Source organism: Trematomus bernacchii, unplaced genomic scaffold (genome assembly GCF_902827165.1).
Source record: "Trematomus bernacchii unplaced genomic scaffold, fTreBer1.1, whole genome shotgun sequence".
Lineage (NCBI taxonomy): Eukaryota > Metazoa > Chordata > Actinopteri > Perciformes > Nototheniidae > Trematomus > Trematomus bernacchii.
Window position 1 is genome coordinate 1,470,429 of NW_022987683.1, and position 72,089 is coordinate 1,542,517.

At 43.3% G+C, this 72,089-nt stretch overlaps 2 protein-coding genes across 2 annotated transcripts; one reads left to right on the plus strand and one right to left on the minus strand.

Annotated features, from left to right (window-relative positions):
* Positions 1-27,399: 27,399 nt before the first annotated feature.
* LOC117487687 (zona pellucida sperm-binding protein 3-like) lies at positions 27,400-29,064 on the minus strand. The gene is made up of 6 exons (XM_034136333.1): positions 28,609-29,064; positions 28,358-28,476; positions 28,066-28,169; positions 27,783-27,960; positions 27,565-27,647; positions 27,400-27,480 (listed from the first exon to the last, which is right to left on the minus strand). The coding sequence occupies exons 1-5, from the start codon at positions 29,062-29,064 to the stop codon at positions 27,626-27,628; spliced, it is 879 nt and encodes a 292-aa protein (XP_033992224.1). The 3' UTR covers positions 27,400-27,480; positions 27,565-27,625.
* A 1,096-nt stretch (positions 29,065-30,160) lies between these two features.
* Positions 30,161-43,447, plus strand: LOC117487700 (glutenin, high molecular weight subunit PW212-like). Its single transcript, XM_034136344.1, has 11 exons — positions 30,161-30,575; positions 32,949-33,171; positions 33,553-34,026; positions 34,255-35,528; positions 35,636-35,820; positions 35,914-36,011; positions 36,258-36,415; positions 36,496-36,688; positions 36,783-36,945; positions 37,056-37,131; positions 43,301-43,447. Exons 1-11 carry the CDS (start codon positions 30,161-30,163, stop codon positions 43,378-43,380), a joined length of 3,339 nt encoding a protein of 1,112 aa, XP_033992235.1. The 3' UTR covers positions 43,381-43,447.
* Positions 43,448-72,089: the final 28,642 nt, after the last annotated feature.

Sequence of the window (72,089 nt, forward strand, 5' to 3'; positions counted from 1 at the left end):
CTCAGGTCCCATACTCTTTTCAGCACTTTGCCCAGGCTGAGCCACCTGACAGCTGCATGGTAGGGTATGTCACGATGTTCAGTCTCACTTTCCTCCAAAAGTGCAACAAACTGTCTGTGATTCAATGCTCTTGCCCTGATGAAGTTAACTATTTTAGTTACAACATCAACAACATGGTTAATTTTTAACACTTCCTGATGTATAATACAATGCAAAAATACCAATTTCTGCTCAGGGTTAATTTCTGTCACTTTATCCTGCATTCTCTTCAATAGTCCAACATTTTTCCCTGTTTTTGGACAACCATCCGTTGTCACGCCTGCCAGCTTGTCCCATTTCAGTCCCAACTTTTCCACACATGCATTTACCTCCGTGAACAAATCACTCCCTATTGTTGTCCCTTTCATTGACTGCATGGCTGCCAGCTCCTCCGTGATTTTGAAGTCTGTAGTTATCCCACGTAGGAAGATGAGTAGCTGGGCAGTGTCACGTACATCGCAGCTCTCATCCAAAGCCAAGGAAAAAAAGTCAAAGTTGACCGCTCTGTTCTGCAGCTGATTTCCCGCGATGTCCTCAATCCTCCTCGTAACAGTGCGTCGGGAGCAGAGATAGGGTCGTTACTAAAAAAAAGTAATATATTACATATTACTTTTAAAAAAAGTAATATATTACACTACTTCGTTACTCTCTACATAAAGTAACTCGTTACTTTACTCGTTACTTTACTCGTTACTTTACTCGCAGGGCCGGCCCGCCCCTCCCTATAGGCAGATCACGCAGACTGCTAAAGTTTCAAATGTTCTCTTTAGTTCAGTTTCCATTGTCGCATAAGACTGATCCAGATAGCTCTGACTATGGCTGTCCTCTGTCTCCTGCTATCTGTATTTTGCGCAGTATATCTCTGAACGATGCGATGGTGATTCCACTGTGCAAATGGGCAACATTACCTCTACTATGAAGGATGCTACAAGCCTGTCCATCTCTGCTTTGGTTACCGGTCCTCCAAATTCTAATTTGTGCTGCTTCAGGGGTCGGCGGCGGCGCACAACATCCTCACTCTGGGTTCGGGGGTCCTTAGCTATTAGCTTCACCTTAGCATGTGTTCTTTGCAGGTGTTTGTTGAGGTTTGACGTGGTGTTTGCAGCAGTGGATAACAGCTTCTGGCCTGGACACAGTTTGCACCTCACCGTCACATTCCTGTCTATTCTTCGGACGAACTCAAAATAATGGGCATACCTCCACCCCTCGGAAGTTATCGCTGACTCTGCCATGTTTATGCAGCACTGCACGTGGATATGTGGACGCGCAGATTACGTACATATAAACCTGCGGCGGAAACCCCTCTTGTCTGTCAGTGTGATTATGACTGATTTTATAAAAGTAACGAAGTAACGCGTGTCGGGGCAATGTTAGTAACTGTAGTGTGATTACTGAATTATAAAAGTAACGCGTTACACTACTCCGTTACCGACAAAAGTAATATTATTACAGTAACGCGTTACTTTGTAACGCGTTACACCCAACTCTGGTCGGGAGAGCGGCACTTTCTCAAATGCCTCCTTTTTCTCCTGTACTCCTTGAACACAGCGACCTGCGCACCACAAACTAAACACACAGCTTTACCTTTCACTTCTGTAAATAAATACTTCGCGGTCCATGTCTTGTTGAAAATGCGGCATTCAGTATCGATCTTTCTTTTTTTGCCCTTAGCGGACATTTCAAGGACTAGCCGGCCAGCATCACTCGTAGCTGTTCACGGCATGCGCGTTTACGTAAATAAATTAAAAAAACAGCAGCGCCCTTTTCAAAATAAAAGCAACACAGTTAGAAAAGTATTTACGGCATGCAAGCAATACAGCTGTGTTGCTTTTATTTTGAAAAGGTTGCTGGTTTTTTTCATTATGTTATAATTTATGATCAACCTCACACGGGCCGGCCAAGGCCGGCCAACGGGCCGGATGTGGCCCGCCGGCCGTAAAATGCCCACCCCTGATATAGAGTAAAAAGGAAGCCATATAACTAGTATTGATATTCATTATGATGACAAATCTTCGTCTTATTATGGCTAGCCAGTGGCGAGCCGTCAGGGCCCTCTAGGCCCTCTGTGAGGGCCTAAGATATTCCAAAAAATAATATTTAAAAACATTAAAAAAAAATATATTTTTTTAAAATATATATATTTTTAATATTATTTTTGTTATATTTTTCATTAGTTTTACCGAAAAAAAACTTGATTTAATAAAATAACATTTCCAAAGAAATAAATCCTTCGAATCTGCCTGTTCAGTCTCTGTTTGAATGTCAGTTACAGTTACAGTTAATGTTAGCGGGCCTCTCTGTGATTCACAGAGGGCCCGCTATAGTAACTGAACGAGAGAGTAATGTCAAATGACAGTACAATTGACCAATCATATCTTCCCTCTAAATGGGTGGGTTTTATTATCGCGGACTTTATGACGAGTTCCGCCCGCTGTGAAACTTTTCTTGTTTCCATAGCAACAACAACTTCCTGTCAACAGCGTGAACTCGCCTTCAAAATAAAAGCATGCCAAATTACACTTAAGACATACGAAAGTAACAAACACAATGCAATATCATTTTCAATGTCAAATAACACAAATTGGGTTCACAGGTGTTGTTTTGTGTGGTAGAGGGTCGCTGTCATTGATGCGTTTTGCACCCTGGGCCGTTGTTTTGATATTCCGCTGAAGTATACGCTGTGACGTAATAACTCTTTTTTTTTCTTTTTTTCGAGGGAAGGGGTGGGGGTCAGAGGGCCTAGGTATAAAGCTCACGGCTCGCCACTGTGGCTAGCAAATGGACCAGTCAATAAAAGCAGGGTAATTTCACCACCAGTACCTTATCAGATACAATCAGGTGGCCGGGTGTGTATAAAAATGCGTGCCATCACAATGCGTAATGACGCACAATGGCTGATTTGGCACTGCTAGAGGACTTGGCGAATGGAAGAGTGCGGAGGGAGCAACATTTCAGAGACCAGCAAGATTTGCTGGCGAATGATGATGAGTGGCTCATGAGTCGGTTCCGACTTCCAAGAGCCGTTTTGTTGGAGCTTTGTGCTGTGTTGGGCCCGGCTTTGCAGAGAAGCACATTAAGAAACCGAGCCGTGCCGGTTCCAATCCAAGTGCTTACAACACTTGGATTTCTGGCAACCGGCACGTTTCAGAGGGAAATGGCTGACAGGTCGGGGATATCCCAGCCAACCCTCAGCCGTGTTATGCCAGATGTGTTGGGAGGTATAATTGCATTGTCGCATTTGTACATTAAGTTTCCTTACACGGTGGGTGAGCAGGCAAATAATAAAATGCAATTTGCAGCAATGTCCGGTTTCCCAAATGTAATCGGTGCCATTGACTGCACTCACATTGCTTTAAGGGCACCTAGTGTGAATGAAAGTGCATTCGTTAATCGAAAGCACTTTCATTCCATTAATGTCCAAATCATATGTGATGCGAACATGCTGCTAACAAATGTAGTTGCTCGGTGGCCTGGGTCAACCCATGACGCCTTCATTTGGCGTAACAGCAGTGTTGGCCGCAGACTTGAGGCCGGAGCTGTGCGTGATGGCTGGCTTTTAGGTAAGAATGATTAATGTAAAACTCCTAAATAAATAATAATGTATATATGCTGCGTTATATGAGCTATTTATCAACCCTACAGGTGACAGTGGATATCCCCTCAAGCGGTGGCTGCTCACCCCATTCCACAACTCGCAGAGCGCAGAGGAGAGACAATATAATACTCTCCACAGCCAGGCACGAGCTGTGGTAGAGCGCACCATAGGGCTGCTAAAGGGCAGATGGCGCTGCCTCGATGCCACAGGAGGCAAATTGTGTTACAAGACTGACAAGGTGTGCCAAATTGTGAGGGCGTGTGCTGTGCTTCACAATTTGGCACTGCTGAACAATGTCCCATTACCCCCTGAGGCTGCTTGTGCCCAAGACGAGCCCGACCCCCTTCCCCAGGCATGGGCGAGAAACCCTGGTGGACTGCAACAGCGTCTGGATGTGATGCGTCACTTGTAAAACAGACAAAACAAGGTATGGAAACAACTTATTTATTGGCCAAATATTTTAAAGAAGTGCTTATTTCAGCCAGCACATGACAAATTTGTCCCAGCTCTCTTGCAACCTCGTGTATTGCAGCAATTGTGTCCCTCTGCATCTGCAGGACTGCATCCGTGAGGACACGGCCGCTGCTGGAGGGCTGCGCAGGAGGTGCCGTGGAGACGCCGGGGCTCGGCGCCGGAGGTGCCGTGGAGACGCCGGGGCTCAGCGCAGGAGGTTCCTCGGTACAGTGTCCCCCTACCCCGCTGGAACCAGCATCTATAACAAATGATTTTGTTAATAAAGTTATGATTTGTTTTTCTAAATAAAGTTATGATTTGTTTTTCTACATGGACTTATTGTTTTGTTTACATCGGCTACCAGCAGATATCACACAACTTGAATGCATTTGGTTTACTCTAATTTCAAAGATGGGTATATAAATGTGGTTACCTGGTTCATCCGGTGCACACTTAACATCGGTGTCCCCATCTGCCTCCGTCACCACTCCACTCAGCAGGGATTCGCCGATTATACCGGCCAGCCTTTCATCCATAGGGGTGAGCTCCGGTGCCCCCGTTCCCCCTCCCGTGGCACACACACTCTGCCTGTGTGAGGCCAGGCGTTTTTTGGCATCCACCTTAATGTCGGACCACTTCTTTTTTATTTCAGCGACAGTGCGACCCTGTGCTGATGCAGAGTTCACAGCATCTGCCACATGCTGCCACTCTCTTGCCTTTTTGGCATTCGTTACGCCAATACCATGGCCACCAAACAAAATGTTTTGCCTCGTCTCTACTTCTCCGACAAGGATTTCAACTTCACAGTTGTTGAAGTTTCTTTTCTTGCCTCTTTTTTCTGTCTTTGCCATGTTCGTTTTTGCCGGAAATCGGTTTGATGAATATTCATTATGGGCGTATCAATGACTATTTATGGGCAAATATGGGTGTGACGGGAAGCCCGCAAAAGCTGCACCGCATTTCTAGTTGATTGGGATTTATAAAGGGAAACCGGCGTAGGAAGTGCCGTACGCACTTCCCTCGCCGGTACGCAATGTTTTGTGAATCGGAAAATGGCGGAAAATGTATGTACCTATTTTTGTGCTTTGTACTACGTGAGCAACCTTCCTACGTCAATCCTACGCATGGCGTTATAAATGAGGCCCCTGGTCCTTTTATATTTGTGTTACTTCCCTTTGGTTCCCCTAGCCCAGTAGGGAACTTAACAGCGATCAAGAGAAGAGAGAGAGGGCGATCAAGAGAAGAGAGAGAGGGCGATCAAGAGGCGAGAGAGAAGGCGATGAAGAGAGAGAGAGGGTGATCAAGAGAAGAGAGAGAGGGCGATCAAGAGAAGACAGAGAGGGCGATCAAGAGGCAAGAGAGAGGGCGATCAAGAGAAGAGAGAGAGAGGGCGATCAAGAGAAGAGAGAGAGGGTGATGGAAGAGTGAGAGGGTGATCAAGAGAAGAGAGAGAGGGCGATCAAGAGAAGAGGGTGAGCAAGAGAAGAGAGAGAGGGCGATCAAGAGAAGAGAGAGAGAGAGAGGGCGATCAAGAGAAGAGAGAGAGGGCGATAGAAGATTGAGAGGGTGATCAAGAGAAGAGAGAGAGGGCGAGCAAGAGAAGAGAGAGGGCGATCAAGAGAAGAGAGAGAGGGCGATCAAGAGAAGAGAGAGAGTAATGTAAGCTCCCAATGTAATGTATAACTCCTATGAAAATGTTCAAAAAGTGCTCAAACTTCACATGTGTGCTAACAGTCCAGCCGTGAAGACATCTACGGGACAGTTTTGAGATTTCTTCAAATGTCGTTGCCATGGCAACACAATGCTCACCATGAAACACGGTTTTCTCATAACTTCAGTGAAAATGCACAAAATGGCCCAAAACTTCACAGGTTTGGTAACGATGCAGCCATCAACACATCTAAGCGTATTATGGGGTGTCATCAAATGCCGTTGCCATGGCGACAGATAATTCACCATCAAGATAGTTCAAAAGTTTGCAGTTCAAATATTCTGCTGCTTTCCCAAGCCTTTTTACTTTCTTTTCTCATCTTAATACAAATTCATTCACAACTACTTACATCTGATATTTAACTCCTTCAGCCTATTTTCAGCTGCAGAAACCATTCAACTATTACATTATTCAGCTATTTCAGGACATCAAGGCTATACATGTTGTTGTTTATACCTTTTTTTAAACCTTTTCTTTTAAATATTAAGCTTTTTACAAATTCTACCCACTGAAGTGCTAGTGAGATAGCCATCATCTCTACTGAGTATACTGCGATGTGATCACTCGTACGCTTTCCCACTTTGACCTTTAATTCAGGAACATAAAATGCACAACTAGTTTGACAATTTTCTGGATTTTTGGATCCATCAGTAAATATTTGTATAAACTGCCCATATTGTTCATGTAGAACAGTGTTCACATAAGCCTGCACATTGATTTTTTTTTTCATTGAATGTAACCTTTTCAATAAGGATACATCTACTATAGGTTGAGGTAGCAACCATGGTGGAACAGCTGATAACAACACCGTCTGACTAATATTCCATTCTTTAACTTTGAATTCCTTACATAATTCTGAAACACAAACACAAAAACTTTCTTTTTTAATGTTGTTACTTTCCCAACTTGTTTTTACAGTTTGTTTAGTAGGGTGAGTATCTTTATGGCCCTGTAGATGTGCCCAGTAATTAACAATTCATTGTTTTCTCCTCAAAAGAATTGGTATTTCTCCTACCTCTACCTGAAGTGCCGACACTGGTGTAGATCTGACTGCCCCACAGCATGTCCTTAGTGTTTGTGCCTGGACTCTATCTAATTTTTGAAGAGAAGAGTATGCAGCTGAACCATACACTATTAGTCCGTATTCTATGACTGATCTAATTAAGGCTGTGTATACGTTCCTCAAAGCAGCTTTATCAGCCCCCCACTTAGTGCCTGCCAAGCACCTCATAACATTTAAAACCTTTTTACATTTATCTACTACTTTATCAATGTGAGTACTCCATGTGACTCTCTCATCCAACCATATTCCCAGAAACTTAAATGTCTTCACTTTCTTTAGTTCTTAACCTAACCTTCTCACCGATCCTTTTCCTCGTAAAAAATAAAGTTTCCGTTTTTTCCACCGACAATCTAAACCCCCATGTCAGAGACCAGCTTTCAATTTCCGTAATGGCTTCCTGAATCTTACCTACAATATCATTTATATTTCTGCCCCTTTTCCAAATAGCTCCATCATCTGCAAAAAGTGACTTACCAATATCAGATCCTACTTGTGTATATATATCATTTATCATGATAGAAAACAAAAGAGGACTAATTACACTCCCCTGCGGGGTTCCATTTTCAACTTCATGCCTTCGAGAATATGAATTGCCAACTCGGACTCTGATGGCACGGCCAAACAAAAAATCCATAATCCAATTATATACGTTACCTCCCAGACCCATAATGTCCAGTTGTATTAATAATCCTTCCTTCCACATCATATCGTAAGCTTTTTCCACATCAAAGAATACAGCTACAACACACTCCTTATTCGCTTGGGCTTTCCTGACTTCAGATTCCAGGCACAACAGTGGATCTAAAGTACTCCGCCCTCTTCTAAACCCACTCTGATAAGGAGTCATTCATTCATTTTTTTCAACATAGTATGTCAGCCCTTCTATTATCATTCTTTCCATAACTTTACACAAGTGCGATGTCAGAGCTATAGGTCTATAACTGCCTGGACTGGTTGGATCTTTCCCAGGTTTTCTAATAGGAATAATGACAGACTCTTTCCATATTATTGGCAGCTTCCCTTTCTCCCAAATCTTATTGTACATCTCCAGCAGCTTTCCTAATGCAAAATCACTTAATTTGGTCAACATTATGTAACATATATTATCTTTCCCAGGAGCAGTCATTTTACACTTACTTAATGCTCTTCTCAACTCTTGAATAGAAAAAGGTACATTTACAACACTCTGCGACAAATTTCTTTCCTCATATACATTAGGATGTTCATCTAACACTTCCTGTCTCCTGATCTTACCTTCTTCTGTCAAATTTTCCGAAGAATGAACTTTGGCAAAATTCTTAGCTAGAATTTCTGCCTTCTCCATAGCTCCAGTGGCAATTTCCCCTCCATTCTCTAACACTGGCAGGTTACTCTGCTGTTTAATTCTTCTCCTCATCTTCTTAATCATTCCCCATACTTTATCTAATGGCGTAGTTCTCCCAATACTTGAACAGAATCCTGTCCAACACTCCCTTTTTGCTCTTTTAACAATTTTCCTTACCTGAGCCTGTGCCTTTTTATATTCTAATAAATTGTGTAATGAATGTGTCTTTCTTAACTTTCCAAACAGCCTGATTTAGTTTCGGATTGCTCATTACATTCTTTGTTCCACCACGGTACCATCTTAACACATTTACTAATGGCGCATTTCCACCATGGAGCGCGGTTTAAGCGTGCCGTGTCGTGCCGGGCCCGTTTTTGGTTGCGTTTCCACTATGCCTAGTTCCGGCCTGGGGGTACTTTTTCACCTCTTTTCTGGCCCGACAAAATTGTGGTTCTATCGGGGCCAACAAACAGGGCTGAGTCGGGCTGAGTTTGCTAAACTAGAGAGAGAATCGCTGGCAAGGGGGCTACAACTACAACAAGATGAACATATTTGACCGTGATTTAATTGTAATACACGTTTCAAAATGATGCCGAAGTAACAACATACTGATACCGGTTAGTAAAAACCATGAATTAATGCTTTGACAAGTCTGCAGACAGACGGCAGGTGAAAAACCTTTTAAAATGCGTGTTTTCTAGATGGAGATTGGCTAAGCTAATGCAATATATGCTCCGACCGTCCACACTCACAACAACGGCCTATACAGACATAAATAAACCAGCGACTGTATTCGCCATGACACAGACAGTCTGTGGTTTGTACTTGTTTAACTTTTGTCTAGTTTCTGAACAGATATGAGGAGCTGTGAGCTGTGAGTGCTAACAGCTAACGGCTGTGTTGTTTTTCTGGGGTTCTCATTGAAGATGACGTCACGGCTCCGCCTACACTGCGTTACTATAGATCAGGGGTAGCCAACACGGTGCCCGTGGGCACTTGGTCGCCCGCAGGGGCAACGTGAGTCGCCCGCGGGGCATGTTCTAAAAATAGCTCGCCAAGCAAATCCAAAATGTATAAAATACACAAAACTAAAAAGGAAATGTAATTAAAAGAATCTACCCTATGCATAAACGAAACCTAAATCATAGCGAACTCTATCTACTTACTACAACTCTATATCTATCTAACACCCCTCCTCCCCCCACCCCCACAATGAATATCGACCAATCACGTTCTTGCTTGATTTGCGGGACCAGCGTTGCAGTCTGGAAGAAAAGCAATGTGGGCCACATATGTTGTAGGCTGGCATGATAGGCTGTTCAATGGGGCTGATGTGTTGTGTAGATTCTGCCAGAAGGAAAATCAGCGGGGAGGTGCCACATTGGGCAGAGTTTTACTGTGTGTGTTTCAACTTGCATATATATTTATTGCACTTGACGCACACACACGCATGGCGTAATTTCCACCTGGGACAGGGGGGAAATGTCCCCCGCTCTTTTCGAAATCCCGTTTGTGTCCCCCCACTTTACAAATATGTTTATTATTATTCTTTAACGCAAGCCGCCATCGCCACGGAGGAGCACACTGCCTCTGTGAGCGAGCGAGACAGAGGGAGAGAGAGAGCGAGCGAGAGAGCTAGGGAGGGAGGGAGGGAGGGAGAGAGGGAGGGAGGGAGAGAGAGAGAGCGAGCGAGCTAGGGAGGGAGAGAGGGAGAGCATACCTTTATCTATTTAATATAGATAAAGTAAGAAATCATTCCAATGTGTATAGGACAGTAAAAAAAACAAAAAAGTTTGAAAGGAGAGTGATTAGTAAAATAAGCATAAATAAAAAGAAAGAAACTAACATAAGATAAGAATAAACCAGTTTAAATGATTTGTTATTGGTTGTGATCATATTCTAAAGATGTTTGGATTATTGAAAAGTATACAGTGTCAAGGAGTGAACTCTGAGGCATGAACTCAAATGCACGACTCAAACTCAGACTCAGGAGAGGTTCAAAATAAAGACTTTACTGGAATTGACACAGTAACAAAAACAGGGAAAACAATAACTCTCTTTCGAGGAAAAAACAATGACAATGATCTGAAGCTTTAGAGGTACGTATCACGTCTGTGGAGTAAGCTTGCTCAAAGTCCTGAATGAGGAAACGAACCGACAATGGACAGGAGGGAACTAGCACAATATATACACAGGGTAAGGGGAACAGGTGGAAACAATCAGGGCGGGGAAAACAATCACGGACGCAGGAGACAGATAGGGGCGGGGAGCGTGGAGGCCTGAAATGAGAGGGAGAATTACTATTCAAAATAAAACATAAAGCACAGGACAGAAGGACATGACAAAACTAACATAAAGAATAAACTTTCACAATAAGTTTCTTAGACATGACAGTACCCCCTCCTTCTAGGGACGGCTCCTGACGGCCCAGGCTCCTCCGAGTTGAGGCGGTCAAAATCCTCAATGAGGCTCTTATCAATAAGGAAACGGGAAGGAATCCATGACCGCTCCTCAGGGCCGCCAGTCAACAAGGAGCTGTCGCCCTCTACCCCGTTTCCTTGCAGCCAAGAGTGTTTTGACTGTATAGACCGGACCTCCATCGATCATCCTGGGAGGCGGGGGGGGTTTGGCGGTGGGAACCATGGCGCTCTCCTTCAGTGGTTTCAATTTCCCCACATGGACCTGGGAAGCCGTAGTCTCACTGAAACCGGGTTGATGACCTTGGTGATGGGAAAAGGACCCACAAACCGGGGAGCCAACTTGCGGGAGAGTAAGTGGAGGGGAAGGTCCCGCGTAGAAAGCCAGACTTTTTGGCCTGGCTGGTATACAGGAGCTGGTCGGCGTCTTCGGTCTGCTGCTCGTTTTACCAGCTGTGAATTTCTGCAGAGGATTTTTCTAGCCGCAGCCCACACGCGATGACAACGCCTGACCAGAGCGTGGGCAGACGGAACCGTGACCTCTTTCTCCGTGGCTGAGAACAGTGGCGGCTGGTACCCATAAACACAATGAAACGGGGACAATGTGGCAGACGTGGGAAGGATGTTGTGCGCATACTCCACCCAGGTGAGGTGCTCGCTCCAGGAGGATGGATTCTGGGACACCAGGCAGCGCAAGCAAGTCTCCAGTTCCTGATTCAGGCGCTCTGTCTGGCCGTTTGACTCCGGGTGGTATCCAGACGAGAGACTGACCGTGGCACCGATGAGTCTGCAGAACTCCTGCCAGAAACGAGACACAAACTGGGGCCCCCGATCGGAGACAATATCCTTTGGGAAACCATGCAGACGAAAAACATTATGCATCATGACCTCAGCCATTTCCTTAGCTGAGGGCAATTTGGGCAGAGCAATGAAATGTGTCATCTTGGAAAAACGGTCCACTACCGTGAGAACTGTGGTGTTACCTCTAGAGAGGGGCAGGCCTGTGACGAAGTCCATGGAAATCTCTGACCAGGGTCTGTTGGGAATAGGAAGTGGTTGTAACAACCCCATCCGCGCCCTGGAAGAGGTCTTATTGCGAGCGCAGACAGGGCACGCCTCTACATACTCCTTCACCTCCTTCTCCATGGATGTCCACCAGAAACGTTGTTTAACAATGAACATGGTTCTCTTGACTCCGGGGTGACAGGTGAGTAGCGACGTGTGAGCCCAGTGGATCACCTGTGGTCGCTCGGCTTCCTGAACGAATAGCCGGTTAGGCGGGCAACCCCTGGGTGCAGGAGCTTCCCCGTTGGCTCGTATCACCTCCTTCTCTACTTGCCAAGTCAGCGCTCCTACCACACGGTTTAATGGAATGATGGGTTCCGGCTCCTTGACTGAAGGCACAGGGTCAAACAGACGGGACAGAGCGTCAGGCTTGACATTCTGAGACCCCGGCCTGTAAGAGAGAACAAAGTCAAACCGGTTAAAAAACAAAGTCCACCTGGCCTGGCGGGAGTTCAGTCTTTTGGCTTTCTTTATATACTCCAGGTTTTTGTGATCAGTCCAGACCACAAAAGGATGCTCGGCTCCCTCCAACCAATGCCTCCACTCTTCCAACGCTAGCTTCACAGCCAGCAACTCACGGTTTCCCACATCGTAATTCCTTTCCGCCGGGGAGAGCTTCCTGGACAGGAAAGCGCAGGGGTGAAGCTTATTGTCCTTCTGTTGGCGCTGGGAGAGTACCGCTCCCACCCCCTCGTTGGAGGCATCCACTTCCACCACAAACTGGCGAGTGGGATCCGGCAGAGTAAGTATGGGAGCAGAGGTGAACATCTTCTTAAGTCGAGAAAAATCCTCCTCAGCCTGAGGAGACCACACAAAAGGCACCTGGGGGGATGTGAGGACATGAAGAGGGGCTGCAATAGCACTGAAGCTCCACACAAAACGCCTGTAAAAATTAGCAAAGCCTAAAAACTGTTGCACTTTCTTACGAGAGTCAGGGGTAGGCCAACAGGCTACTGCGCTAACCTTCGCTGGGTCCATCCTAACCTGACCTGGGGAAATGATGAAGCCCAAAAAAGTGACTGTCTTGACATGAAATTCGCACTTTTCGGCTTTAACAAACAACATATTTTGGAGCAGTTTCTGTAGAACCTGGCGGACATGTTGTTTGTGGGTGTCAAGGTCAGGGGAGTAGATCAGAATGTCATCAAGATAGACAAAAACGAACCGGTTCAGAAACTCCCTCAACACATCGTTGATCATAGCCTGGAAAACTGCAGGAGCGTTTGACAGTCCAAACGGCATGACGAGGTATTCATAGTGGCCTGAAGGAGTGTTAAACCCCGTCTTCCATTCATCGCCCTCCCTGATCCTGACCAAATGATAAGCGTTACGCAGGTCTAACTTGGTGAAAACCTTGGCATCCTGAAGCTGCTCGAAAGCGGACGAGATGAGAGGAAGGGGGTACCGGTTTTTAACCGTAATGTCATTGAGAGGTGAGTAGTCAATACAAGGCCTAAGAGACCCATCCTTTTTGCCAACAAAAAAAAAACCTGCACCTGCTGGGGATGAGGAAGGACGAATAAGCCCTGTTTTGAGAGAGGCATCAATGTAATCCTTCATGGCCTCTTTCTCAGGTCCTGAAATTGCATAAAGTCGACCCTTAGGAATGGGAGACCCAGCAATCAAGTCAATATCACAGTCATAGAGGCGGTGAGGAGGAAGAGCCAGAGCCTTGGATTTACTTAAAACTTCACTCAGATTGTGGTAGCAGGAAGGGACTGAAGGTACATCAGGAAGATATATTTTAGGGATAGTATCCTGTCTAACACTCCCAGTGTTACATCTCCTGTCAATCTCTGCTACCGGTTTTAAACAGTGATCAACGCAAGTCTGTCCCCACCCCTCCACCCTCCCAGAGTTCCAATCTATGTGAGGGTTATGAAGTTTCAACCAGGGAAACCCCAATATGAGAGGATGTTGGGCTGAGTTGAATAAGTTGAATGACATTGTCTCGTGATGGTTATCATTACATCTTATTTCTAAAGGCTCTGTTTGGTGAGTCACTTTGAACAACAGCCGTCCATCAAGAGCACTTGCTTCAAGAGGCTGGGGTAGAGGTTTAGTCTTTATGTTCATTTTATTTACTAAACCCCAATCCATTAGACTTTCGTCTGCCCCTGAGTCAATAAGAGCACCATAAGTAAAAACATTGTCTCTGATTTTTACCTGGATGCGGGTCAGGGTGCGAGGAGGAAAATCAGAGGAAGAGATTCGGCTCACCAACGTCCTCCTCTTTATTGATGAGCCTCCTCTTTTACCGGACAAGCAGCTTGTGGATGTCCGCGCTGACCGCAGTAGAAGCACAGACCCTCCTTTAATCGACGCTGACGTTCTGCCATAGACAGCTTAGCACGGCCCAACTGCATTGGCTCCTCCACGGAGCCAGGGGGCGCTGATGTCCGGAACGCAGGTGGTGAGGGGTGACGGGGCCTCCAAGAAGAAGTGGAATCCGGCGGAGAGCGTCTCCTCTGGAGAGACGGACCAACCGCATCCTTGAATTTATTCCTTCTCCTCTCCGCCAAATGATTGTCTATTCTTATTGCCATGGATATGACGGAGTCCAAGTCAGCGGGCAGATCGAGAGGCGCCAGCTGGTCTTGTAGAGGATCCGAGAGACCGCTGACAAATGCGTCAAACAATGCAGCGGAATTCCAGCCGCTGTCGGCTGCAATAGTCCGGAACTCGATAGCGTAGTCAGCCACACTACGCTGATTTTGCCGCAGCTTAATCAGAGCCCGAGCTGCTTCTCTGCCCGGAGTGGTTTGATCGAAGGTTTTTCTCATAGTGTCTATGAAGTCGTCCAGAGACCCGCAGATGGGAGAGCCTCGGGACCACTCTGCCGTAGCCCACGCTGCTGCTCGACCGGAGAGATGGGAGATCATGAAAGCCACTTTGGAGTCATCCGTGGGAAAAACAGCCGGTTGGTGTCGATATGGTAACTCACACTGTACGATGAACGGCCGGCAGCCTTCTGAACTCCCGGAACACTTCTCGGGTGGAGCCAGACGCATTGAAGGAATATGCGACTCAGTAGCCGGGTTGGGGTCGGATCTGGTCGCCGCTGGAACCGGAGGAGAAGCAGCCTGCAGGTGAGTGAGCACACGCTGAACCTCAGCTGCCAGCAGATTCACCTGAGTTGTCACCGATGATTGTAATTCCGCCTGACTGTTGGTTAGGTGCTGCACTCCGTGCTGTATGGCGGCCATCTGGTCCTCTTGTTGCCCAAGACGTTGGCCCTGAGAGCGGATGGCGTTCTTTAGTTGGTCTGAGTCGGCTGAGTTCATTTTAATGGTCGGTTCGTACTGTTAAGGAGTGAACTCTGAGGCATGAACTCAAATGCACGACTCAAACTCAGACTCAGGAGAGGTTCAAAATAAAGACTTTACTGGAATTGACACAGTAACAAAAACAGGGAAAACGGGGGGTTATGTATTGTAACCCTAGTTATATAAACACAGGCGGAGCCCTCTACGGGTACTACCTTATCCCGCGTGCATTCTCCCACTGAGACTTCTATAGACGTAGCCGGCCCAGGGCGGGCCTACCTGAATGCGCGCGCATTAAAAGGAGGCCTCGCCTCCTGACTGCCATCCTATACCTCTCTTCAGCGAGCGGAACAGGACAGACAGTGCCCTGAGTAGAGGGCTCTGCCTGTGTTTATATAACTAGGGTTACAATACGTAACCCCCCGTTATATCTCTCACAGGCTCCGCCCTCTACTGGACTCTATGGGTACAGTGGGTGGAGCCCTGATGTATACGCGCACTGTCGTCCAACACCAATCCACCCTACTGCCCCTGACTGGCTTTTCTGGTCAGCAGCTGCTGCCCCACCCTCTCCTTTAACCCGGTTGTGACCGAGGAGAAATCTGGGCTGCGGCTGACAGAGCACACCCTGCTGCGCTTACCTCGCAGAAAGTGTGCTCAAAAAACAGTGCCGGGGGACCCCCCCCGCCCCTAGACGGATGGGGAGAGCCCCCTCGGCCCCGTATGGGCTTACTACGCACCTGCCTTCCTGAATCCCGAAGGATAACAGGGAGAGCGCCAGCGCCCATGCCTCACACTCAAGCACTGACCCCATGCAGAGTGTGAGAGGACAAAAAATGTGGGGGGGCTATCCTCCCCCTGCCTCTCGGCAGGAGGGGGGCAGCCCCTCCGCCCGTAACGGGCCAGTGCGCCCCTTGCCTATCCCGGGACCCTCAGAGGGCCCAGGAAAGGCGAAGGCGCATCACGTCCGGGGAGGAGGTCAGATGCCAACTGACCCACAACCCCCCCCCTCCCCTACAAATCCTGTGTTGCCCCAGCAAGCACAGACGAGGAGAAAGAGCCAGACATGTCCAAGAGATAAAACCTTATAAAGGGGCCTGGCGTCGACCAAAACGCCGCTGTGCATATATCCTCCACACTCACACCGTTGAATAAGGCTGTTGATACAGCTACAGCCCGTGTGGAGTGTGCACAAATCCCCGTGGGGCAGGCTCTCCCTGCCTGTCCGTAGGCATGTGCAATGCACTCGCAGAGCCAGCCTGCCAGGCGTTTCTTGGACAGAGCTTTCCCGATCACCCCGCCCCCGAAGCACACGAACAGCTGTTTGGTGCGTCTAAGGGCAGCCGTGTGCTCCACATAACATGCTAGCGCACGCACCGGGCAGAGGAGGTGCAGTTTAGCCTCCCTGGCCCCCCATGGGGGGAGACTAAAACCCCCTAACTGAATAGCCCTCGACCTGAACGCACTCCATAGGTCTTTAGGCACAAAGGAGGGGTTCGGTCTAAGTGTCGCGCCGCTCCGGCCACCCCGAACTAGTAAACAACTCGGGTGCACCGACAGAGCAGTTAACTCGGACACTCTTTTGGCTGACGTTAAGGCAAGAAGCAAAGCTGTTTTCCACGACAATGCTTTCAGAGGGGAGAGCTCCAGAGGCTCAATGGTCCCGCGGCCAGAGCCTCGAGCACTAGGGGCAGGTCCCACTGAGGGGTGGAGACGTGCAGTACAGGGCGCAGTCTCCTAACCCCCTGTAAAAACCGCGACATCAGTGGTTGATTAAAGGCTGACCTGCCACCAAAAACCCTCATGACAGGACGAGATGGCTGCTGCATACACTTTCACTGTGAAATGCGCCAGCCCTCTGTCCACCAGTAAGTGTAAGAAGGATAAAATAGAGCCCAACTCACAAGATAGGGGCTCTATTCCCCGCTCCTCACACCAATGCTGGAATCTCAGCCACTTTGGCCTGTAACAGGCTGTGGTGGATTCTGCTCTAGCTGCCTGGATAGACTGAATAACGCTGTCAGACAATCCACCCTGTCTCAGCCTGTCCCTCTCAGGAGCCAAGCCTGAAGAGGACGGCCCAGAGTGGGTAACGCCCCGATTGCACCTGCCCCTTGAGACATCGCCCCCCATAACTGGGGGATCGCCCAGGGCTGGCCCACCTTCATCTGTGTCATTTCTGAGTACCACGGAGCCATGACGCTATTCGGTGCTACCAGAATGACTGCCAGACGTTCTCGCCTCACTCTTCCCAGGAGAGGGAGAATGAGACGCATCGGTAGAAAGGCGTATAGCAGCTTCCTTGGCCATGGCTCGTGTGCAAACGCGTCCACCCCCAAGGGCGGGTCGTCGCTCAGGGCCATGGAGAACCACAGGGCACAGTGGCTGTTGCGCCGGCTGGCGAACAGGTCCACTTCTGCTCTCCCGAACTGGGCCCAGATCTGCTTCACCACCTCCGGGTGAAGCACTCGCCTGGCAGGGGGCCGCCCCTCGACCTGAGGTCGGCCCCTCTTGTCTCCAGTCCCGGGACATGGAGGGCTCTCAGAGATAACACCACCTCTGAGGCCCATCACCACAACTCCTCCGCTGTGGTCAACAAGGAGGCGGAGCGGACTCCGCCCTGCATGTTGATATAAGCCACTGTGGTGCTGTTGTCGCACCTGACCATTACATGTCTCCCCTGAATTAGGGGCATGAAATGCCGGAGGACTAACACTACTGCCCGTAGCTCTAGGAGGTTGCTGTGTCGAAACTCTGTCAGAGCCCAGCGCCCACCTATAGCTCTCTTCAGGCAGGTCCCTCCCCATCCTGTTCCGGACGCGTCCGTGAACACTGTGATGTAGGAGGTCACCCGTCCCAGTGGAGACCCCCTCCGGAGGTGGTCCGGAGACCCCCAAAACCGGAGGTTGCCCCCACTGAGGGGGGGAGGAATGGTCACCAGCCGTCGTTTGTGCCTCCAAACGCAGGCTGGGGAACCACCTCTGCAGGCGGCGCATATGTAGTAACCGGCGGGACCACCATGTGAGCAGCCGCCATGAGACCCAGAGTCTGCATGACCAACACACTCTCACTCCCTAAGCGTCCAGGAGCGACGCTTGGTCAGGGTCCCGTGGCGTCCAGTTGTGACGCACCGAGGCTCCTTCAGCTTCATAAACGGACGCAAAGAGCTTTCAACTGATTGCAATGTATTCCCATCGGCGTCGGTATTTGACGCTTAGGGAAGCACGGCATTCCTTTGTGTCGGAGGCTGTTAAAGGCAATGTGAGCGTCCATTCCCATTGGATAACGGAGAATTGTACACCCGGAAGTAAGTATTCCCCTTACTGTCGATTGATTTGACAGTGATATCTCCACTACTCATCAACTCCAAAACACCAGATTATCCTTGTTAATTAAACGACATTGATAGGTTTTAGTGTGTGTACAATGCTTTTGTCACGTTTTCCCCTTCAATTCTGAGAAACAAGTCGTTTTCTATGAGTTTTGGATGGCCGAAGACATTACATTACCCACAATCCTCTGTAGCAACCATAGACTGTATAAAACAATTAAATAATACATTATTCCGAGTGTGCTTGCTTTTCTCTTTGAAAGTCATCACATAACGGCATTGTAATACACGTTTCGGCTGCATTAAATATGACATATCTGCCGTAGTTAACTCTATGTATAGAGCCCTGATGACAAGACTTCTAGACACACAGGAACTGCCGCCAAAACTGAAAACTTGACATGGATCATAAATATATCAACAATTAAACATCTTACATTTCTTTTCACACAATACGTCTCCTTGCAGTATCAACACTAATTCGGCTGACTTTTATATTTGATCCAATTGGTAGATAGGCTGTATTTAGCCATAACGGTGCACAGCTGATAGAAAGGGACACCTACTGGTTAAAGCACGTTATTGCATTTTATCATTTTATTATTAGATATTAATAGTATCCCTAAAGTATATTCTTTACTCGTCGTTATTCTATACTAATAGTTAATTAAAGACTGTATATAATGACTATTTTGCACATCCCTTTCAAGATTTCAAGATTTTCTAAGGTTTATTGACATATCATATTATACACAACTACGGTGTAGTTATGCAATGAATGAAAAACTTGGGTCGCAGGTTCCTCAACAGTGCATTTATGTGTGTACCTCCACCATTACATTGTCATATTCTGCACATTTCTTATACTATCTACATACATCTTATAAGAGTATAATACATATGTATAATATCAGTTAAAATAAGTGCTTAAACATAGTTAGCATTGCAGGAAAGCAATATATTAGACGTTAAGTACTTTGTCAGGCTTAATATTTATCTGTAGATACAAATGTCACTGTGTGTGCTGTGTGCTCTGCATGTGTGACCATCAAAGAGGGTTTCATCCCTCCATATTCATCTTCTATACCCCCAAAGCTTTTTTCTTATTCAAAAGAAGACCTTAACCTAAAGTATTCTTTAATGTTTAAATAAAGCCTTATTAGTTTGTCTGTTTTGCACATCCTCCTATTAATATCTAATAATAAAATGATAAAATGCAATAACGTGCTTTAACCAGTAGGTGTCCCTTTCTATCAGCTGTGCACCGTTATGGCGTAAATACAGCCTATCTACCAATTGGATCAAATATAAAAGTCAGCCGAATTAGTGTTGATACTGCAAGGAGACGTATTGTGTGAAAAGAAATGTAAGATGTTGTTTAATTGCTTATATATTTAAGATCCACGTCAAGTTTTCAGTTTTGGCGGCAGTTCCTGTTTGTCTAGAAGTCTTGTCATCAGTATACATAGAGTTAACTACGGCAGATATGTCATATTTAATGCAGCCGAAACGTGTATTACAATGCCGTTATGTGGTGAATTTCAGAGAGAAAAGCAAGCACACTTGGAATAATGTATTATTTAATTGTTGTATACAGTCTATGGTTGCTACAGAGGATTGTGGGTAATGTCATGTCTTCGGCCATCCAAAACTCATAGAAAACGACTTGTTTCTCAGAATTGAAGGGGAAAACGTGACAAAAGCATTGTACACACACTAAAACCTATCAATGTCGTTTAATTAACAAGGATAATCTGGTGTTTTGAGTTGATGAGTAGTGGAGATATCACTGTCAAATCAATCGACAGTAAGGGGAATACTTACTTCCGGGTGTACAATTCTCCATTATCCAATGGGAATGGACGCTCACATTGCCTTTAACAGCCTCCGACACAAACGAATGCCGTGCTTCCCTAAGCGTCAAATACCGACGCCGATGGGAATACATTGCAATCAGTTGAAAGCTCTTTGCGTCCGTTTATGAAGCTGAAGGAGCCTCGGCGTGTCACAACTGGACGCCACGGGACCCTGACCAAGCGTCGCTCCTGGACGCTTAGGGAGTGAGAGTGTGTTGGCATGACAGTTAAAGCTGTCACTGTTGCCCCCTGTCGCAGCCTGTGCGCCGCCCTGAGACGGGGCGCACGTCTGCTCTCTGACAGGGTGGCACGCAGCGCGTCTGCATCGAGCACCACACCCAAATACAACGCCTGTTGGCGAGGTATGGGGGTGCTCTTTCTTTCCCATCGATCGCAAAACCTAATTTGGTTAGGTGTGTGATCAATTGTGCTGTGCAAAACATTGCCTGTTCCCGGGACCCAGCCATGACTATGAGGTCGTCTATGTAAAAGAAAACTCTCATGCCGTGTGCGCGCAGCGGTTGAGGCGCTGTGGCCACACATTTGCTGAATGTGCGTGGGGATAGGGAATAACCGAACGGCAGCCTGTTGTATTCGTAGGCTATTCCCTGGAAGGCAAAACGCAGATACTTTCTGTGCTCTGGAACAATTTCCACATGAAAGTATGCGTCTTTCAGGTCGATGGTGGTGAACCAATCGCCGGGCTGCACAAGCCCTAGTAACTGTTTCACAGTTAACATGCGGAATGTCCTGCTGGAAATATGACGATTCAGGCCCCGGAGATCTAGAATAGGTCTGAATTCCCCTGTTTTCTTGAGAACCAGGAAATACATGGAATAAAGACCCCTCTCTCTGTGCTGAGGATGCACAACAGACACAGCCTGTTTCTGCACCAGAGCCTGAATCTCTGCTGAGAGGAAACCCATCTCCTCCTGGGAAGACAGATTTACCTCTCGCATGCCCTTAAAAGGAGGTGGGATGCTGCAAAACTGGAGTGAATAGCCCCGTTTCAGCGTCCTGTCCATCCACCTTGTCAGTACACAGCTGAGTTTCCATTCCCCATAACATTGTGTTAATGGGCAAGCCCTCAGCTGTGGGGCCGCAGCTATGAAGCTGTGGTACTCTCTGGTGGCCCACTCCGCCGTCAAACCCTCCATAAAAGCCCATGGGGGGCTGACGCAGAAAGGGCCGTTTTTCTCTAATGCAGTTTGCACTCAGAGAAAAAAACGGCAGATTTTCCACTGAGATTCCTGAACGCACCACGGCACGCTCCTGTGAGAGCGCGCGCTCCGCCATAATGCTGTTTCCTCTTAGAGAGAAAGAGGCATTAATCGGAGCTTCTTCTGTCCATGAACGCACCGCGGCCCGCTCTCGAGGGGGGGCCGCGCATCGTCATAATGCTATTTTCCTCACTATGGAAAACAGCATTAACCGGAGTTCTTACAGGCGTAGTGTGTTTTACTAAGGCCCCTGAACGCACCGCCACGCGCCTCTTTACAAGTGCGGGCGTTGCTATAATGCAGCCCCTATCACTATAGTAAACAGCATTATTTGGAGTCTTAGCTTCAGGCATAGAATGTTTTCTAACAGAAAAACGTCGGCCATAATGTCCCTGTACCCGCACCGCACTATAACAGTGCTGCCTGTGGTTTATCACTCTCATCTGCGCACTCCCACTAGCCTCCTCCCTAACGGGAGCTATAGCTGGGGCGGCGAGTGGGGAATTTGTACAGTCATCAACATGTGCAAGTGTATTGTGGAAACAAAGGACACTCAGACTTGGATACAGATCAACACCATCTTTATTTTAAAAGTTTTGACAGAGATCTGGGCATTAAATAGGCAGTTAACTCCACGAAGATGGAGCTCCCCACCCGGGTGCTCCTGTTGCGGAGCCTGCCTCGGTCGGGCAGCCCTTCCCCGTGATTGCCGGTATGCCGGTGCCACGGGGTGGGCCGTAGAGGTGGGCCGTAGAGGTGGAGGGCGCTGCAGCTACGGGACCCCCGTGCCGGCGCCTCTCCCTCCGCTTCACTGTCGCACTACGCTCCCTCCCCTGCATGGCAATGTGAGGGGGGCACGTAGCGGGGCCTGAGGAGGAGCCAGCGATAGCATGCGGCAAAGCTGGACTCTCTCCTCCTCTAGGCGGCTGAAGCGCTGGGTTACCGAGGAGACCGACCCAAAGAGCCCCTCCGTGGACACGGGGGCTCCGAGGAGATCTTCTCGGTCCTTCTTAGATAGGGCCGTGAGCCCTGGCCACACGTGACGAGACGCCACTGTGGCCAGGGAAATCACCGCCCTGCTGCGGTGGCCATGCCATAAATCAGATTACTCATCTGACTAACAGCGTGGTCCGAATAATCGCTCTCGTCCTGAGACGGGAGGGCGGGGGACGTCTGCCTGAGGGTGATCAGGAAGACGCCAACACGCCAAGATTATCGGCCGCAGCCGCCATCTGCGTACCGAGCTTGAACAACTTATCCAGATATTCCAGGTGTCTCGGTCCCGGGGCAGAGGACGTTTACCCTCCGCCCAACCAGCCGCGGAAGCAAATGGGCCAGGCTCTCATCGAGGGGGGGGGCTCACCTGGACATGTCGTGTCCGAGCGATCCACCACCTTAATGATACCCGCCATGGCGGCTACCGGGGCCTTCGTTTTTAATGGCTGGTGCAATGTCGCCTCCACACACCGCCATACCTCTGGCAGCTGGGGCGAAACGAAGGTCGGCTGCGCCGGATGCACCGGACCATAAACCCCCGATCTCAGGCGGTTTACAGGCCTCGGTGGCAGCGGTGGGGGGAGCGGTAAACCTACACGCTCCGCCGCCAGAGTCATCACCGCCGGGAAATCCATGCGCGCAGAGCTGAGAGTTGGACCTCCGGATAGCGAGGCGTCCTCGTCGTCGATCATCGGAACCGGGACCGTCTGGCCCCACGGCAGGGAGAACCGGAACGATGTCCCCTCGCTTCCCGAATCGCCCATGTCCACGACGTCGAGATCCAGCTCCTCCGACTCCTCTCGCGGGGCAATCTTCTCCAGGAAGTGCTGCCCACGATGCTCCCTCGTGCGCCGCGGGATCGCCTGGCAGGCCGAGCACGCCGGCGTCGAGCCCATACCGTTCATCGCGTGGTCGGGCCCCAAACACGTGAAGCAGAGGGGGTGCGGATCGGCTCCCGAAATCAGGTTCGGACAATTCGGGCAGGTCCTATGGTCCAGTACTGGCTCCATACTCTCTCTCTATCACTTTCACTTCAATACGTCTTACGTCTTCTGTGGAATCACTTCCGCTTAGCTGAAGAGAAAAAGGATGGCAGTCAGGAGGCGAGGCCTCCTTTTATACGGTGTGATGCGCGCGCATTCAGGTAGGCCCGCCCTGGGCCGGCTACGTCTATAGAAGTCTCAGTGGGAGAATGCACGCGGGATAAGGTAGTACCCATAGAGTCCAGTAGAGGGCGGAGCCTGTGAGAGATACAATAACTCTCTTTCGAGGAAAAAACAATGACAATGGTCTGAAGCTTTAGAGGTACGTATCACGTCTGTGGAGTAAGCTTGCTCAAAGTCCTGAATGAGGAACGAACCGACAATGGACAGGAGGGAACTAGCACAGGGTAAGGGGAACAGGTGGAAACAATCAGGGCGGGGAAAACAATCACGGACGCAGGAGACAGATAGGGGCGGGGAGCGTGGAGGCCTGAAATGAGAGGGAAAATTACTATTCAAAATAAAACATAAAGCACAGGACAGAAGGACATGACAAAACTAACATAAAGAATAAACTTTCACAATAAGTTTCTTAGACATGACATACAGCTCCCTTTCATCTGAGTGTTGAGAGCTGTTTCCATCAATTCACCAGATTGATGCATTTCACTTCAACATTAAAAATAATCTTCCCGGGGGTGCATGCCCCCCGACCCCCCTAGAGGATGTGAGGTCCCCCCTAGAGGAGGTGTGGACCCCCCTAGAGGAGGTGAGGCCCGTCCACCCCCAAATAAAGCAGGTTAAAATAATTAAATTGCATACATGTTCTTTTAGTAAACACTGAAAACGGGTCCCACAGACCCAAACAGCACACAAAGGTTAAAGGTCAGCATATCATCATGTTAAAATGTGCTAAATATATACACTGCAAAAAAGAAAGAAAAAGAGGAGTAAAAGTAGCCCCCGACTTGTTTTATTTTTTAAAAGTAGCCCTCACCCTAAAAAAGGTTGGTGACCCCTGCTATAGATACTACCCCAGTTCCTAAACTGTAATGGAAATGCGCCATTTGTGAGCCAGTCCTAATGAGGCCTAGCCATACCGAGCGAGGCCGTGTAGTGGAAATGCACCATTAGTTTACCAGTTTTATTCCCAATAGTTTGATTAGCGCTTTTAATTAAATTTGAAGTAAATTGCTGATTTATTTCATCAATACTTCCTGCCATATCAATCTTATCAAATTCATTATCACACAATTTAGCAAACATCTCCCAATTTGCTTTAGAAAAAGTCCATCTCATGATACCGTCTAGCTCAACCACATTACTTATATCAAACTTGATTATAATCGGAAGATGATCACTCCCAATACTGTTATTTGCCAATACTTCCCAACTGCTACCAGAAGCTAATTCACTTGTTACCAGAGTTAGATCGATCGCAGACTCTGTTCCATCTCTAAAATTGAGTCTTGTACCTTGCCCATTATTTAAACAAACTCATTCCTTTGCCTCCATTAAGTCCTCCACCACCTGTCCGTTGTAATCTGTTGATCTCCCTCCCCACATTGTATTATGTGCATTAAAATCACCACACCATATTATTTAATTTCCTTGACAAAGACTGTCTAATTCCTCTATTTTGAGTTTATTACATGGATTCTAAAAATCATTTCAACGGTTATATCCTTTATCCCCAAACATTCACCTGCTGCCTCCACTATTGTTTTCAGTCTTGACCTCTTTTTTGTTTGTTGCAAAGCAACATTCACCACTTTTCCAATAAAGGCCACAAATGTGTACGTATTAACAATCAATGCATCCTCTCCTATCACACACTTATGTGAACACTTTGTGGAGCTTTCCTTTGCCTGTGGGAGTTTGGGAAAATCTTTTGAAGAGAATATACTTGCTGCTACTTGGGATTTCCTAGCTATGTTTAATGATACCTTTTCTGTTGCTTCAGCATATGAGACTTTATTTTGCACTTTGTATCTCTGCACCTCCTTGGCCTTTTTCTGCACTTCGCAGCCCTGATACGCAGCACTATGTTCCCCACCACAGTTACAACATTTCACCTTAGCACCTGCAGCACAACTACCATATTCATGTTCCCCCGCACATTTTGGACCCCTGGGCTTAGTTGCTTTGCACTTGTCTGCCACATGCCCAAACCTTTGGCATTTAAAGCACCGCAGAGGTTTAGGGATGAATTCTCTTACTGGAAAGCTCATGCAACCTATCATTATCTTCTGTTGAATTGTTTCTTCAAACTGAAGAAGAACAGACAAACTATCCACTATCTTACCCTGATACCTAGTAGGAAGATGCTTAACTACAGATACTTTTCCCCCTTTAATTTCTTTCTTGAGTTCTTCCATGCTGATTTATATCGGAACCAGGAACATGGCATTTAATTCGAACTTCATTCAAGGTCTTCATTTTCAGTAACTTTTCCTGTTGTTTTGCATTTATCATTTCTACCAACATCCGTCCTTTGCTCAGAAATCTTGCTTGCTTTATCGATCCAATTTCTTTGTGAATCGCTTTAGTCAGGGCCTGCACGTTTCCTGCCCTATTGAAATACTAAATGTTTTCTCAAACAACAAAGGGTATTATGGAAGGTCTTAATGCACATCAAACATGTATCTCAAATGCAAATTATCTTTACTATGCTATAATTATCATAATAAGGCATACATAATATGGTTAATTTCTCCAGATAACGCTATGACTTTCAGAGAAAAAATACATAAAATATAGGCATTGAGGAAGCTTTAAGGTGATCAGTGGCTAAACGTTTCAGTTTTGCTCCCTTTTTATTTACTATTGAATCAAAGATTGTAAATGAACTATCAATCAGAGCATCCTAACTCAGACGTTGAGTTTATGAAAGTACTTGAAATGTATCATTCGATACCGAGCAGACGCAATGTGGAGCTGTTCACTGCCTGTGGTTCTGAAGTGCAAATCGCTAAGCTGCAGTTTACAATCTGTTGCACACGGGGGCAGTAAACGTTTACACACAGGATGCATTTGTATTGTCCTTCTACTTGACTAGAAGTTATTGTACACCATAGTGATCTAATGTAAGGAAACTTTTATTTTTACCCAATTGTATTCTCATTTATTAAATCAGTTAACTTTATGATGTTAACTCAGAAATCATAGTCCCTTTCATATCAGTGTGCAGCTTAAAAGTTGCTAGTCTACAGTATGAACTGGACATTTAGCATTTAACAGAGGGCAATGAAAAGCAAGTTACACTTTCATCTGTTTCTTACACCTTTATTATGTTTTGTATATGTCAAATTCTGTTAACATTAAAAGTAGTAAATATGGGTTATTTTCTTGTTTAAAGGTAGGGTAGGTAATTTTGGAGAAACCAGCTCGAGATCGCTAGAATTTGAAAATACACAGCCGGAAGAAATCTGCCACTTCCTTACAGAGCCCCTCCTCCAACACACACGAACGCGTACATGACCAATGAGGGCATGAGATAAGTTTGTGCACAGATGGAAGGCTGACAGGCAGGTAGGCCATCCAGTTATTTTAGCCGGGCCGGCTAAAATGATTGGCCGTGCTTTTTACAGTACTACGGCTTCCACAGATGACATTTTTTTATGGATTTTTTGTCAAAGCACTTAAGATATTCATTGCTATCGGGATGTTAAGAGCATTCCATGGAATATAACAAAAAGTGTATCTCGAGCCGGTTTCTCAAACTTACCTACCCCACCTTTAAGCTGAATTATCAACAAGAAAGAAAGTGAAAAACATAAAGACAGTTATTAACCATTGAGAATGTTTATTTTCATGGTCATAGCTGTGGCAGGAAATTGAGTTAAGCGACAATCCTCTCTCCAATAGGGATGGGGCCCAGGGTGACATCACCTTCCCATTCGAAAACTAGAAAGAAAGACAGAAGACACGTGTCACGTTTTTCACTGCTGGGGTTGTCTTACAACTCAGGCACACATTCACTAGGAATGCATACAATATATCATACTGTTATTTTCCCTTTGGGACACATCACGGATCTTCCTTCCAGGAGTCTGACCAAGGTTGGCGGCAGTCCAAGCTCCTTGATTTCCACCAGTTCCTCCAAATCCACCAGATTCACAGGAGCCACAAGCTGCATCCTGTCCGCTGGCCTCTTTCCACCTTGGAGGAAAGAAGAAGAAGAGAAGAAAAGTTAATAATGTATCAATACTCCAATGACACATTTTCAAAGAAGCCCAGACTCACCCATTGATGTAGGAACAAGCTCTATGTTCAGCATTGATGGGACGTAAAGTGGATGTAGCTTTCAGGTGGCATGTAATGTAGAGCTGTTAGAAAAAGAGAGGGGTTAAGTTATTATTATATGTATTTTTCCTGCATATGAAAAGCCACATTAGAGGACAAACTTCTGTTTGTGATAATACATTTTCACTGTACACATCAATTTAAATTAACCAGCTCACCCATTGTTTTCAATGAAGACATAGTTAGGTATTGAGTTCATGTCAGGTGCAATGGTGGCTACGCATCTCTCCACATAGACACGGAGGGGCACGTGGAAGAACTGCTTGACAACAGCCTCTACATTTATGATGTCGCCCAGGTAATACTGGTAGCTTGGTCTTTCGTTTTGCCCGAAATCTGATCAAACATAACATTTAAATGTAAGAGTGTTGCAAAATATACATTTCTAATCAAAGCTCTGTAAAAGGTTAATTCTGCAGATAAACTGTTTTTTTAACTCACTAGTCATGAGTCTCAAGGTGAAGTAAAGGAATTCCTCTGACACCTTAACTGCAGAGAATGGGATCCACAAGGGGTCAAGAGGAAGGCTGCTCACATTGTGCTTCCTAAATGATGAAATAGGTTTGCTTAAAATGCAGCTTAAAGTCATTTCTAATATGCATCCGCCACAGGTAATCAGATTTGGTGATCCATGGTTACTGGAGTTACTAAATGTGTTAGTATTTCAATGTCATATTATGTTATTTATTATATGTTTGTATGTTCATTGCCACACCTCTAATGGTCTTATTACCTTGGGTAGTGGCATTCCACAATTACTGCAGCTTTGCTGGTCCTCACCACAAGAGTATCGGCCAGAGGTTTGGGATCATAGTTCAGAGTGAAGCTGTAGATAAGGTAATCTTGTGTCACCTAGTGGAAAAATGTATATTAGTACAAACAAATGACATCATACATGAACATATTGGTTTACCATATTTTTAGATAATAATCATTGCAATCTTTCATTTATTTTTCAGTGACTACCATTTGTATTTAGCTTACGGTTAATGTGCTAAGACAACTTTGCAGTTCTGTCTCAAAAATCAACACTTGAGCAGCATTGTCCTCTGCGACAGGGGCACAGTTTCCCAGGGTAATGTCGGCAGGGTTGATAAATTGGCCAATCCCAAACAAGTCCTTCTTGGCTTCCACGTGAGCAATACTCTCTATGCACTTGACAGCAACAGTTGCAGCAGCAACAGGAAATCTCAACTCGAACGGCACCTCGACTTCAGGGTCAGGCGTGGGGTCTTCAGGGTATCCCCAGGTGAGAGGTCTTTCAAATGTCTGCTTACTCTGTTGGGGCGTCTGAGGCTGTTGTTTGACAGGCTCCTGTCTCGGTGCTGGCTTCTGGTATGGTGCTGTCGGCATGTAACCACCCACAGCCCATTGAGCATGACATAAGCTGCCTAACAAGGCCAGTGCCACAAGGCACACAACAGTGGACTTTATCACCATCGCTTCATAACAGCAAGTGATCTACACAGTTCACTAGGTGATGTGAAGAAGATGGATATGTGCACATACTTTTATAATAAGTTATCATGTTTGCTTCCACAAGCCCCCGGTTGGGTGCTTCGTTGTTGGAGTTTACCCCAGTGGACGAAAGGGTCGCCTCCCTACGCCTGCGGGTTATGGGGGGGAAAACTCTGACTGTTGTGTGTGCTTATGCACCAAACAGCAGTTTAGAGTATACGGCCTTCTTGGAGACCCTGGAAAGAGTCCTGTATGGGGCTCCTGAAGGGGACTCTTTAATCTTGCTGGGAGACTTCAACACACATGTGGGCAATGATGGAGACACTTGGAGGTGCGTGATTGGGAGGAACGGCCCCCCTGATCTGAACCGGAGTGGTGGTTTGTTACTGGACTTCTGTGTCATGGATTGCCCATAACAAACACCATGTTCGAACATAAGGATGCTCATAAGTGTACGTGGTACCAGAGCACCCTAGGCAGAAGGTCCATGATTGATTTTGTTATCGTATCATCGGACCTGAGGCCGTATGTTTTGGACACTCGGGTAAAGAGAGGGGCGGAGTTGTCAACTGATCACCATCTGGTGGTGAGTTGGGTCGAGTGGCGGGGGAAGCCTCTGGACAGACCTGGTAAGCCCAAACGTGTAGTTCGGGTGAACTGGGAATGTCTGGAGGAGGCCCAAGTTCAGGAGGCCTTCAACTCACACCTCCGGTGGAGCTTTTCGGGCATTCCTGTGGAGGTTGGGGACATTTAACCAGAGTGGGCGGTGTTCAAAGCCTCTATTGCCGAAGCCGCGGCGGGGAGCTGTGGTCTCCAGGTCTTAGGTGCCTCAAGGGGCGGTAACCCTCGAACCTCCTGGTGGACACCGGTGGTCAGGGAAGCCGTCCGACTGAAGAAGGAGGCCTTCAGGGATTTGTTATCCCGGGGGACTCCCGAGGCAGTTGCAAGGTACCGACAGTCCCGAAGGGCAGCAGCCTCGGCCGTGGCCGTGGTTGAGCAGGTCTCCCTTGAAAAAGAGATCAATGATCTCAATGGGATACACCTGGATAAATAAAGGTTTGAAATGAAATGAAATGAAATGAAAGCAGCGGGTGTGGGAGAAGTTCGGAGAAGACATGGAAAAGGACTTTCGGGCGGCACCAAAGTTGTTCTGGAAAACTGTCCGACACCTCAGGAGGGGGAAGCAGGGAACCATCCAAGCTGTGGCAGGAGTAAGGATGATATGTTGTTGACCTCAACTGATGGAGTGTTAGGGCGTTGGAAGGAACACTTTGAGGAACTCCTGAACCCGACAACTCCGCCCTCTATGTTAGAGGCGGAGCTGGAGTATGACGGGGGATCAACACCAATCTCCCGGGGGGAGGTCACTGAGGTCGTCAAACAACTCCACAGTGGCAAAGCCCCAGGGGTGGATGAGATCCGCCCAGAAATGCTGAAGGCTCTGGGTGTTGAGGGACTGTCATGGTTGACACGTCTCAGCAACGTTGCGGGATGTCGGAAACAGTACCGAAGGAGTGGCAGACCGGGGTGGTGGTTCCCCTTTTCAAAAAGGGGGATCAGAGGGTGTGTGTCAATTACAGAGGCATCACACTACTCAGCCTCCCTGGGAAAGTTTACTCTAAGGTACTCGAAAGGAGGGTCAGGCCGATTGTCGAACCTCAGATTGAGGAACTGCTACCACCGCGACCCGACCACGGATAAGCGGGAGAAGATGGATGGATGGATTATTTTAATGCATAACATTTTATACTATGCTGAAAAAATACAAGCTGCATAAATAAATAGTATTATGAACACAAAACTGTGGATGTGCTGACACAAATGTGATGGTAATGCAGCCAAATGAAACAAATATTAACATATGGAGGGTATAATTTGAAAATGAAAGGTCTTGGTCACAAAAAGTTATGTTGACCTTGGATTAGGTCAACCTTCCCTCAACATCGAATTTCAAACTCAATATTTTGCCAAAGTACATTTTGTGGAGAGCTGCAAATCAATATGGTCCTACTCCAGGTTGATGTTTCTAAATGACCTTTACATAGAGATCAAATAGATTGGTGATCTTGAGAAGTAAAAAGAGTTTATAAATGAAATATTCCTGCGAGAGAAAAATTAGATTAACCCCCAAATTGAAAAATAATACAGAGGTCAAGTGATGACATGATTTTCCTTGTTTTAACCTGCAGATACGTGATTTACAATAAACTCCAATTATTAATCTGCTTTGCTTTCCATTTTTTCGTCCTCTTTTTTGACCAAATGATTTCAAATATAACAAATCCATATTTTATAAATGGCAAAGCTATTAAACAAATTATTCAAATCAAAATTGACAACAAAATTGTATGCAACCTCTAAATCAATGGTTCTCAACTGGTGGGTCGCGACCCAAAAGTGGGTCGCGGACCCGTTTCGAGTGGGTCGCAGATGTGTCAGTGAAGAAAATAAAATTGAAAAAGAAAATTTTTTTTTTTTTTTTTGGGAAAAAAGTCAAACTTTTATTTTGAAGGCCCGATTTTCTAACGCTGTGCATGCAGTAGGCGTTGGACTGGAAGTACCGGAGACCATAAACTGTTTTGAAAACTTCTTTCACGTAGTGATCATCTTCTCAATAAAACATCTTTGCTGATGTTTTTTCGAGTCTTCTGGCCAATCAGAATCAAGATTGTTGCCGGAAGTCCCCACGGAGAATAACTTTGCGGTAGAACTAGTCTTTATACATCCATGGGTACAACTTCAGATAAAAATGAACACATAATGAAATATGACCCCCGGTTTGATGATTGACAGGTCACAGAACAATGGGAGCTATCTACCCTTATTCACAATTTAAAGTAATTCACACAAACTATCTCCTCTTTACTCTTCTCTCTGTGTGGAGCAGCAAGTTCAGCTGTCAGAACAAAGTGAAACACAAACAATGGCATCAAATATTATTAATAGATCGGGTAGTAACAGATTTATTTATTTTCATCTCAGAGTGTACCAGAATGCGTAGTTTATATGTTAGTATTTCTAAAAATCTCCTGCGGGAGAATCCCCCCAGACCCCCTTCTGGGGTTGGGTTTTCAGCATGTGTGCCTTTTTATGTTATACAGTTCAGCTTTGATTCCATCATCTCATTAAACCTTTTTTAAAAGCATACTTTAGTTCTGTGAAGGCATATATGCACTGTATTTCACTTTAATAATGTATGCTGAAAAGCGTATATATTACAGCACGATTTTCTGTTGAATAGATTTGAGTGGTTCAAAATGTCGGGTCGCGATTGATTGACAAAGGAAAAAGTGGGTCCCGAGGCCTGACCAGTACAGACTGATTGTATCAATGGCAAATAAGATAGGAAGAAGTATTTGTTTAGTTGAGTCCTGCTGCCCAAATACATGATGACCTGCACATTGCAGGTCATACAAACTCTGTGAAAGGTTTTGTTTTGAAATTGTACAAACAATCTGGAAATTCTGACATTCACGCTCAATGACAATCAGGGGATTCTTAAGCATGGGTTGGATACTAATGAATACATATTCATGTTAATGCAACAGTGAGTTTACTACCATGTATGCTGTTATTATCTTCCGATGCAATATCTCTAGAATTCATGTTATTTGTCCACTGATATTACTTGTTTGGCAATCCATGAAATCTCTTGAGTGCATCACCACACACCACAGTCACTGGAGCTTGTGATTGGAAGTTATGGGCAGCAAATAGGATGTTAGTCCTCATCGTCAACATTACCAATAGGCCAACCTTATAAAAGTCAGCATAGCACCATTTTTATTCCACAGTAGTTGGTGTTCCTTTCAAATCAGTTCACTGTGAAGCCAATGCAATGAAGTTGATTTTTTCTTTTTTGACAGTTGCCCTGCTTGGCTGTCTGGCTGATGCTCAAAATGTAAAGGAGCCCCCGCAGTGGCCAAAGTGGCATCAGGAGCCTCAGGAGCCTCAGCAGCCTCAGCAGCCTCAGGAGCCTCAGGAGCCTCAGCAGCCTCAGCAGCTTCAGCAGCCAAAGTGGCCACAGTGGCATCAGCAGCCTCAGGAGCCTCAGGAGCCTCAGCAGCCTCAGCAGCTTCAGCAGCCAAAGTGGCCAAAGTGGCATCAGGAGCCTCAGCAGCCTCAGGAGCCTCAGCAGCCTCAGCAGCCTCAGCAGCTTCAGCAGCCAAAGTGGCCACAGTGGCATCAGCAGCCTCAGCAGCCTCAGCAGCCTCAGCAGCCTCAGCAGCCTCAGCAGCTTCAGCAGCCTCAGCAGCCTGAACAGCCAAAGAGGCCTCAGCAGCCTCAGCAGCTTCAGCAGCCAAAGTGGCCACAGTGGCATCAGCAGCCTCAGCAGCCTCAGCAGCCTGAACAGCCAAAGAGGCCTCAGCAGCCTCAGCAGCCCCAGCAGCCTAAAGAGCCACAGTGGCCACAGTGGCCTCAGCAGCCTCAGCAGCCTCAGCAGCCTCAGCAGCCCCAGCAGCCAAAGAGGCCTCAGCTGCCTCAGCAGCCTCAGCAGCCAAAGAGGCCTCAGCAGCCTGAGCAGCCCCAGCAGCCTCAGCAGCCTAAACAGCCACAGTGGCCTCAGCTGCCTCAGCAGCCCCAGCAGCCTCAGCAGCCTAAACAGCCACAGTGGCCTCAGCTGCCCCAGCAGCCTCAGCAGCCTAAACAGCCAAAGAGGCCTCAGCTGCCCCAACAGCCTCAGCAGCCTCAGCAACCTAAAGAGCCACAGTGGCCACAGTGGCCTCAGCAGCCTCAGCAGCCTCAGCAGCCCCAGCAGCCTCAGCAGCCCAAGCAGCCTACACAGCCAAAGAGGCCTCAGCTGCCCCAGCAGCCTCAGCAGCCAGCAACTCCCCCTAAATGGAACCCACCTCAGCAGCCTGAAGAGCCAAAGAGGCCTCAGCTGCCCCAGCAGCCTCAGCAGCCTCAGCAGCCTCAGCAGCCTAAGCAGCCTAAACAGCCACAGTGGCCTCAGCTGCCCCAGCAGCCCCAGCAGCCTCAGCAGCCTAAACAGCCCCAGCAGCCTCAGCAGCCTAAACAGCCAAAGAGGCCTCAGCTGCCTCAGCTGCCCCAAGAGCCTCAGCAGCCTCAGCAGCCTCAGCAGCCACAGTGGCCTCAGCTGCCCCAGCAGCCCCAGCAGCCTCAGCAGCCTAAACAGCCCCAGCAGCCTCAGCAGCCTAAACAGCCAAAGAGGCCTCAGCTGCCTCAGCTGCCTCAGCAGCCTCAGCAGCCTCAGCAGCCTAAACAGCCAACGAGGCCTCAGCAACCTCAGCAGCCTAAAGAGCCACAGTGGCCACAGTGGCCTCAGCAGCCTCAGCAGCCCCAGCAGCCTAAACAGCCAAAGAGGCCTCAGCTGCCCCAGCAGCCTCAGCAGCCAGCAACTCCCCCTAAATGGAACCCGCCTCAGCAGCCTCAGCAGCCAAAGAGGCCTCAGCTGCCTCAGCAGCCCCAGCAGCCAACAACTCCCCCTAAATGGAACCCACCTCAGCAGCCTCAGCAGCCCCAGCAGCCTAAACAGCCACAGTGGCCTCAGCTGCCCCAGCAGCCCCAGCAGCCTCAGCAGCCACAGTGGCCTCAGCTGCCCCAGCAGCCCCAGCAGCCTCAGCAGCCTAAACAGCCACAGTGGCCTCAGCTTCCCCAGCAGCCCCAGCAGCCTCAGCAGCCTAAACAGCCACAGTGGCCTCAGCTGCCCCAGCAGCCCCAGCAGCCTCAGCAGCCACAGTGGCCTCAGCAGCCCCAGCAGCCTCAGCAGCCTCAGCAGCCACAGTGGCCTCAGCAGCCCCAGCAGCCTCAGCAGCCTCAGCAGCCTCAGCATCCTCAGCAGCCTCAGCAGCCTCATTATCCTCAGCAGCCTCAGCAGCCTCAGCAGCCTCAGCATCCTCAGCAGCCTCAGCATCCGCAGCAGCCTCAGCATCCTCAGCAGCCTCAGCAGCCGAAACAGCCAAAGAGGCCTCAGCAGCCTCAGCAGCCTAAAGAGCCACAGTGGCCACAGTGGCCTCAGCAGCCTCAGCAGCCTAAAGAGCCACAGTGGCCACAGCGGCCTCAGCAGCCTCAGCAGCCTCAGCAGCCTCAGCAGCCTCAGCATCCTCAGCAGCCTAAACAGCCAAAGAGGCCTCAGCTGCCCCAGCAGCCCAAGCAGCCAGCAACTCCCCCTAAATGGAACCCGCCTCAGCTGCCTCAGCAGCCCCAGCAGCCTCAGCAGCCTAAAGAGCCACAGTGGCCACAGCAGCCTCAGCAGCCTCAGCAGCCTCAGCAGCCTCAGCAGCCTCAGCAGCCCCAGCAGCCTCAGCAGCCTCAGCAGCATGATCAGCAGACTAAACGGCAACAGAGGCCTCAGCTGCCCCAGCAAACCTGTGAAGTTGCTGACAATCAAAAGATACATTGTGGAGCTCCTGGAATCTCTACTGAACATTGTGAAGCTTTAAACTGCTGCTATGGTGGAAACATGTGCTATTATGGAAAATCTGGTTAGTGTTTTTCTTACTCCTCAAAGAAATACATGTATATCTCTAGTAATGTGTTCAATGAGTTTTGCATGATCCATAGTCTTTGCTTGTAATTGTGTTCTTTTCAGTGACCCTTCAGTGCACCAAGGATGGTCAATTCATCGTGGCGGTGGCCAAAGACGCCACCCTACCCAACCTCGATATAGAGACAGTTTTCTTCCTTGGATGTGGCGAAACCTGCAATCCTCTTGGCACTAATTCAGCCTTTGCCATCTACCAGTTCCCTGTCACTGACTGTGGCACTGTCATGATGGTAAGGATGTTGACTAATTTAAATGTATAATGTCATTAGTATACATTTTTGTTGGGTAGTAATTAAAACTGAAATACTGCCAACCTACTGTAGGAGGAGCCTGGCGTTATAGTCTATGAGAACCGGTTGTCCTCCTTTTATGAAGTCGCTTTTGGACCCAACGGAGCCATCACCAGGGACAGTCAATACGAGTATTTATTTGTATTTGTTTAACTCTCAGTGGTCACAACATGAAAGATTACTACTTCTGTTGCTACTTCAGTTAATTCTCTGCTAAGGCCTCAAGTATTTAGACAAATCAGTGGTATCAATAGAATACAGTGAATTTACCTTGAATTCTCTACAATGGATTGGGGTTAGTTCATTGTGATATGACAAACTGCACTTTAATACTTTTCTGACTAACTGACTAACATAGACCTTATATCTTGTCTCAGGCTGCTTTTCCAGTGTAGATACAGTGGCACCTCAATTGAGGGTCGAGTTATCGAGGTTGGCCTGCTTCCTCCACCACCCCCAGTGGCAGCTCCAGGACCCCTGCGCGTGGAGCTAGTGCTGGCCAATGGAGAGTGTTCAGTCAAGGGATGTGTGGAAGGTTAGTGTAAAGGACATATGGTGTGCTGTCAGTCTCATTCGGCAGTGACTGCACTAACCACATTTTTTTTGCTTGAGCAGAGGAGGTGGCCTACAACTCCTTTTACGTTGACTCTGACTACCCCGTCACAAAGGTTCTCAGAGACCCTGTGTATGCGGAAGTCCATATACTGGAGAGGACTGATCCCAACATTATATTGACTCTTGGAAAATGCTGGGCAACTTCTGCTCCCTACCCTCAAAGTCTCCCTCAATGGGACTTGCTGATTGATGGGTAAGAGTGAATGTTGATTTTACTTGAAATAGGCATTTATAAAACTTTCTACGAGGCTATACTCAAAACCTATTCTTCGCTCTCTTTGCCATAGCTGCCCATACCATGATGACCGCTATCTGATCGCTCTGGTCCCTGTGGACGCTTCATCAGGACTCATGTACCCAACCCACTACAGGCGTTTTGTTTTCAAGATGTTCACGTTTGTATCCGGTGGAGGTGTAAAGCAACAGGCTATGATTCCTCTCAACGAAAAGGTATAGGATTTAACTGTCTAAGACAAAGGCTTTTGTCAAGTTTAGTTTTTATATGTTTTTTGTAATATAACCTTCATAATTACGAATAATATATAAAAAATTTTGACCAGGTGTATATCCACTGTGAAGCAGCCGTGTGTCAACCGTCTGTCGGAGATAATTGTGAACCTAGGTGCTTCAGAAACAGTAAGTATAACAATATTCACTATGAAAATATTCAAACCACCAATTTTATTTTTCTCTGAAGTCTGTAAAATGAACACAAGGCAAGGCAAGTGTATTCATATAGCACATTTCAACACAAGGCAGTTCAAAGTGCTTTACAAAAATGAAAAACATTAATAGCATTAAGAACTAGAGAATGCAATTCCTGAAGAAATTGCTAGTGGGAATGCTTTATGCTGAAAAGCTGACGCTAAACTGCTATGCTGAAATGTAATGTGTAAGAAGAAAGGGAAGAATTTAGATTGAAATGATACATGAACACTGGGGGCTTGAATGTGTGATGAGAGAAGAAAAGAAAGTAAAAAGGCTTGGAAAAGCAGCAGAATATTTGAACTGCAAACTTTTGAACTAACTTAATGGCGAATGATCTGTCGCCATGCCAACGGCATTTGATGACATCCCATAATACGCTTAGATGCGTTGATGGCTGCATCGTTACTAAAACTGTGAAGTTTTGGGCCGTTTGGAGCATTTTCACTGAAGTTATGAGAAAACCGTGTTTCATGGCGAGCATTGTGTTGCCATGGCAACAGCATTTGAAGAAATCTCAAAACTGTACCGTAGATGTCTTCACGGCTGGACTGTTAGCACACATGTGAAGTTTGAGCACTTTTTGAACATTTTCATAGGAGTTAATGTATAGCGACATCGTCTTTTATGGCGAGGGATGCGTTTCCATGGAAACGGCATATGATGACACCCCATAATTGACGTAGAGCTGTTGAGGGCAGGACCATTAACCATTATCTGAAGTCTGCTGCTCTGGGGCCTCATTTATAAAGCCTTGCATAGGATTGGCGTTGGAAGGTTGCTTACGTAGGACAAAGCAAATAAATAGACACTGACACTTTCCGATTCATAAAAGACTGTGTACCGGCACAGGACTTGCGTACTGCACATCCTACGCCGGTTTCCCTTTATAAATCACAATCAACTCGCTTTTGCGGGCTTCACGTAACGCCCATATTTGGCTATAAATTGTCAAAGAAACGCTCATTCATTCATTCATTTTGACTGACTGCATGAAGAAGATCGCAGGAAATGACGACAGAACAGCTAAAAAAGACATCTCACACCGTGTCAGATTTTGGTTATTTTGGGGAGGTCGAGATAAATCATATTGTTTGGTGGATGCAGTTTGAACCAGAGTAGCAGCATGGAGGTCGGATCGTCACCAAAATAAATAAATAAGTGGTCCGAAAAAGGTTAATGACAAAAAAAATACACATGGCCTAACCTTCCTCAGGCAGTGTGTTTGTACCGGGGACAGGAGACATGTTGATGATAAACTGTAAGAAATGATCGGGGAATCCCTCCGGAGTGGAGTCATGACGACTGGATCTGAATTATTTGTTTGTATTTGGTGGTTTGTGTTCCAGCTGTCGATCAGCAACTATATAACCATAATCCACCAGTTAAAGGAAATACAACTAATGTGTTGTGTTATATTAGCTGTACAATTTACCACATATGGTGTTCTTAGTTTCCATACCTCCTGTGTTTTACGAGCGACTTATCAAGTAGGCTATTGGCGAACGGCATAAAACATGATTAAACATGATAGTATATAAAACCATGCTCGTATCTATACAACCTATAGAAATGCTAAACGGCCTCAGTTTAAAGTAATGCTGTCCTTCTGTTTACCGCATCATTTATGAGAATACATTTCTTAACAAGAGAACATAATCGAGGGGTGATCAATAACATTTCCGTATTTATTTATTTCTCCAAGTTATGTTTTTGTGTGCACTGAGGAGTCTCAAACAGGCGTTTGTTAAATCATTTTAAGATTGGCTTTAATCAATTTGTGAAAATGAATTCTTCATATATGATAAATGAGGTCAAATTCTATTTATGGTATTATTTCCACATATTTCTCTCCATTCTTCCTTCTGCCAATGGTGTCGCAGTTTCTCGTCTCTCCCGTTTTTGTGCTTAGTGCGTACGCATGGGTCAGAGTTTGCGTGGAGGACCGCACATTTTCCCGTCAAGTTAGTTTTTTATAAATCGCAAACAGTGCGTAGAAACTGGCGTACGCCATCTTTTGTGCGTACGCACCGTTTATAAATGAGGCCCCTGAGCATGTCAGTTGGAGTTATGACATCATGGTGTTCCATGACACAGGTGTTTATATTTGAGCTGACGACGTGTCCAGAGATCAAAGGTTTCCATGGTGATATGCACTAATCAGTGAGAGGAGAGCATTTTCATTGTTCTGAATGAGAGATAAACCTCTTACATGTGAACGTTTTGTTGAAGAACCGTAACAGATATCGGTGACATTTCAAAGCGTGAAGCATGTCAAGGAACTTGAGCATCTGAAGTGTACTTTTTGTGTACTTTCGGGTTAATAATGTGGCCTTTTTGGCAGATTAACTAAAGGTGTGCGGCTGCTGTGGTGGGGATCGATGAGGCTGAACTTAAAATTGTTGTCTTGTCTTTATTAGGATCCCCATTAGCACTAGCATGAGCATTGGCTATTCTTCCTGGGGTCCTCACACACACAAAACATACATACAACAAAATTAAAACAAATATTTTACAATTATTTTTACAAGTGACACACCCCTTCCCATTTTACATACATCAATTTGTTTAGACCAAGATAATTTATGATCCAGGGTTATACATAGCAATTTTGTCTCCTTGACCTGTTCAATTTCAATATGGTTTAAATGTAGTTGCAATTTTGGTTCACCTTTTAACTGATGATTTGATCCTATTAATAACGATTTTGTTTTTCCCGCATTAAGTACCAACTTATTATTTATGACCCACTCTGATATCAGTAGTAGATCTTTATTCATAACATTTGTTAACTCTCTTGTAGTTGATGCTGCATAATATATTGTTGAGTCATCTGCATACATTACAATTTTAGCTTTTACTAACACTAATGGTTGGTCATTTGTAAAAATAGAAAATAAAAATGGTCCCAAACAACTACCCTGAGGTACTCCACAAGTGACTGTTCATCTTTGAGAGACTTCCATTAAAAAAAACAGTTTGACTTCGATTTGTCAGGTAACTTTCTAACCACCTCAGTGTTTCAAAATTAAAACCATATTGTTCCAGCTTGTGTAACAACAAAGAATGGTCAATGACATCAAAAGCAGAACTAAAATCAAGTAGTACTGCACCCACTAACTTCCTATTATCTAGTTCGCCCTTCCAGTCATCTGTCATTTGTGTTAAAGCGGTGCATGTCGAATGGCCAGGTCTGTAAGCATGTTGATACACAGTATTAAGTTTGTTACCTTCAAAGTATTTTTTTATTTGATTGAAAATTATTCTCTCCATTAACTAACGCTGGTAATAAACTTATTGGGCGGCTATTTGTACCAGAAAATGGTCCAGCTCTACATTTACCTAGTAGACATTCAACATCTGTAATTGTCACTTTTTCTATTTTAAATGTACACTTCTTATTTTTCATAATTAAATCATTTATTAGAAATGTGGAGTTACTATTTATAGTTTGATTCATATTTCTCCTCAAATGTTTTACTTTATCAAGAAAATAATCATTCAGATAATTAGCAATTTGTACTGGTTTTGTCAAAAATGTCCCTTCCACCTCAAGATATGTTGAGGTGGATTTCGGCTTACGACCCATCATGCCATTCACTAAACTCCACAGTTTTTTCTTGTCATCCTTTATATCTTTAATTTTATTTCCATAATACAATTGTTTTTTCTTTTTCTTTAATGCTGTAACATAATTCCTTAACCTTCTATACATTTGCCCATCTGACTCATAACTTGATGAGAGAGCTACATGTTTTGCATCATCTCTTTGTTTCATTAGATCCCTTAATTCCTCATCTAACCAGGGTGCTCTAAAGTTCCTTACTGTCTGCTTTCTAAGTGGAGCATGTTTATCAATCGCCTGCATAAATAACTAATTAAAGACATCAAGAGCATCATCTGGATCGACTTTCTCAAAAACATGTTTCCAACATATCTTTTGAACATCCTGTATAAATGACTCTTCACAAAAATATTTCATTGATCTCCTCACAATTACTTTTGGTCCTGCTTTTGGCACCTTTGTCTTTCTCATGATAATTATTAAATTATGATCAGAACACCCTACTGGAATTGATATTGCCTGAGAACATACAAGGCTAAAATTAGTAAATATATGATCAATACATTATACTTTATGCATATCCTAGTAGGTTTAGTCACCATTTGTACCAAGTTACATGTATTAGTTATTGTCTGCAGCTTGTTTTTAAGGGCACAGTGCAACATATTCCAGTCAATATTTAAATCTCCGATCAAATAAATATCTCTGTCAAGATCACAAACTTTATCTAACATTTCACATAATTTGTCTAAATAAATTAAGTTTGCATTTGGAGGTCTGTAACAACATCCTACCAACAAAGGTTTCAAGTGCCACCTACAACTACTGCTTCACCATTAACTTTAGCCCATAATACTGTTGCAGCAACAACAGCAGCCCCTACTACTGTTGCAACAACAACAGCAGCACCTCCAACTAGTGCAACCTACAACTACTGCTACACTTACAACTGCAGCCCCTACTACTGTTGCAACAACAACAACAGCAGCAGTAGTTATATTTGTTGCTGCAACAGTGCAACCTACAACTACTGCTATACCTACAACTGCAGCCCCTATTACTGTTGCAACATCAACAGCAGCACCTACAACTACTGCTGCTCCAACAACGGTGCCATCTACAACTACTGCTTCACCATTAACTTTAGCCCATAATACTGTTGAAGCAACAACAGCAGCACCTACAACTACTGCTGCTCCGACAACGGTGCAACCTACAACTACTGCTACACCTACAACTGCAGCCTCTACTACTGTTGCAACAACAACAGCAGCACCTACTACTGTTGCAACAACAACAGCAGCACCTACAACTACTACTGCTCCGACAACGGTGCAACCTACAACTACTGGGGTTTAATCCAGACATGTTGAACGTTGTTGTCACTTCATGCCCTCAAGAGGCATTTTGTTTAATTATTTTGCTTAATTATTTAAAATGTTTCAAGATACGAGATGTTTTCCTACGTTTCTCATGAAGAATTATGTCTCAGGAATGTAGGGTTTGGGAATTATGGCAGGTTTAAAAGAAAATATGAAGGCAAAATTAAATCTGTCCTCCACTCTAGCTGTGACATCACGCACTCTAAAATCTGAAGAAGGCCTCTTTACCAAGGTCTGAACAATGTTTAATATCTCTAAAAGTACAAATCAGATTTAAAAGTTGTGTTACACGAATAATGTCAGAAAGATGTGTAACATTTTAAAGTTGGAATGAGGTTTCTGAGTAAAAGTATGAAGGAGCAGTTAGCAGTTGAAGTTGCATGAAGATTGTTCAAGTCTGAAGAGTTTCTCCATTGACTTCCATGTTAAAAATGTGATGAATTATGGGATGTATCTCTGGAATTATGAAAGTTATGAATGATAAAAGTAATAGCCATCGATTTCCGACCGAGCTGAACGTTTTGATGTTTGAATGGAGTTTCTGCGATGTTCAATGTGGGAGAAGAAGAGGCGCAAAATAACCAGGCGGAATAATAAAGAATTTTGTGCGTAGCATAACAGATAGTGGGAATGCTGTGTCAGCATTCCCACTAAAATAGTGCAGTGGAAACACATTATAAATGGCATTTAAAAACAGTCATTAAAAAGCAAAGAGATTAAAATAAACATAAAACAAGCTAATATAGAATAAGGTATGAAATACATGCATACAAGTTACAGTGCAGTGTAAGATATGAATAGTTCATTTAAAAGCAGCAGCAAAATGAAAGTATTTTATCCTGGATTCAAATAGTAAGAGTTGCAGGGGACCTTCAATTTTCTGGGAGTTTATTCCAGATTTTTGGAGCACAATAACTAACGATGCTTCTCCATGTTTAGTTCTGAGTCTGGAGACAAAAAGCAGACTCGTGACAAACAGTAAACTATAGAGTCATGTTTTGTAAGTGTTAGACAGGAAAAGTATGGCAGATGATTTGAAAATCAAAAAAGCTGAACATGTTTTCACCAAAGGCGTATAATGTCTGATGTCATCTTGTGTCTTTTTCAACCTCAAGTCTGACAGCAACTGACCATTGGAATGTATTTTACACAGGGAGAGACGTTTCTGTCCAGAAAGGCTCCAGAGAAGAGACCACTGTGGTTAGCAGTAAGGAGCTGGTCTTCATTCAGTAACAACATTACATTATCATGAAATCTCTTTTTCTGATGTTTTGTGAAAAGTGATTGAGTTTCAAATAAATACCCAATTGCTGAACTATGTTTTCGAGTCTTGTGAATTGACATTGACAATGGCATATTATGACTATATGACTCAACACACATGACTTCAAATCAATGCAAACTTTATTTCCATAGCACATCTCAAAACATCTGCAGTTTGACCAAAACAGGCACAGATTACCAATGTATACAAAGCAAAAAAACAAACAAACTATAAAATAATCATTGTAAAACAATGCAGGACAACAGAAAAAAAGTTAAGGTGTGAAGCTTAACTCTATCAAAAGATACTTATTCTTAAACCTGATAAGGTTTTAATTGATTTTTGTTTTAGAGTGTTGAATTTTAGAAATATTTATGCCTGTTGTTTAAACTCATTGCTTAAAGGCAATACATCATGGTTTCCCATAAATGTACATTTACAATTATGGATATGGTATTTGGCTTTTGCAATAGTTGATTAATCAACTACATTAGTGTTTTGTATACCATTATCAGAGACCAAACAACAAATTGCTCAAAAGCATTAGAAGCCTTTATTAAAGAGACTTAGTGCCGCCCACAGGAGATGCGAGCGGAGGACTGAGGAGGGGAACCGAGGAGAGAGGAGGGGAAGCAGCAGGCGGTTAGAGAAATGAGAACTCCTCTCCTCTGAGCGGTCATTTTAAAGAGACGTCCATTAATGATGACAGGAGGCACAGCTGGACAGATGTGTTCATGACGACTTATATATTTACTTTTAATTCATTGACAGTGTGGTATAATGAGACAATAACAGGCTACAGATGTGGACATATACACACACATATATTCATATAAATATATACAATTTCAGAATCAAACAAGTATGAGAGCACTCTCATAATAACGTAACACAATCAGAGACTGGATATATCCCACCCCCCCTACAAAAAGTTGTATTTACAAGTATTAAAAGTAAGCATAGGACACCAAACAACTGAGACCCGTCTGTCCGCCGCATCTACGCACTGTACAACACACACCTACAGCTCCTAAAGCATAATCAGGCTACAGCCAATTAGACCCTCCAGAAAAACGCGATTATGCGATCGCATAATTTACCGCATAATCAGCAAAATGGCGCAGATTTTTAAAAGGGCGCATATTTATTAAAAGGTCGCATAATCCTCGCATTTTTCCACACAAAGTTGAGGGAAAAAAAAGTTAACGTGAAGTAGTGATGTCATCAGCTCGCGCAGGTAAACAACACCGTAGAGTGAATGTGTGGAACTCACACGAGAGAGAAAACAACAAGATCAGTGCCATATAGATTATTATATACTATTATACTATTATTATTATATACTATTATACTATTATACGGCTCTGACCAAGATGAAAAAATCGAATCCATCTCATTTGCCTACGAACATTTCTGCTAAAGACCGGGCAAAGCAGTACCCCGATGTCTTGAACGAAAGTGGGGGGAAACTATTCTGCACCCCGTGCAACTGTGTGTTGGAGCATAAGAGAAAATCGACGGTGACGACCCACTTTGATTCATTCAAACATTCTAAAATGCTTTCTGCTGCTGCGGACAAGAAAGTCAAACAACTCACGTTCACCGAGGCATCAACCTCCAAAACCCTTTCGAGGGCTACAAAAACGAGGTGAGTAGCCTACAAGATTGAAGCTGGTCAGATAACGAACGAGTAAATGAAAACAGAATGAGGCGGAGAAGAGTGTGTGTGTGTGTGTGTGTGTGTGTGTGTGTGTGTGTGTGTGTGTGTGTGTGTGTGTGTGTGTGTGAGTGAGAGAGAGTGATTAAAATAGCCCATATATAAATACATAAATAACACTTTGTGATGTAGCTTGCTTCTAGTATGCTTGTTTATCATAGGAACTCTTTAAAAGGGCTCACTTTCATTCAGTAGTAGCCTAGTAACAGGGTGTGGGAGAAGAATCACCTTTTTTCCGCCTCCCGCATATTTCGCAACTTTTCGCATATTTAGCATATTTCCGCATATTTCGCAACTTCACCGCATAAAATCACATAAAAACCCCGCATGTTTAATCGCATAATCAAGGATTTTAGCCCACATAATCAAGGACTTTAGCCCGCATAATCAAGGATTTTAGCCCGCGTTTTTCTGGAGGGTCTAGCCAATGTGTATTTTATTATGTGAAGCACTAAATGGTCTTAAAAAATATCGACTCTTTGTTTGTAGATATCTACTAAACCAGGGGTTCCCAACCCCCGGTCCGCGGACCGGTACCGGGCCGCAGAGGTGTTACTGCCGGGCCGCGAAATAGCTGTGAGTTTATCGTAATATTTGCAGAATTATAAATATATAAAAATATTTTATCATAATATTTTTTTCAAAAAGTGTTTAATTTTCGCAATGCCACCAGTCATATTATTTCATCCAGTAGCTAGTTAATCTTTCACCAGAAAACCGTTGAAAATGGCTTTTTTTCCGAGGGATTCGGCGGCTCAGCCTAAGGTCTCAGCCTCTTGTGCGCACAAGCATGAGCGCACAGGAGACAACCGTTTGATTGCAGACTGTTATGTTTATGTGGGGAAATGGTGGTGCATACATTATTTGAGATATATTTCAAACTCGGACTTCATTTTAAGGACATGTCGGCCAGGGGTGTAGAGGGAGCTATTTGTTTAAGCACCGGATTGGCAAAACAGGAGAGTAAACCAGTCTGCCTTGATCTATGAATTCATGTCCGGGACTCTCACGGTATCTGCTGCCCACAGCTGTTTTATAGAAGACAGCGGGACATACTCGGTAAAGAGCTGTGCCTTTTTACGCACCGCCTTCGCTGTGTTTAACTTAATCAGAACAGTTTAAGAGTGACCGCAGGCTGCTACGTGTTAACCACACACACATCTACACACATCGAACTGCCCGATTACTCCCCCTTTTATTAGTTTTATGAAGGAGATGTCCAGTCAGTCACCAAGGCGCATGTGTGTGTATGTGCTCTGCTCAGCTCAGCTCTGTGTGTTCGGTGTGTTTGTGTCTGTCCGACACCGGCATATATGCGGCTGTTCCCAAAATAAATTAGTTTAATCTTAATCTCGATGTAGTGCTATGCTGTCGGGAGTGCACCGGAACGAACGACACTATCATAATATCTTCTGAAAACAAATGCCAGTGTCACACACACACACACACACACACACACACACACACACACACACACACACACACACACACACACACACACACACACACACACACACACACACACACACACACACACACACACACACACACACACACACACACACACCCACCCTGGCGACCGGACATCTCCTTCATAATGTGCCTTCTCCTCGTTTTCCCAGCATTCACTGGATTATCCGTAAATCATACAAACAAAACCAAAACGTTGATTTATCTGTTTTCCCGTTTTGGTTTAAAAACTGAATAATGTCGTTTTTTTGGTTTTCCGAAAAACCAAAAAACAACACCGGTTCTTTTTTAAACTTTGTTAATATGTTTTGGATGCATATTGTTCTAGTATTTGTTCAGGCTGTTACATACAATTAGCCTCTGTTGCTACCTGCTGGTGGTGAGTAAATATTAAAATCAGTTAAAATTGACAACCGGTCCGCGATTTTTTTTTAATGTATCTACCGGTCCTTGGCACAATAAAGGTTGGGAACCCCTGTACTAAACTACAGCATACAAATACAGAGAGTAATGTAGGCCTGTAATACTGAGTGATATATATTTTACACACTGCTCTGCTTTCTGCACGGACCTAACAGCTGTTCTCACTGGAAACATCGCGTCGCGATGAAAGCAGTTACTAAAATAATATCCAGGGGATGCATGCAGAGCTGTCATTGGCTGAGATAAGTCCGGCCGTGCGTAACGCCTCCACCGTTCCCGGAAATGCATCCGCGGAGGAGCCGTGGAGGACCCATCAGTGTCTCCTCGGTTAGAGCTCCTCCAGAGAGCCTCCTCGATGCTCGATGCTCGGTCCTCCATGTGCATTTAGAGAAATTAGATGTCCTTCAACATGGCGCGCTGAAATCCATTTCCGGGTCACTACCGGAGGACCGAGGAGTCGAGGAGTCGAGGAGGGGAAATTAGAGTATTGAGAAACCTCTATTAACAAATAAGGAGTGAGAGTGACGCGTGGCCAAAACCGGAAGCTGCATACACTCTGTTGGCTACCATTAGCAGCTAACTTTTTCTCTCCGATTTTTACATATAAATTGAATTATGGATTATAAATAATTTTTTCAAAGCTACAGATACATTATTAACCTATGGATCAACCGATTCAGCCGCGTTTTTTCTCGTTTTAATGCCATTGAACACGTCTTTTGATCAGATTGACAGCCACGGTGAGACGATCTCCCGTAAAAGCTCCGTAAAGGTACGTGTTCTGATGTCTGTGTTTGCTTCCCTCAGTGATGATACTATACCTATATAATCTGTGGAGTCTCAGCTTTAATCTGATATATTGTATGTGCAGCTACGATAAGTAATAAGGGTATCTTTATCTTGAGTTCTGTGCTAAAGTGCGTTAGCATTTTTTCGCTTAGTGCTAATTCAGAGGCTTGGTATTACCCTTGTGTTTTGTTTTGGTAAAAATGGTTCATATCTTCAGTTAGCTGAGATTCTTCCCGTTAATCTGGTGCTACACATTAATAGTTTCATAAATGTTAAGAAGCCCTGAGACACAGTCTCGAAAAAAAACGGTGGGGGGGGGGTCCACTGGGGGGACCGTCGTCCTTAAGAGGTTAACCTGTTAAGCCCTGAGCCTGTTTTTCAGGTCTCAGGCTCGAAAATGACATTCCCAGAACAAATGACCATATCTTCCCTTCTAAAAGGGTTAAATTAATAATCTTTTTTCTCAAAGTAATGATAAACCTGTGAGTTGGATGTAGAAAAGTCACAATCAATATAGATGTTTTTTATTTTAAAGAAAATTCAGATTGAACATAGTAAAAAACTGTAAATGATAGTGTCCGTCCAAGAATTCTTTTTTACTTATAGTGAAAACTACTCTTGGATGATGGTAAGGTAGACTAAAAGCTTTGGCAATCCAAAGTACAACATGTAATAAGTACCCTGTTTCAAGATTGATGCAAAACAAGTGACATTTGACCTTTTTAGAGAGGTTTAGCAAAAGAAACTCCACCTCTGAGGTGATTTGGGTGGAAATGGGGGTTTTACCGTTTCTCTGAAACCCATTGGTCGATTTTGGTGATTGACATCTCTTTCTGACCGTTAGAGCCAATAGAATCGAAGGGGAATTTCCCCACACACACACATGGTAAAAATAAAAGGTGGGGGCTTTGCGCACGCAGGTTTGCATCAGAGTGAACCTATCTCTCGCTCTGACATCTGGAAACGGAAAAGCAGGTTTATTGCTTATGGATTATCAGAAATTATTTCAAAGGGACACAGACATATTGGATTACCCTATGGATTAACTTCAGCAGCGTTTTTATCGTTTTAATGCCATTGAAGACTACTTTTGACCAGACAACGACACAGGTAAGCCATGTTAGCGTTTTTAGCTACCTAGCGCCACATGTTTTGATGTCTGTTTTTGTTTATAAAGTCGCGAGTTCTTATCATAGAGTGATAATGTATGTACCCATCGATTCTGTGTCATCTCACGATCATTAATAAGGTTTTATGAGTGAATTTCGGTGCAGTAATCTGTTAGCATTTTTAGCTCGTTGCTAATTCAGAGGCTCAGCGTTAGCATTGTGGGTTTCTTTTTGAAAAAAAAAGATCAGTTAGATGAGTTTCTTCCCGTTACATGGATATAAAACATTCATAGTTTATTAAATATTAAGATGCCTTCAGACACTGTTTCCTGCAAGATGTTGCGGGAGGGCCCCGGTACCGGGGTCTCTCGGGCTTAACAGGTTAAAAAGCTGAATATTTCAAAAAGTATACACTATTTTTAAAAAGTTGAAGGTTTCCCATTGATTCCTGAAAAGGCTGAATAGTTTAATATTTGAATGGTTTCTGTAGCTGAAAGTAAGCTGAAGTTATGGAGAGCCAAAGTATTGGCTGAAATAATAATAAGGGGAAGAATAAAGATTCGAAGAACTATAGTGGAATGCTGTGGCACAGCATTCACACTAATAAAGAAATCGAAGAACTATAGTGGAATGCTGTAAACAGCATTCGCACTAAATATATGAATAGTCAACTGTGCTCCAATTATGAAGCTTTTTGTAAATCTTTTGAAACACTGACCCTAAAATGTGACAGCTAAGAGGACATTTAATGTTGTTGACCCTGAAACTGAATGTATACATGTTTATTATTTATACATACATGAGTGTCTTTTTCTACTCTTAACATGTCAATATTTCATCCATAAAAAGGTTTAATAGTTTAAGTGCTGTGACTCTCCCTAAAAAACTCACAAAGCACTGCAGCAGGTTAACATGACACAGCATAATGACACTTTGAGCAGCAGTTCCTCTTAAACCTGACAGGTGGCAGCATAACCAGCATTTCACTCTGATGCAGACCACCTGATGCTGTTTGTTGTTCACACTCATCTTTACAACAGTAATTATTCTTATATAGCAATGTGCTTGTAGCCTACCTGACTAGAAGTGATATCAGAAATATTGCAAGAAAAGCAGAAACTTTATACATCTTTATTTACCTCACTCCCTTTTCAGGACTCAATGACAAACAAGACATTTGGTCAATACATATTGCTTTTAATGAATTTGGTAAAAAATATTTTCTGGATTTAACTAAATATGTATTAGTGAAAATACAACAATTGTCAAGCCCTTGGGTATTTTTGCAGTTTCCCCGCTTGAAAGGGATGGTACAGTCCATAGGAGGTTTTCACTGGGTTTCACTCATACAATGACCACAACTTTGTTTTCTTTTGAGTTCTTCTTTACTTTAGTTTTTGTTGTTTGCAGTACAGCATATGTAGTAAGGTTGTAAGGTGAAAAACCTTAAATGAAAAATAAAAATAATTACTGTAAATACAATGCACATGAAATAATAAATGCAAAAATACATGCTTTACATATATTTTTTAACACTTGTGAATATTGTTTTTCCTTTCTTAGTGTATTTTTACGAATTATGTTTTTAAACAGTTTTTAACTTATGCAGTCTCATTAAAAATGCAAATATAATAGACTGAATTTTTAGCAGCATTCAAACCGTTTCTATCAAACCACATCTCTCAATAAACAAATCACATTCGTTTTTAACTCAACAATCATGTTGCTTTAGCTTGAGGACATCAAACAAACAAATGACACTGAACTAGAACGTACATTCTATACATTCTAACGTGCGCCACGAACGGCAAGTTGTATGACTCTTCTCAAACCACACAGTTCGTTTCTCACCGGCCGCCTCTCCAGCTTTTTATGGCTGCACCAGTGCTGCTTCTTTGTAGTTTCTTCTGCTGGTTCGTTGCTGCTGCTGGACGCACGCTCTTTAGTTTGTCCCTCTCCAGCTTTGAATTACCGCCCTCCTTTCAGGTGTGGTGCTTTTAAAGCTGCAGCGACGCTGATTAGCAATTAGGGACTGATTACAGACAGCTGCCACTCTGTCAATCAGCCCGACTTTTTAACCCTTTGCTCTCCTGTGGATTCTCCAAGTTGACTTCACAACAATACATGTTTCTGTCTCTGCAGTATTTTAACCACATGTGACATTATGTGGACCAATTGACGTATATTTAAAATCAATTGCCACTATTACTATTGAGAGTTGAATTGATTGAGTTGCAATAATTGGTTTACTTCATCCTGGCTTTTATAAGACTCCTGATCTGGATATTTAATAGAGATGGAATGCTTTGAAAATAAATATACCCTTATCATTTGGGAAGATAACTTGTCTGCATTTATTAATGCTTCTGAATTTATCTGGTGGCTGAATAAATAGCATTTGACTCCACTTGTCTCTGTGCTGCAGGCCGCTGGTTTCATTCAGCCAGACGAAACGTCACCGCTGCATAGTTCAGATCATCTGACCTTTGACCCTGTGAAAACAAATGTATTCAGTCACTCTTCTCACATGGCCGACAATTGGTTTGAAAATGGTTGAATGTCAACTTGAAATGATTGTAGCAGGTCAGACATTTTAAAATTAATGTAATAAACTTCACCTCTGTCTGTTGTGGATTCTGGTATTCAACATGAGCTAAAACACAGAAATATTGCTGTTAATACATTAGGTTAAATTGGAGGCTGTGAAAAAAGGGATGTGTTAGTAGAATAAAATGATCTTTTTGAAGCATTTTAACTTTAACAACCAGAAAATGATGATCACCAGGAGGAAGATAACCACCATTCTTTTGCGGTCTAGATTTCTTTAATTTTTTTCTTTTTTGCGTGTGTTTATAAATTACCTCGAGGACCGTACCAAATGGTCTCGCGGGCCGTATACGGCCCGGGGGCCGGAGGTTCCCCACCCCTGGAGTAAAGAGTAACAAAAACGATAAACACTTCAAACTGGCTTCCAATATCTCAACTGGCCTATGCAAAGCGACCAGTCCCCTTGTGGAACCCGGCAGAGAGTGGCGGCATCTCTCTGGGATAAACACACAACGTGTAAATGCAGCAGAACCAGCCCGTTGGCTATACTGCTGCGGCCCTAGGGCTGAGTGTGAGTCACTCGGTTTTTTAGTCAGTCGCAACCGCGGATCCTAACCCAAACGATCATTATGCTAGTAACGTAACATTCTGTACTCGGCAAAATTCAAACATAAACTATAGTGTAGGCTAATGTAAAATAAAAATAAAAATAAAAATAATGAGCCCTTCTAGAAAACGTATTCACAAATGTTCATCTCTGACTGAATGATCAAGCTTACTTCATTGTGCCTGTCAGCCGTTTCCAGGGAAGAAAACCCTACAGTCCTCCTCCGACAGCAGATTCGCATTTTTCCCTCTGCGGTTGTCCTGTCTCTCCCATCGGCGCCTGGTCAGCTCACTCTGAAGTTTGTCCCGCTCATCAACTCGGATCTGAATGTTCATTTTCTGAAGCGCCGGAGCGGCTTCCATCAGTGTCTGAAATGTTTTTTCCACCGAGCCAACCATCATCCTCAGCCGAGCTGGGTATAGGCACTTCGCTTTGACATTCTTCTGCTTGAGTTCTTTGATGACATATCTAACCTGGGCACGTTTTCCCTGGAGTTCAGGTGAGTAATCATTATCGAAGTAAATTAGTAAATCACCCATCTTCACTTGGCCATGTGTCCAGGCCTGCCGTAGGATCTGTTCCTTTACTGTGTAGTCAGCGAATCCTACCAAAATGGAACGAGGGGGGTCATTCTCTTTCAGCCTCGGGGTAAGTGTCCTATGGGCACGGTCGATTCTGATGTCTTCTTCCTTCAGTGGTAGTGAGGGCAACACGGTTGGAAGTAGCTTCTTAATAAAGGCCACCATATCCCTTCCCTCCGTGCCTTCTGGGATTCTTCTCGCCCGGTTCTGGAGGTCCTCACATCTTTAGATGAGCTCAGCTTCTTGTTGCAGTAGAAAGCTAATGGCTCTGCCATGGGTCGCGGCCTTCTCCTCCGTGGCACCGATACGCCCTTCTGCGTCAACGACCCTCTTCTCCAGTTTTGTTAGCTGTGTACTTAGACCGCCGACCGATGTTTCCAATCTATTAAATGACTCACTAATTTGACCTTTGAATTCTTTTACATCTTCTCTCATCAGTTGAATTTCCCCTCGTTTTTCTTGGTTCGATTTCTCTATTGATCGTAGAATGTCCTCCATGCTTGTCTCAGCAGCACCCCCTGCTTTGCTTGCTACGTCAGACTTAGCCATGCTAGGCGCGCTAATGCTAGCGGTAGTTGTTTTCATTGATTTCTTCTCGTTTTTAGATGATTTCTGATTTCTAGTTGTTCTTTCACTAGGGCTCATACTCAGAGTGTAGTTGGGCGTTCATTTGCCGAGTTTTGATACATATATCGTTTGGTAGGGCACTAAATCCGCGGAGCACAAAACCTTGCGTCTTACGTGGGCATGGTGCCACCGGAAGTCAATACTGCATGTTAAAAAGAGAAACAGGAAGATATTAAAAGACGTCATGACAGAGCATTATGCTCAAACATGGAGTTTTTTTATTTTTGGTTCTGAAGCAGAGAGCTTCAAACCCCTCTCATGATAGTAGTATTACCAATCCCCTTTCAATCACATTAGTATGCATAAAAAAGTGACAGGTCACACCTTCTAAGTCCCGCCCCCTAATTATGCTAATGAGCCCCCTTTGATATGCTAATGAGCCCCTTTGTTCGAGGTGTTATCGCGTACAGGTGTTACATCCTCCCGGTAGCCCCCCACCCCTCTCAGCCCACCCCCCTCCCCCTCACATACAGGTGTCACATCCACCCTGTCGCCCCCACCCCTCTCAGCCCCCACTCCTCTCAGCCCCCACCCTTCTCAACCCACCCCCCTCCTCCTCCCCCCTCCTGTCCGGTCATCATGTCCGTTACAGTTTAAATCTTCCGGACAAAATTAGCAAAGTGCCGGTCAAAGGTCTTCGATGTTATTTATTGAGCTTTGAAACAAATTGATATGATTCGATATTAAACCAACTAATTATAGTAGATTAATTAACTATTCAAACGTGTATAGTAATTTACAATATTACGGGAATAATAAACGGAGCGCTCTCCCCCCTCTCCTGACAACACGCCAGTATCATGCAGCTCGCGGGTCCAATAATGAGTGACCCGACAGTAAAACTAAACATATCTATAAGTGCTTTTATCATTATAATATCATGTCATTATGTAATGTTGTTTTGTGTGTGTGTGTGTGTGTGTGTGTGTGTGTGTACAACAAACTCTCTTTGAGAGGAAATTTATAATTTAAAAGATCTTAATACCCCCTTATTGTTTAATTATTTCACACAACTATTAAAGAATCCCTATATGAAGTTACATGAGGCTACATTTACTGGTGTGCTTCCCTAGATGATGTAAATATCATGTGTGAAATCGGGGGTGACCCCCGTCCCAGATAGAATCATCCCTCTGTCACGCCCCCCCCCCCTTCAGCAGTTCTGGGGCGACCCCCCAACACCGCTGCAGTCTGAGAGCCAGGCATATGCTGTGATGTCAGAAGATAGAGGTGGGGGGTGGAGTGAGCTAGGTAAAAAAAAAAGAAATCCAGTGCAAACTAGATAAAAAGCCACTCACCAAGTCACCTAAACTTTCAAAAACGAAAATGGCAAAGAGACGCATCGATATGGGTTTAATCAGCGAGACGCCTGTGACAACTTACCGCCATCCGTCGGGAGCGCCAGTCAAGAAACGGGTGCAGTATCTGTGCCGGGTTCAGACCCTCCGTCTGAGGCTCTTCATGAAAAATGGAGTCTGGATGTGTGAGACTGTCTCCCCTCACACCTCCTCCCACCCCCTCCCCTCCCCCTGCCTGTCACCTCCTGATCTTGCTATCAGCCGTTAATTCTCATTCACTAAGTCACCTAAAACTTTTATTGGAATTGGGTTTTCTTTAGAGCTGTTTTCAGTGAGACAATGCAGTTTCTGATCATTTTAAGTTTTCAAGTTTCAAGGCTTTATGGCATATGCCCATTAGCTACAGTGTAGATATGTCAATGAAAAAACATAGGTCACAGGCTCCTCCAACAGTGCACATAAAACAGATAAAATACTGCAATAGAATGTTTTGATATGACAGATTTGTGCGTAATTCTCTCACAAAGGAACTGTAAGATACACGTTTATGTATGGAAAACTTTATAACTTGGTAAAATATTCATTCATTTGTAACGAATTGAGTTTTCTTCAAGAATCAAACTCGAATGGAGAGTTTGTGATTTTAACACTGTTTCGATGAAACAATGCAGTTTTGATAACTTGACTTGACTAACATAACTTTTTTTAAATATATGTTTTTTAGATGCTTTACTTTGATTTCTTTTGTGTTATTTTAACACAACATTACTTTTTTCATATTTTTCAACATACTGTGATATTTGTTTTTTCTCTCCTTTTTTCCATTATATTTTTGAAAAACTACACAGTGATTTTTATCAAAATACAACATGCAACTAATACATTATACAATATTACGACTTTTTGCGATATTTTCAACACAATATACTTGTACCTTTTTCTGTAGGGCTTCAGGATATTTGGCATGTCATGCATAAAACCGGTGTCATCTTTCCTGAAACTGACGTGCTGTCCGTTTTACAAACAAGTTATCTTTCTGCTTCTTCACCCTCTGAATTTTCCTCCCCCGTCCCTATTCCTTCAGCCATCACAACAACAATCAAGTCAGATCTGTGAAATTAAACACCTCTCCCCAAAGCGTGACTTCCCTATTGAGGGAGTTGGGCAGTAGGGCCTAACCCGATTGGCCTAATATACTAACATGCAGAACGTATGGTATGTTTGAAAAAAGACTAACCATCTATCCAGTTCAAGCTGTCTTTAAGATGCGACATCGCGCTCTGACTTTTTCCGTAAAATCGTGACAAACTATTACTTATTCTTACATCTGACCTCTTGCTGCTTGGTTGAAAATGATAGATGAAAAAGCTACAACGCTTAAAGAACTTTCTAAAAACTCTCAATTCTACAGATGAATCCCCCCACTCAACGCAATAAGTCCGCCCCCCACTCAGCAAATCATCTAAAACGAAGGACCCCACTAAGACGACCGTTGAAAACTAGCCAGGGATCTGAGAAAAACCAAGTCTCCCCCCGCGAGTTGCAGCCAGGAACAAACTCCTGTCTCCTATCATCACCACCATTGTGGACACCCACATATTGCAGTACTACTGCTGCTGATGTTACTCCTGGGGGCCAAGACGTCTCTGTTTATGAACATAGTGAAATCGGAGTTGGTTGATATTCTGGAGAGGGTGCTGCATCGGTACAGAGAAAAAATCTGCAATGGATGCCGAGTCAGTCACCCCGGCCAGAGGCAACACGATTGTCTGAATGACATTCCAGAATATTTCTTCAGAAACAATTACAACGCGTTAATGAAAAGTCTTTGGCTCGCCGACTTCATTACAGTGAATGACCAGAGTCTTAATGATAAAAAAACAAAAACATTTACACGGCTGAATGGAGGATCCAAGGCGCTTTGGAGGCTTTTCTGTACAATCTCAAAAACTGCAGACGCCTCAAGGAGAGACTTGAAAAGATCCATGCCGAGCTGGATGGATAGGAAGAAGACTAATAACCAGCGGTTGATTGAAGCCGGGGATTTTTTTTCTTTTTTCGATACTTTGACTTTTCTTTAAAGTAAAATAAAAATGGGTAACTACTATGGAAAACAATCTGTATATATCTATCAGAATGCAGTCAATACCTGTTTAATAAGTGTGTTGTTGATGACGATTGAAAACAGAATGAATAGTGATCCCCGTGTAAACAGAACGGCTGAAGTTTGTAAACTAGAAGACATTTTGGATATCGTTCATTCTGGCAGTACTATTCCGGGTCATTGGGAAACGATTGTAAACGAAACTTTTAAAGTGGTACTGGAATCTTCATTTTCCGAAACATTCTGTAACATTACCGAAGAAATGAAACAAACACCAAAAGTGTATCATGTGCTCGCATTGTATGCTCTGTTTGTAGATGTAATGCATCTTTGTGTCAAAAACAGCATACACATGAATACTTTGGCCGAAGTGCAAAAACTCCATTATAATATTTCCCTTCATCTGGGGGATTCTGTGCTGGAGAAGATCATGGGGATGTTGCAATCAGTATAAATGTATTACTGCTTCCTATGGAGTGAAAACAATAAATTGTAAATATGAAATTCTTCAAATAATAAAAAGTGTTTTTACATTTTAAAAAACTGTTGTCTTCAAATCATAGTATAGTATTTCCTACATATCATTTTTTTAAAAGAGTCACAGTATAGAATGTCTGAACATTTATTTTTAAAAGTATTAGTATAGTATGTTAAAAGTATCGTGAAAAAAGTCCAAGTATAGTATGTAGTTAAGAATTATATTATATAATTTGTCTGCAATGTCAGTATAGGATCTCTAAAAAGAAAAATGAAAAAAAAATGAGAGAAAGTCATAGCATAGTTTGACAAAAAGATCTTGAAAAAGTCATGACATTATGTGTTGAAATGGTTTTGAATAAACACATCAGTATTTTTAAAAAGTAAAATTGTATCAAGTGCATCAGACAACTCAAATTACTCAATTTGACCCATATTATAAATAAGTAAAGAATGGTCATAGTATATAGCAGGGCTGTTTAATAGTTTTCGGCGTTTCAGTGTTTTCAGTGTTTCAGTGTTTCAGGGTTTGTGTGTCAGTGTTTCAGTGTTTCAGTGTTTTTTGTGTCAGTGTGTCAGTGGTGCAGTGTTACAGTGTTTCAGTGTTTCAGTGTTTTGTGTGTCAATGTGTCCGTGTGTCAGTGTTTTTGTGTTTTTGTGTTTCAGTGTTTTGTGCTTCTGTGTTTTTGTGTGTCAGTGTTTCAGTGTTTCAGTGTTTTGTGCTTCTGTGTTTTTGTGTGTCAGTGTTTTCAGTGTTTCAGTATTTCAGTGTTTCAGTGTTTTCAGTGTTTCAGTATTTCAGTGTTTCAGTGTTTTCTGTGTCAATGTGTCAGTGTTTCAGTGTTTCAGTTTTCAGTGTTTCAGTTTTCAGTGTTTCATTGTTTCAGTGTTTTGTGTGTCAGTGTTTCAGTGTGTCAGTGTTTTGTGTGTCTGTGTTTCAATGTGTCAGTGTGTCAGTGTTCTGTGCTTCTGTGTTTTTGTGTGTCAGTGTTTCAGTTTTCAGTGTTTCAGTGTTTTGTGTGTCAGTGTTTCAGTGTGTCAGTGTTTTGTGTGTCAGTGTTTCAATGTGTCAGTGTGTCAGTGTTTCAGTGTTTTGTGTGTCAGTGTTTCAGTGTGTCAGTGTTTTGTGTGTCAGTGTTTCAGTGTGTCAGTGTTTCAGTGTTTCAGTGTTTTTGTGTTTTTGTGTGTCAGTGTTTCAGTGTTTCTGTGTTTCAGTGTTTTCAGTGTTTCAGTATTTCAGTGTTTTGTGTTTCAGTGTTTCAGTGTTTTTGTGTTTTTGTGTGTCAGTGTTTTCAGTGTTTTCAGTGTTTCAGTATTTCAGTGTTTTGTGTTTCAGTGTTTCAGTGTTTTGTGTGTCAGTGTTTCAGTGTTTTGTGTGTCAGTGTTTACAGCCTTTCTTTGCTCTGATCAATCCCCAGGGATCCTCCCCTGGAAGGAATATAGCAGGACGAGAGAAAAACATTTAAAAAAAAGTATCTTAGAAGTGGCTATAGCATTTGATGCAATTCTAAAAGATAGTAAGATTCCTAAAAAATTACAAACGGATGATGAAGAAACAAATGCTTCATCATCCGTTTGTAATTTTTTAGGAATCTGACTATCTTTTAGAATTGCATCAAATGCTATAGCCACTTCTAAGATACTTTTTTTTAAATGTTTTTCTCTCGTCCTGCTATATTCCTTCCAGGGGAGGATCCCTGGGGATTGATCAGAGCAAAGAAAGGCTGTAAACACTGACACACTGACACACGAAACACTGAAACACTGACACACAAAACACTGAAACACTGAAACACAAAACACTGAAATACTGAAACACTGAAAACACTGACACACAAAAACACAGAAACACAAAAACACTGAAACACTGAAACACAAAACACTGAAATACTGAAACACTGAACACACTGAAACACTGAAACACAGAAACACTGAAACACTGACACACAAAAACACAAAAACACTGAAACACTGACACACTGAAACACTGACACACAAAACACTGACACACTGAAACACTGACACACAAAACACTGAAACACTGAAACACTGACACACTGACACATTGAAACACTGACACACAAAACACTGACACACAAAAACACTGAAACACTGAAAACTGAAACACTGAAACACAAAAACACAGAAGCACAGAACACTGACACACTGACACATTGACACACAAAACACTGAAACACTGAAACACTGAAATACTGAAACACTGAAAACACTGACATACAAAAACACAGAAGCACAGAACACTGACACACTGACACATTGAAACACAGACACACAAAACACTGAAACACTGACACACAAAACACTGAAACACTGAAAACTGAAACACTGAAAACTGAAACACTGACACACTGACACATTGACACACAAAACACTGAAACACTGAAATACTGAAACACTGAAAACACTGAAATACTGAAACACTGAAAACACTGACACACAAAAACACAGAAGCACAAAACACTGAAACACTGACACACAAAAACACAGAAGCACAAAACACTGAAACACAAAAACACTGAAACACTGACACACAAAACACTGAACCACTGACACACTGACACACAAACACTGAAACACTGTAACACTGCACCACTGACACACTGACACACTGACAAACAAAACACTGAAACACTGACACACAAAACCCTGAAACACTGAAACACTGAAACACTGAAAACACTAAAACACTGAAACGCCGAAAACTATTAAACAGCCCTGCTATATACTATGACCATTCTTTACTTATTTATAATATGGTTCAAATTGAGTAATTTGAGTTGTCTGATGCACTTGATACAATTTTACTTTTTAAAAATACTGATGTGTTTATTCAAAACCATTTCAACACACAATGTCATGACTTTTTCAAGATCTTTTTGTCAAACTATGCTATGACTTTCTCTCATTTTTTTTCATTTTTTTTTTTAGAGATCCTATACTGACATTGCAGACAAATTATATAATATAATTCTTAACTACATACTATACTTGGACTTTTTTCACGATACTTTTAACATACTATACTAGTACTTTTAAAAATAAATTTTCAGACATTCTATACTGTGACTCTTTTTAAAAAATGATATGTAGGAAATACTATACTATGATTTGAAAACAACAGTTTTTTAAAATGTAAAAAAACTTTTTATTATTTGAAGAATTTCATATTTACAATTTATTGTTTTCACCTCATAGGAAGCAGTAATACATTTATACTGATTGCAACATCCCCATGATCTTCTCCAGCACAGAATCCCACAGATGAAGGGAAATATTATAATGGAGTTTTTGCACTTCGGCCAAAGTATTCATGTGTATGCTGTTTTTGACACAAAGATGCATTACATCTACAAACAGAGCATACAATGCGAGCACATGATACACTTTTGGTGTTTGTTTCATTTCTTCGGTAATGTTACAGAATGTTTCGGAAAATGAAGATTCCAGTACCACTTTAAAAGTTTCGTTTACAATCGTTTCCCAATGACCCGGAATAGTACTGCCAGAATGAACGATATCCAAAATGTCTTCTAGTTTACAAACTTCAGCCGTTCTGTTTACACGGGGATCACTATTCATTCTGTTTTCAATCGTCATCAACAACAGACTTATTAAACAGGTATTGACTGCATTCTGATAGATATATACAGATTGTTTTCCATAGTAGTTACCCATTTTTATTTTACTTTAAAGAAAAGTCAAAGTATCGAAAAAAGAAAAAAAATCCCCGGCTTCAATCAACCGCTGGTTATTAGTCTTCTTCCTATCCATCCAGCTCGGCATGGATCTTTTCAAGTCTCTCCTTGAGGCGTCTGCAGTTTTTGAGATTGTACAGAAAAGCCTCCGAAGCGCCTTGGATCCTCCATTCAGCCGTGTAAATGTTTTTGTTTTTTTATCATTAAGACTCTGGTCATTCACTGTAATGAAGTCGGCGAGCCAAAGACTTTTCATTAACGCGTTGTAATTGTTTCTGAAGAAATATTCTGGAATGTCATTCAGACAATCGTGTTGCCTCTGGCCGGGGTGACTGACTCGGCATCCATTGCAGATTTTTTCTCTGTACCGATGCAGCACCCTCTCCAGAATATCAACCAACTCCGATTTCACTATGTTCATAAACAGAGACGTCTTGGCCCCCAGGAGTAACATCAGCAGCAGTAGTACTGCAATATGTGGGTGTCCACAATGGTGGTGATGATAGGAGACAGGAGTTTGTTCCTGGCTGCAACTCGCGGGGGGAGACTTGGTTTTTCTCAGATCCCTGGCTAGTTTTCAACGGTCGTCTTAGTGGGGTCCTTCGTTTTAGATGATTTGCTGAGTGGGGGGCGGACTTATTGCGTTGAGTGGGGGGATTCATCTGTAGAATTGAGAGTTTTTAGAAAGTTCTTTAAGCGTTGTAGCTTTTTCATCTATCATTTTCAACCAAGCAGCAAGAGGTCAGATGTAAGAATAAGTAATAGTTTGTCACGATTTTACGGAAAAAGTCAGAGCGCGATGTCGCATCTTAAAGACAGCTTGAACTGGATAGATGGTTAGTCTTTTTTCAAACATACCATACGTTCTGCATGTTAGTATATTAGGCCAATCGGGTTAGGCCCTACTGCCCAACTCCCTCAATAGGGAAGTCACGCTTTGGGGAGAGGTGTTTAATTTCACAGATCTGACTTGATTGTTGTTGTGATGGCTGAAGGAATAGGGACGGGGGAGGAAAATTCAGAGGGTGAAGAAGCAGAAAGATAACTTGTTTGTAAAACGGACAGCACGTCAGTTTCAGGAAAGATGACACCGGTTTTATGCATGACATGCCAAATATCCTGAAGCCCTACAGAAAAAGGTACAAGTATATTGTGTTGAAAATATCGCAAAAAGTCGTAATATTGTATAATGTATTAGTTGCATGTTGTATTTTGATAAAAATCACTGTGTAGTTTTTCAAAAATATAATGGAAAAAAGGAGAGAAAAAACAAATATCACAGTATGTTGAAAAATATGAAAAAAGTAATGTGTTAAAAGAAAACATGAAAGAAATCAAAGTAAAGCATCTAAAAAACATATGTTTAAAAAAAAGTTATGTTAGTCAAGTCAAGTTATCAAAACCGCATTGTTTCATCGAAACAGTGTTAAAATCACAAACTCTTCATTTAGAGTTTGATTCTTTAAGAAACTCATTTCATTACAAATGAATGAATATTTTACCAAGTTATAAAGTTTTGCATCCATTAAAGTGTAACTATAAGTATCTTTGTAGGAGAAAAAACAAAAATCATTTAAGTTATTTCCAGACAACTGGATTGTCTTACTAGAAAATGCCTATAAGAGTCACAGTCTTAAAGAATATCTGTTCAGAAAAAAGTACTACCTTCACTTTTTTAAACTCTTTCTCATAAAAAAGTCCCCTTGATCTCTTCTCCATCATAATCTTTGAGTTTGTAAACAGATGGTTGACGAGGTATGCGTTCGGACGCCGTAAATAATTCGTCGGTATAACTCTGTTCATATTTTTTTATCAAAGACCCTCTCGCCTTGGAAAGTCTTACAAGTTCCCCCTCCTCAAAGTTCATTTCCGTAGCACCTTTCCCCCACTGATGCTAGTGACCCCCCTTTGTATGCTAATTACCCCTTTGTTCGAGGTGTTATCACATGTAGGTGTGTTCAGTTAAACACTGAGATTTTCAACATACTACTCTACAAAATGATTTTTTCATATTCTTTTGACAAACTATACTTGACTTTTTTACGGAAAATCATGACACACTTTAATGTGACTTATTCTTAATTTTACCATACTAAAGTAAGACTTGAAAATACTATATCGTTGTTTTTTTAAATATATTTCAACATATAAAACAGAACTTTTGTTTGTGTTAGCATAACATTGACTGGCTTTTCCTTGATCATTTCAACATGAAATGAGTTTTATTTTTTATTTTATTTTTTAAATGATATTTTAATATAGCATATTGGCGGAGATAATATTTACGGGCCCTTTGAGTAGAATGTTAAAAAGTAAGCTAGTCCCAGACTGTAGGGCCCACTCCTTAGGTTGGCTCCACTTAGGTTAAATTACTTTAGTTAGAATGAGGACAGGCTAATTAGATTGACAACAAAAGGGTCTGAGAGTCTCACAGTTTTGTCCTCCCAACAGTGTAAAATAAATTTGATGCAGCAGTGAGTCATTGCATTTCATTATGTGTTTGAATATATCAAAATGTTCTAAGAAATGTTTTAAAGCACCCAGGACTCTCATTTTTGCCAAGACATGACTTAATACACGATGCAAGTTTTAAAAGCTTTTGCCTGGAAGTAGCAGATTAAGTGATTTAATGGTGGAGCAGGATTGTTAAGAAACCCAATTCCTTACAAAAGTACTTTATATTCTACCAAGAAAACGAATTCCTTACAAAGTACTATTCTATCAGTTGTAAAGTGTTGCACACTTCAAAGTGTATCTAAAAGTATCCTAGTAACACAAACAAAAGCAAGGAAGAAAAAAGCAAAAATCAGTAAAGTCATCTAACAAAACATATATTTAAAAAAGTAATGTTAGTCAAGTCAAGTTAAAGTGCCTTTAAGAGTCACAGTCTTACAGAAAATCTGTTCGTCTTAGTGGGGGTCCTTAGTTTTGGATGATTTGCTAATTGGGGTGGGACTTATTGCGTTGAATGTCTGTATATTCAAAAATATAATGGAAAAAAGGAGAGAAAAAACAAAAATATCACAGTATGTTGAAAAATATGAAAAAAGTAATGTGTTAAAATAACATGAACGAAATCAAAAGTAAAGCATCTAAAAAACATATATTTAAAAAAGTAATGTTAGTCAAGTCAAGTTATCAAAACAGTGTTAAAATCACAAACTCTCCATTAGAGTTTGATTCTTGAAGAAAACTCAATTCGTTACAAATGAATGAATATTTTACCAAGTTATAAAGTTTTCCATACATAAACGTGTATCTTACAGTTCCTTTGTGAGAGAATTACGCACAAATCTGTCATATCAAAACATTCTATTGCAGTATTTTATCTGTTTTATGTGCACTGTTGGAGGAGCCTGTGACCTATGTTTTTTCATTGACATATCTACACTGTAGCTAATGGGCATATGCCATAAAGCCTTGAAACTTGAAAACTTAAAATGATCAGAAACTGCATTGTCTCACTGAAAACAGCTCTAAAGAAAACCCAATTCCAATAAAAGTTTTAGGTGACTTAGTGAATGAGAATTAACGGCTGATAGCAAGATCAGGAGGTGACAGGCAGGGGGAGGGGAGGGGGTGGGAGGAGGTGTGAGGGGAGACAGTCTCACACATCCAGACTCCATTTTTCATGAAGAGCCTCAGACGGAGGGTCTGAACCCGGCACAGATACTGCACCCGTTTCTTGACTGGCGCTCCCGACGGATGGCGGTAAGTTGTCACAGGCGTCTCGCTGATTAAACCCATATCGATGCGTCTCTTTGCCATTTTCGTTTTTGAAAGTTTAGGTGACTTGGTGAGTGGCTTTTTATCTAGTTTGCACTGGATTTCTTTTTTTTTTACCTAGCTCACTCCACCCCCCACCTCTATCTTCTGACATCACAGCATATGCCTGGCTCTCAGACTGCAGCGGTGTTGGGGGGTCGCCCCAGAACTGCTGAAGGGGGGGGGGGGCGTGACAGAGGGATGATTCTATCTGGGACGGGGGTCACCCCCGATTTCACACATGATATTTACATCATCTAGGGAAGCACACCAGTAAATGTAGCCTCATGTAACTTCATATAGGGATTCTTTAATAGTTGTGTGAAATAATTAAACAATAAGGGGGTATTAAGATCTTTTAAATTATAATTTTACTCTCAAAGAGAGTTCGTTGTACACACACACACACACACACACACACAAAACAACATTAAATAATGACATGATATTATAATGATAAAAGCACTTATAGATATGTTTAGTTTTACTGTCGGGTCACTCATTATTGGACCCGCGAGCTGCATGATACTGGCGTGTTGTCAGGAGAGGGGGGAGAGCGCTCCGTTTATTATTCCCGTAATATTGTAAATTACTATACACGTTTGAATAGTTAATTAATCTACTATAATTAGTTGGTTTAATATCGAATCATATCAATTTGTTTCAAAGCTCAATAAATAACATCGAAGACCTTTGACCGGCACTTTGCTAATTTTGTCCGGAAGATTTAAACTGTAACGGACATGTTGACCGGACAGGAGGGGGGAGGAGGAGGGGGGTGGGTTGAGAAGGGTGGGGGCTGAGAGGAGTGGGGGCTGAGAGGGGTGGGGGCGACAGGGCGGATGTGACACCTGTATGTGAGGGGGAGGGGGGTGGGCTGAGAGGGGTGGGGGGCTACCGGGAGGATGTAACACCTATACGCGATAACACCTCGAACAAAGGGGCTCATTAGCATATCAAAGGGGGCTCATTAGCATAATTAGGGGGCGGGACTTAGAAGGTGTGACCTGTCACTTTTTTATGCATACTAATGTAATTGAAAGGGGATTGGTAATACTACTCATGATACTGGTGTAGACCGACACTGGTATTTTTCACTACACCAAAAAACAAATATGTGATTTATAGGGCAAAATATTGTTGTGTGTGTGGCGCACCGACCCTCACTTGTGGAAGTTACACTGTAACAAAAAGCCTGCAGCTGTCTTCCTGTGGTTCAGACTCTTTTTATACACACAGACAGAACTAACAACTAGTTTAAAAGGTATGGTGTATTTCTCAAAACTGCACACATGTACCCAATTAGGTTATAAAACAGCTTCAAACATGAAGCATGAAGTAAATACATTTACTCAGGTATTGTACATTTTCGAGCTACTGTACTTGAACTTTACTTGAGTATTTCAATTTTTCAACTACGTTGTACTTCTACTCCAATACAATTCAGAGGTAAATTGTGTACTTTTACTCCACTGCATTTATTTAATACCTTTAGTTGCTTTACAGATTTGGATGAATGATGTGAAATATAATCAACTCTTAAATCAGACTTCAGTTCCACCTGGAGTAAATTCACAAGCTACCCTGCAGTATACAAAGTCATGAAAGATCTCCTATCATGCTATTTTTAGGCATATATTATGGGTCTCAGATATATATACAAATATTTGAAAAACATGTCTATGATGTGTTTTGTTCCAAATACCTAACAGATCATGCATTTTAGACATCCCTCATATCCCTCTAGTTCAGCCCTGTTACGGCCCGTCCACACAGCGACGTGCGTTGAAGCTTGCCGGCGGGGGGGGCTGACACTCGACCAACAACCAATCACATGAATCTCCCGCCCCGGACACACAAGCACGCGGTTTGATTGGCTAGAGCTTGTACTGGCATATGATTCGATTGGCTGACGCTTCCGCCGAAGCTTCAAAAGTTGAACATTGCTCAACTTTTGCAGCGAGCAACGCTTTTGAAGCTACGCTTCGCTCCCACAATGCAGTTCGGCGAAACGTGACGTCACCCCATTCAAAGTGAATGGGCAGAAGCGTTGAAGCTTCAACGCACGCCGCTGTGTGGACGGGCCGTTAGAGAAGGGCCGATTCTGTGAGTGTAGCTGCTGGCCCCGCCCCCTTTGGAGCACGCAGGCAAGCTGGGAGCTGCAGAGGGAAGAGAGAGAATTCTACCGGCAGATACAGCTAAAGGCTGTTCCAAACCACTTCAAGGATTATTTCTGAAACAGTATGGAGCTCAAATGCTTTTTTTCTTGCGGGTTTATTACAAGGTGAGTTCCTTTTTTTGCTTTTTTACACATACTCTCTCCAGTACAGGTTAGTTCTGAGTGTTAGCGATGCTTGCTAATGTAAACAAAGACCATATTACGTTCAAAACATGTCGCGCATTGTTTCTGATAGGGCCGTGGGTGTAAAGGCAGCCCACATTTCAGATATTATGTCATATTGGACGCAAATCTGCATCAGCTCCGTTGTTGCCCCGTTTTTAGAGATTTGGGTACGGTGGAAAGAGAGGGTTTTATTTTCTGACACTGGTAAGTGTGTATGAGCTCTAAAATTATGAATATCATAAATAATCAACAATAAGGACACAATGTAGCCTACAGGGTTCGTACGGGTGCTGGAAATCCTTGAAAATGCTTGAAATTGTACGAGGTGTTTTCAAGGTTTGAAAAGTGCTTGAATTTTGGGAATGGTGCTTGAATTTGGGATGAAGTGCTTGAAATTGTAAATGCTTTACTTCGCTTTTTAGATTAAAAGAAAATAAAGAAGTCGGAGCGCGCTTAATTGCTTCGCTTTTACATAAAACAGTTCCGCTCCGGCCTTCCCGCGCTATGCGCGTGACCGGCAAGTGTTTTTGTTACTTGTGTGACCTTGGCATTCTGATGAGAGTGATAGATGACAGTATGCCAGGAGGTTGCCGTTTCAACGAGCGTTGGCTAGCAGAAGACAAATACAAGACATGGCTAAGACGAGGGTCAAGCCCAAGAGTAGCCTCCTGCAAAGTGTGCAAAAATAACGATGCGAGAGTCTGCGCTGACGAGCCACACACCACACGAAAGGTACGCCGTAGTAGAGCATTTTAGATTAGGCTAACGTTGCATGTAAAATACATGACACTTTTCTCTGTGCGCGGCAAAACAAGCTCACCAAAATGGCTTCACTAGTCTGGCAGTATTTTAAGTGTCCGAAAATGACAATAAAATAGCGGTATGCAACGTGTGTGAAGCAGAAATCCTGCAGCTCCACCCGCTGTGACGGACCGGTGAGCGGAGCAGAACACACATAGAGTTAGACCTAACACACTTAGCTATTTTATCCACCTCTGTATCAAGCTAAACTAGTTATAAATATATGTATTCTTCACTGTCGGGTCACTCATTACTGGATCAGTGAGCTGCAGGAGATACTGACGGGCTGTCGAGAGAGGGAGAGAGGGGGAGAGAGGAAAAGAGAGCGCTTCCGCTAATTTCTCCCGTGTTATTATCCCAAGTGAATGTAAACTTGAATAATGTACTTCATTTGAATGTAATAATTATGTTGGTTGTTGTTTGTGGAAGCGCCAGTGAATGAGCCCCATTAACTGAGTTTTAAACATCACTTTAAATGGAAGATCCCCATAGGCCCCGCCCACTCGATCGGATCGGCGATCGGTATCGGCCGATACTGATTCCGGCGATCGGCCCCAAAATTGGCGATCAGAGCATCCCTAATAATCATATATGATATGTTTTATAATGATTGATTATTAAAGTGTTATCAAAGCTGGTAAAGGTGCAGCTAGTTTGAATGACTTTGTATACTGCAGGGTAGCTTGTGAATTTACTCCAGGTGGAACTAAAGTCTGATTTAACACTTGATTATATTTCACATCATTCATCCACATCTGTAAAGTAACTAAAGGTATTAAATACATGTAGTGGAGTAAAAGTACACCATTTACCTCTGACTTATGTTTACTGCCAACCTAAAAGTACCTCAAAAATAGTAATCAATAATGTATTGAAAAGTTATTTGGCTGATTGTTTTATATTGGCTCAGCCAGGTTATATGGGATGCCCAGTCTACGACAGATGGGTCACTTATTTTGAAATATTAAACTTAGTTTTCTTTTCTTTAATTTTTCATCCTCATGTAGAATGCTATTATGAAACACACATTTGGTTGTTTATAGCATAAAGAACATCTGATTTAATGTGAGGTAGGGAAATAATCATTTGAGTATAAGTATGTGTATATAAATATCACAGCTGTAAGATGCTTGAAAAGCTTGAAAATGCACCTTGAAAATGCTTGAAAAGTGTTAGAAACTAACATCATGGACTCATCAGGTAAAGGTAGAAGAGAGGTTTTCAATTCGGATAGATCTGATCATTTCTACTCCAATGGAGGATCACAGCACATCAGAACACAGAGACAAAACATTGGTTAATTTACATAGTCTGTTAAATTTCTACTTTGGATGTGTTGTATAGCAGAAACAGGTTGGGTTTTCAGAATACAATAAAACAACCTCATACAAAACTGAGATTATTTGAGATTTTGTTTGTTTGCACATTTCCAGAAAAGTGGCAAAAACACTCCAAAAAAGGAGCAAGTTAACCTAATGAGAAAAAAAATAAAAAGGGGGATATTTTTCTTCTGTTCTAGAATATAGGGAATGAACCGCTGCACATTCCGACCTGAAAGAATAAATCCTAATAGCCTTTAAACTGAAAATATATTTAACGAATATGAGAATTTGGTAAAAGGACTCTTTTGTTCACATACGTGCGTAAATGTCATGGAAACAGAACGTTGGCCCTGTATGGATTCTGACCAGAGCCTTTTGTAAAACACACCTGTGGAGCGCGAACTCTTTGAGATTCAATCCGCTGGAAAACACTTCTTCTGGAAAACACAACTACTGCATCCCGGTGTACCCCTGAGGGGCTCAACATGACCGTCGGACCCCCAGAGGGAGCAGCACCTGCAACTGCCATCGGCCTTGTGTGGGGCAACAACACACCAGGTAAAAACAAACATTTTCAAATGTAAATTTCAGCATTTCTATTGTTCATTTATCCCCTTAAAATAATATACAAAGCTGTATCAGTGTAGAAATAAGTGAAACCTTTTTAGTTTAAAGGTATAGAAAGTTTATAGGATGTTGGCAGGCCTTATGGTCCAAATCAGATCTGGTGAAAGCAGACACTTACATGGCGTTTTTCCCGTGTAAAATGAATATTTGTTGAAAATAATGACTTTAATTAGAGGGACAGGTGTGGAATGCATTAACAATGAGTGTAGGGATTTGAAAACACTCTTATTTATATTTGAGGGCAAGAAATCGTCGACTTTGACCTTAAAATGACTAAAACTAAATGGCGACCGGGCCAAATGTAATAAAATGTCTGAAATATGGCCAAGTTACGCACCATGGCAACGACGCAAAGCGCACAAGTGCCTTTTTTCTGTGTGTTTGCAAAAGTGAGCTGACTGTTTTTATTGTTGTAGCTTTATTTATTGTAGAAGGGGCTTGTCATTTTAATGTATCTTAAATACATTTTCTTTTGACATTAAAAATTGAAATGCGCTTTGCTCCTTTGTGAGCCTCCTGCGTCCAGGATGACACACTCCTACTTATTAAGTTAAACCAGGAGAATAATGAGATTGGTCTGCAAATTACAGTGGTAGTTCTAGAATAAAATACCGTGGTCATTGTTTACTGTTAAATGACGCTGTTTATTGTAACCAATTATAGTTTTGTCCATTTCTTCGGGGTATGGGTCATGCATTCTCCGCAGTAAGCTTTTATGTAACTTTTTATACATTTTGTAATATTGCATTTTCGTCCAGAGAATGTCTTCTGGCTGTGGAAAAAGCCGTGCATAAAAGGCGCACAGCAAGCTTTTCCCTTTTCTTCTCCGATAATTATAAAGCGTGGTTAATTAGCACTTGCGTGATTAATTCTGTTTTATTATGAACCCTGCACAGGAACCCTCAGGGGATGTAATAATAGAGGAGATAATATTGCTAATAACCAAAAATCCTTTTTAGTTTTTGACACATTAATTAATCATTGCTAGGATATGGATAAGTCTTTTTCTGAATTTAAACCTTGATTATTTATAAATAATCCCACATATTTCATGTCACAAGAAATGCTTACACCTTAATTTTTCCTTCCTCAGGTTCTGAGAACTTCATCATGGAGAGTCCTGCAGGAGACAATGATGAAGGTAACCCCCCTGTCTCCAAAGCTCCTGATGAGAAGGTGAGGTCAGAAATGCTGTCGGGGGTGAAGGTGATCGCCAGGGTCTAATGGAAGAGGAGGGGGAGGTGGAAGACTGGGAATCCGACGATTCTGGATACGACTCCTTGTTCTCCAAGGAAGAAGATTAAAGCGAGGAGGATGTTGATGATGATGATGCCGACATTGGACGTTCCTCCCCTCTTATCGACCAGGGACGAAGAGAGCCGCCCAGAGCAGGTAAGTACGAAGAGGAGCAGGGAAGAGGACTAGGGACTCAGCACCCTCAACCTCTTTAACATTCCTTTGAATATTATTTGATGATGATCAATGCTAATACCAGAGGTAAGTTAACATTTATTGGTTGTTCTCTTATGTATTTTTATTTTCCAAGTATAGATAGCTATACAAGACAAAGGTAAGTCAATGGTTAAAGTAGTGGTCGAAATGAATTAAGCTTATTGCCTCAAGTACAGTACTTAAGAACATTTGTATCATGTGACTGCAACATACAGTGTTAAAGCAAAGTCTCCAAGTCTCTTTTACTCATGGTATTGTAACAGGTCCTCAGCATAGCATCAACCTCCACCCGAGAAGCAACATCCAGGAAGTTCATGACTTAGAGGATGAGTTAACTGCAGGTAAATCATGTTTTTTAATTGATAAAAAAAAGTATCTGGTTCTTACACTGGAAGGGTAACTATGACAACAAAATACATAGTTCATAAAGAATCGTGAAAATATTATACCGAGTCTTTGAAAGTTCTCAGCGAGTATCTTGTGCTTCCTTTCAGATCTAACAGGCCTCATGGTTTTCAAACCACACTGTGTTGTCTCTTCCTGTCAAACAAGATGACACGAAGGGCTCTTTAAGAACTCAGATGCTCGATTCCTTTGCTTTGGTAATAGTCTTTATTTATAAAGATCACAAAGCTTTTCAAAAGTCTTCTAGGATCTACTAGGACATTTCCAAAGAATCCTTAGGTTCAACTAGGTATTTACAAAGTCTCTGGTAACAGCATGGATATCATGAAGAGACAAGACGAACCAACACAAGACAAAGGGAGAGAAGGACTATATATACACACACACACATTAGGTAATGAGGCACAGGTGGACACAATCAGGGGCGGGAACAACAATCAGTCTGACCGGTGACACACAAAGACAGGAAGTGCAGACACCTGGAAAGATAGAGCAGA

What these genes read in the sequence shown, in the direction of transcription:
- LOC117487687 (XM_034136333.1), bottom strand. Translation starts at nt 29,064, where the DNA reads ATGGTGATAAAGTCCACTGTTGTGTGCCTTGTGGCACTGGCCTTGTTA. An exon ending in GTTGTCTTAGCACATTAACC is followed by an intron (nt 28,477 to 28,608) that starts GTAAGCTAAATA and finishes TTTTTCCACTAG; the next exon opens with GTGACACAAGATTACCTTAT. An exon ending in CACCTTGAGACTCATGACTA is followed by an intron (nt 27,961 to 28,065) that starts GTGAGTTAAAAA and finishes ATGTTTGATCAG; the next exon opens with ATTTCGGGCAAAACGAAAGA.
- LOC117487700 (XM_034136344.1), top strand. Translation starts at nt 30,161, where the DNA reads ATGAAAGCAGCGGGTGTGGGAGAAGTTCGGAGAAGACATGGAAAAGGA. An exon ending in ACTGTGGCACTGTCATGATG is followed by an intron (nt 35,821 to 35,913) that starts GTAAGGATGTTG and finishes AACCTACTGTAG; the next exon opens with GAGGAGCCTGGCGTTATAGT. An exon ending in AGTCAAGGGATGTGTGGAAG is followed by an intron (nt 36,416 to 36,495) that starts GTTAGTGTAAAG and finishes TTGCTTGAGCAG; the next exon opens with AGGAGGTGGCCTACAACTCC.